At 31.9% G+C, this 56273-nt stretch overlaps 5 protein-coding genes across 11 annotated transcripts; all 5 read right to left on the bottom strand.

The window, feature by feature from the left end:
* Nucleotides 1-3480: 3480 nt before the first annotated feature.
* LOC133698116 (uncharacterized) lies at nt 3481-4985 on the bottom strand. Of its 2 annotated transcripts, none has more exons than XM_062120954.1 (3): nt 4830-4985; nt 3991-4274; nt 3481-3821 (listed from the first exon to the last, which is right to left on the bottom strand). In XM_062120954.1, the coding sequence occupies exons 1-3, from the start codon at nt 4914-4916 to the stop codon at nt 3743-3745; spliced, it is 450 nt and encodes a 149-aa protein (XP_061976938.1). In that variant the 5' UTR covers nt 4917-4985; the 3' UTR covers nt 3481-3742. The 2 variants fall into 2 exon arrangements, with proteins under 2 accessions (XP_061976938.1, XP_061976931.1); XM_062120947.1 differs by having other exon boundaries at nt 3991-4283; nt 4830-4976.
* Nucleotides 4986-19889: 14904 nt separating this feature from the next.
* Nucleotides 19890-21090, bottom strand: LOC133681056 (uncharacterized). The gene is made up of 3 exons (XM_062104144.1): nt 20749-21090; nt 20388-20659; nt 19890-20186 (listed from the first exon to the last, which is right to left on the bottom strand). The coding sequence occupies exons 1-3, from the start codon at nt 20809-20811 to the stop codon at nt 20171-20173; spliced, it is 351 nt and encodes a 116-aa protein (XP_061960128.1). The 5' UTR covers nt 20812-21090; the 3' UTR covers nt 19890-20170.
* A 4092-nt stretch (nt 21091-25182) lies between these two features.
* Nucleotides 25183-40449, bottom strand: LOC133679972 (uncharacterized). 4 transcript variants are annotated; one of them, XM_062102756.1, is made up of 4 exons: nt 38461-38691; nt 37161-37300; nt 36829-37050; nt 25183-25740 (listed from the first exon to the last, which is right to left on the bottom strand). In XM_062102756.1, exons 1-4 carry the CDS (start codon nt 38495-38497, stop codon nt 25681-25683), a joined length of 459 nt encoding a protein of 152 aa, XP_061958740.1. In that variant the 5' UTR covers nt 38498-38691; the 3' UTR covers nt 25183-25680. The 4 variants fall into 4 exon arrangements, with proteins under 4 accessions (XP_061958740.1, XP_061958733.1, XP_061958725.1 ...); XM_062102749.1 differs by lacking the exons at nt 25183-25740; nt 38461-38691 and adding exons at nt 28538-28894; nt 40259-40449; XM_062102741.1 differs by lacking the exon at nt 25183-25740 and adding an exon at nt 28538-28864.
* Nucleotides 40450-44042: 3593 nt separating this feature from the next.
* Nucleotides 44043-45285, bottom strand: LOC133679994 (uncharacterized). Its single transcript, XM_062102767.1, has 3 exons — nt 45110-45285; nt 44635-44918; nt 44043-44290 (listed from the first exon to the last, which is right to left on the bottom strand). The coding sequence occupies exons 1-3, from the start codon at nt 45188-45190 to the stop codon at nt 44260-44262; spliced, it is 396 nt and encodes a 131-aa protein (XP_061958751.1). The 5' UTR covers nt 45191-45285; the 3' UTR covers nt 44043-44259.
* Nucleotides 45286-49558: 4273 nt separating this feature from the next.
* Nucleotides 49559-55654, bottom strand: LOC133696650 (uncharacterized). 3 transcript variants are annotated; one of them, XM_062118901.1, is made up of 9 exons: nt 55497-55654; nt 55164-55379; nt 53093-53148; nt 52568-52648; nt 52337-52435; nt 51513-51649; nt 51214-51411; nt 50414-50643; nt 49559-49827 (listed from the first exon to the last, which is right to left on the bottom strand). In XM_062118901.1, exons 3-8 carry the CDS (start codon nt 53133-53135, stop codon nt 50428-50430), a joined length of 774 nt encoding a protein of 257 aa, XP_061974885.1. In that variant the 5' UTR covers nt 53136-53148; nt 55164-55379; nt 55497-55654; the 3' UTR covers nt 49559-49827; nt 50414-50427. The 3 variants fall into 3 exon arrangements, with proteins under 3 accessions (XP_061974885.1, XP_061974878.1, XP_061974890.1); XM_062118894.1 differs by having other exon boundaries at nt 55194-55379; XM_062118906.1 differs by lacking the exons at nt 55164-55379; nt 55497-55654 and adding an exon at nt 53273-55068.
* Between the last annotated feature and the right edge of the window lie 619 nt (nt 55655-56273).

The following is a 56273-nucleotide window of genomic DNA, read 5'->3' as shown; positions in this document are numbered from 1 at the left end:
GGAAACAAGATGGATAGATAGTTCAAACTTGATTACACATATTTTCTAGGCCTCGGTCCATTCAAATCACACGCATAAAAAAACCATATTATTTTAAACTGAGATAACCATAACCTAATTTTGATCATTTGACTTTTAATTTAATTTTTATAGGGTTTAAAATGAAAAATTAAAAGATCAGAGATTTATTTCAATGAAAAGTATGATTTGTCAAACTTCCATGAAAATTAAGGATTACAATGTGCTGTTGTCATTCTATTTTTATCTTCAAGATAATATTTATCTTTGAGATAATCCTTGTCTTTAAGATAATGATAGTTATCCAATTTCAAATTTGATTCTTAATTAAATTCAAACTTCAAAAAAGAGAATGAATTTAATTGAAACTTGGTTTCTCACATGCGAAATACGAAAGGACTCTGACACCATAAATAAAGATATTAGAGTATGAAAAAAAAGGGAGAAAAACGATTAGTGGAAAGAACCCTTAACTGAAGAAACTTCAAAGGAGAGCCATTACCAAAAACCCTAAAAAAAAAAAACAAAGCCCGGGCCCCCTCAGCTCATCCCCATAACCTACACGGAGCAGAATAAAAAAAAAAAACCATCTTCCTCAGCCTGAGGCCGCTCCCTCCGAGAGCGAAAAGCTCTTTCCTCACAGCCGGGAACCCTTTCCCTGTCACCTTCTTCACCAAGGTCACGAGAGGAAACAAGAAACTAAAACAACAAAACTGCCAAAAAGCAACCCGTTGCCGCAGCACTGTGTATTTCCTACAACTCCAGCAGCAACGCAGCAGCAATCGTGCGTCTCCTCCCTTGCATCAGTTGTCCATCCTGCACCGGCCGTATCTCTAGCAAACCATCCTCTCTGCATAGCACCATCCCTGCCCCTCGCGGCTGGCTTCCTATTCATGAGAAATACAGCAGCAAAGTTGCTTCACGTTGACAACAGCAGGACTCCATCCTCAGCCATTAAACAGTGTTGCCTCCAACTGAGAATTCCATCCTCAACATTGCTTGCAGTCAAGATTAGTAACAGCGACAGCAGCAGAGGGAACCCATCTTTTCTTTCCTCCTCGCCTAAAGCAACAATCACCGGCGTCAGCTACACCCCTGCACTTCCAGCAGCAGCCTTCTCTTTTCAGTAGTGGCAGCACGAATTTCAGTGATTTAAGCAGCAGCCACCTTGAGCAACAGCAGCTGTTTCTCCTCAGCCACAGTTGCAGACCTCCCTCCTCAGCACTAGCATGAAAAGAAAACCAGAAGAGTGAGAAGGAAAATGGATGAGCGCAGTAGAGATAAGGAGAGCACGGGAAGAAGACCAGGGGAAGAACGAAAAGAAAACAGAGGAGAAGAAAACGTTTCAGCTGGCCAGCCCTCCATCACCGACATCTTCATCTTCAAGTGCAGCAACAGGTAAGCTTCGGTTTGCATTTTAATTACCATGTTTCTGTAGCAGGCGTGCGTGAGCAGTTCATGCACGCCTGCAGGTAAAAAAAAAAATGAAAGCAAAAAGGAAAACGGGTTACCAGCTTATGCTAGTAACCGGGTTTGGGCTGGTTGGTTCCAGCCCAGCCTGTATGCGAAAGGGCTAGACCCAGCTCAAAATAATAATAATAATAAAAATACAGAAAAATAAAAAAATAAAAAAGGTAAAAAAAATAAAATAAAAATGTATGCATGAATAAAGATAATATAAATTTATTGGTTTATTCACTGACGCCAGAGTCAAGAATAAAAATACTGGTTTAAATTTATATCGTTCTTTCATTGTATTTTATTTTATTTAACTAGAAAAATAAAAAGATTGTGCATGCGTAAAAATAAATTTATTTTATTTGTTTATTCACTGACGTCAGAGTTAGGAATATAAAAATATGGATTTAAATTTATTTTGTTTTATAACTACGTAATATTTACCAACGCTTTGGAAGTATCCGTAGTTGAATATTCACTGGCGACAGAGTCAGGAATATTATAAGCAATCATCATGGCGTAAAATAATAAATATTTAGCAATTTAAGACAAAACCAACAATGCAGTCTGTCTCAGGCAGAACGTTTAAGGAGTGATAATATCTTCCCTTTTACGTAACTAGTCTCGAACCATAGAATCTCTGTTGACCAGTTAGGGTTCCTAGTGACCATAATACTAGGTGACAATTCCTTAAATAAGACCATTCACCATCAAAAAACAGGATGCCATAAATCTATTCTTTCCAAAGATTTAAGAATTTTTAAGATCGCCACGATATCCGGGTGTGACAGGGGAAATTATGAAAGGTGCGTCTCTTCATCTTGACATGCCTGGCAATCTCTCTACTGGATGACAAACCTCACTTCTTTACAAGATTCCTGAACCAAACTTCCATAGTATTACATGAGGGATAAGGGTATTTTTTTGAAGTAAAGATTCCTGAACCAGACTTACATGGTATTATATAGAATGTAGATTCTCATTATATATAATATATGAACAGTTAGAAGATCCAATATAATAGGAAATAAAAAAAAATGTAATAGATATAGTTGAGAATATCTTATATACTAGGAAAGGAAAAATATATACATGATATAACGAGTCATCTAAGATCAAAGAAAGAATTCCTCATTATCACCCACAATATCTATAGTATGCCGCTCGAGCTGAAGAAGATTTAGTAACTTGAAGTTTGTCCCTGTACTGACAAATCATGCAGTGGAGAGACAGGATTGGTAAGTAAACCAGCAAGTTAATAACTTATATACCGAATCCAAATTATAACATTAGAGACTTTCTTATGAATATAATAGAAATCAATGTCCAAATGCTTCGTCCGTGTGTCAATTAAGGGATTAGTGGTAAGAGAGGAAGTACTCACATTCTCACAATAGAGATAGATAATAGGAGAGGAAGATGGTGAAATACCAATATTTTTTTAGAATATTGCATAGTCAAAGAAGTTCAACAACAGTAGGGGAGATTGCCAAATATTCAGCTTTAATACTTGAGCACGAAACAGTTTATTTCTTGGTAGATGTCTAAGAAACTCGTATACCAATATAGAAAATAAGCAAACTAGTAGTTGAACACCTTCTATCTGTACATCTGACTCAATCCGCATCTAAATTAATATGTTGAGTTGACACGCAGTTGTGTAGAAAAGATGAAAAGACCATGACTAATATATAATCCCTTAGCAGCCTTGAGATGAATGGTAATAGAGGCCTTCATGAATCGACAAGTAGAGTTTATAGTAAAAGACATTATGAAAGTAACTAGTATACCAACAGTAGTTAGTAACTAGATACAAGGTGTTCAACTATTTTTTTCTTATTTCCTATGGTGAGCATGAAACAATTTATTTCTTGCAAGATGTCCAAGTAGTGGGGACGTTCATGAATTGACATAGCTGACAGCAAAATCGATATTAGGATGTGTAAAAGCCAAGTATTGTAAAGCACCAACAAGCATGCAAAAATCAGTAGGTTAGGAAGAATATGACCCAAAGTACAAGAATGTTTTCCCTCTAAAATAGATGCCGGCTTACAGTTGAGCATGTCAACGTGGCTAACAAGTCCTTTACAAATATGGTTTGATGCGAGTGCAAAGCCGTGAAGGATCATACAATTTGCATATCAAGGACTTAAGCCTTGTGATGAGAGAACTCTTCTCAATTCTTTTTAATTAAATTGGTAGTTGTTTTATACTTATTCAATCATAAACTACCTAAATCCAAGTGTATGCGCGCGCACAAGCATGGTTAATTTATTGATCTTGTTATTGCCTCTCCCCGGGGAGCTTGCTTGAGCTCAGGTTCTGGTCTGCCATTAATTAGTTCCCTGAAACATAATATTTAACAAACGAAAACATTAGTAAATCAAATCATCCGGGGCAAAAAAGAAAAAAAGAAGCCAAGAAAATGCAGTTCAAGTTTCTAATTGGTGATATTGTCAATATGATATCCTCTGATCATAAAAACAAAACAAAGGTATTTGGAGAATCACAAACCGCAAGATTTGAGTCAGTACGGCGTCCCTGGGGGCATCATTCTCTGATCTTGCTTTGATAATTTGAAACATGAGGTCAAGCCTGACTTGATTTGCAGCGCTCTGCTTGGAGATTATATTAGTTTCCTCTTTCAGTTTGGCAGTCTCTTTGCTTATTTCTTCAAATTTCTCCCTCACTTCTTTTTGTCCATGTCGTATGCGTTCCTGGCCCTCGTTGATCTCCGCCATGTCAGCTCTTATCCTCTTGATGCTCCTAGTTAGTTTGTTGTCCCTTAGTTTTCTTTTCTGCGGACACTAACATTGAGGAATATTGTATGTTAGAAAGCTAGCATAACAGTGTTATCTAAGTTGTGTTTGGTTATTAGTTTCCTAGGACAACAGCGATCTCTAAGTTGTATTTGGCTAGTTTTCTATGATACAAAAAATAAATAAATAAACTTGTTTGGTTGAAGAAGAAGAAGAAGAAATAAATATATTTTTAAAATAGTTTTTGAATGAGTTTTTATTTTTCAAAACAAGAAGGAAATAAAAAGAAACATGACATTTGTATCTTTAATATTTTTATCTCTTAATACATCTACAGTTTATATTCTTTCAGCAAAAATGCTAATAACAATCAAAAGCAAAGAATAGTATTTGGAGGCGGGGTGCAGTGGTACTGTGGTAATAATTTTTTTAAAAGTATTTTTTATTTAAAAATATATTAAAAAAATTATTTTTAATATCGCCGTATCAAAACAATATAAAAAAGTAAATTTTAAATAAAAGAAATTAAATTTTTATAAAACACTTTCTGTGACACGTTAACAAACTACACTGAAATATAAATAGGTAACCCACCGTGCTTCGAGCTGCGCGGCGTCCATTCCTTATCGCAACCATTCTATTGTCACAGGAACCCTGCTCAGAAATTGAGCTGCTACTCATCTGATGGTTCTTTATGTGGCTTGCTAAAGAACTAATTCGTTATATATAGCTTTTATATGTGACCCGTTGACGAATAGTAGCATTTCACTCAGAAGCTAACAGGAACCCTGCTCAAAAAGACGCGGGAGGAAATTGCGGTTGATTTTCCAATTTCCTTCCTTTTCTTCTGTGGACCGATCTAACGTATGCGTGTCCGTGGGGTTATTGAAAGGTTCTCAGTCATCAATGTATTTTGAAAATTTAAAAAGCCTTTCAGTCTTTTGATATTGTGGCTGCGGTGGTCGCGATTCATCTTCAATCACAATTTTTGTTATTTAATTATAAACAAAAGTCATAATTTTTTTTAGGAGGAACACCATTTATGAGGGGTGTAAGGAAAATTATAGCCCTTGTTGGATGTATTTCATACGTCATGGAATTATAGATAGTTTAATAGAACAATAAAAAATATTTTATATAAAGTATTATTTATTTCATGATATAAAAGCAATAGTTAAATCTATAATATTTAAATTAAAAATCATAAATATTAATATATATTTTTTAAAATTATTTTATAATTTCAATTTTAAAAGCATTTGTAACCAAACACATCAAACTATTTTTTTGTTCAATCTCAATTTCAACCACAGTTTTAACCATACATATATTTTTCCAAACCAATCTCAACTAAACATACTTTTTATAAAACAATCTTTTCCAAATCACAACCACAACAACTACCACAATACCAAACACACTAGCAGCAGCATAAGCACCCCAGGACAGCACTAAGCACAGATATAAAATTAACTAAATTCGGATTAAAACACTAAATATTCTAATATTTTATTTTATTTATGAAATCACAATCTAATCAAGTCTACCTTCTACGAAGGTTTACATTATGTTCTTACATGCTGGAAAAAAGTTAATTTGGAATCTGTGATTAAGTTGAAAGATTAATCGCAACAGATACGGAGAAACTAATACAATTGAACAAGAGGTCTGCTTGTACACACAACATATTTGGAGTAAATGGTTTGGAAAACCCTTATAGACGCCTCTTGTTATATTATTGACGCCTGTTCTAATGTCAAAATCGCACGCGTTCGTGCGTTGCATTGCACGAGGAGCTCTCGATTTTTTTTATTTTTTCTTAAGCACTTTCCGATGAATCCAACAGCTTTCTTGACTGGGTGTCATGAGATTGTCGTCATGATGTGAATTTATTTAAAATTGATAGCGGAGGTGCGATTTTCCGAGAAATTTTCTGTGTAGAAATATGTTAAACTATTGGAATGTTTGCATAACTATTTCGTATGGTCCAAAAAACGAAACAACTCGCCATCCCATCCTTCTGTAGCAAGACTTACTAATAATTGTAATTTCGGTACAATGTAATTATAAAAATATATGTGATTATTTTTTTAAAAATTTTTTTTATATATTTTAAAATTATTTTAATATACTGATTTAAAAAATAAATTTTTAAAAATAAAAAAAATCATTTTAATACATTTCTAAACGAAAAACATTTTAAACCACAACTACATGTTATTACAATCCCAAACAAATCCTTAATTAGGTAACTGGTAGCCTTCCTACTTAAGCATTGAATTTGTAGTTTATTTTGTAGCTATAATATTTTTTTTCCCTCTTACTCTAACATGTATTATAGGTAAGGGATATAAAGTTGAAAAGTTTGCATAAACTCTATAGAAAAAATGAGAGAAAATTAAGAATAACAAAAATACCATGAATAATGGTTCGTACCTATTATAATATATATATTTTTCCAGCAAATCCAAGATATATAGTCTCTGTATTATATAGAATCCAACCAAATCATAATTAAAAAGTGGCAATCCTCTCCAATTTATTAGTTTTGTAAGTTTCAACATATAAAACACACATTTTCCTCTCAAGTCAATCCCAACAAAAAGGGAAATTGCTCAACACAATGAGAGACGGGGACATCATTGTAGGTAATTTGAATGGCAAAGTAGGGGTTTGCCATTGGAAATTTAAACTCCATATCACCAAAAAGCTATTAGAGCCAAATAATTTCTTGGGTGGTGCTAACAAGGGCACGGTACTCGGTGTAAGTGCTATAGAAAGCAACACAAGTCTGCTATTCACTATCCCAGGAAAAACGAAAATCCCCTAGCAAAACGCAAAAACCAGTGGTTGATCATCTACTAGTCTATTAGTGAGATCAGCATACGTAAGAACTTGCAACTCATTAGAAGATGAAGTCCATGGAAAAGAGCAGTTTTGACATAGGGTGCAAGATATATTTCCAATATGGAAAAATTATTTTAATCAAATAATTGAGATTGACCCAGACTTTTATAGGTGTTTTGGGGTGTTATAAGAGGAGATTTTTTTTTTCCTAAGTTTTTTTTTATTTTTGAAATATTTTATAGTGTTAATATTAAAAATAAATTTTAAAAAATAAAAAATATATTATTTTAATACATTTTAAAAAAATATCTTTATTAAATTATTTCAAAGCGTTCGGCGGCATGTTTGGTGCGTTTCCAGGCTGCTTTCGTGCTAGTTGGCATATTAAAACATCATGCGATGTCGCTCTACGACAAGACGTAAACGAAAGAAATCGCGCGACCATCGTGGAGGACGCCCGAATTGTTCATGGAAGACGAACAAGCAAGACGTATATTTTTAGATGCGGTGGGTGGCCAGCCCAACTCTTTCGACAAGGATTGTTGACAAACCTTTAAAAAAAGCCTTAAATGCCAATAACTAGTTTATTTAGTGATGGGGCAGATCTATCCCTTTACATAGTCTAAAAACCCACAAACCTTTCAACGAATAATAATTAAAAAAAAAAAAAGATTGCTGAAAAGGAGGTTATGCCCCGCGCACAAGACTATGGCATCAAATCGGCTTTTCTATACTTGAAATGATGCTTTCTTCTAGAGTTATGGGTATCTATCCATATCTCAATTTTGAAATGAAACAGTGGACACAACACGTCGTGGCGACCGCAATTATGGAGGGTGAGTTTGTTTTTTTAGGGATTTGAAAAATATAAATTTTTAAAAAATATTTTTAATTGTAATTAGTTTGATTTATATATATGTTTTGTAAAAATTATAGTTAAAGTTTATGTATACTAAAAAAGAAAATAGCAATATTGGCAAACATATTAAAAATATTTATGAAATTCATTTAATTTTTTTTATAAAAACTACATAAAACACCGTTCATATTAAAAGTTTATATTTTTAAATCGTTTTAGAGTGCTGATTTTAAAAATAATTTTAAAAAAATAAAAAAAATCATTTTAATTTATTTATAAATAAAAAAATATTTTGAACCGTAAGTACTATTACAATTCCGAATAGATACTAATTAGCTAACTGATACCCATGCTACTTAAGCATTGACTTTGTAATTTATTTTGTAGCTATAGTGTTTTTTCTCTCTTACTCTAACATGTATTATACGTATGGGATATAAAGTTGCAAAGTTTGCATAAACTCTATAGAAAAAATGAGAGAAAATTAAGAATAACAAAAATACCATGAATAAATGGTTCGTGCGTATTATAATATATTTTTTTCCAGCAAATCCAAGATATATAGTCTCTGTATTATATAGAATCCAACCAAATCATAATTAAAAAGTGGCAATCCTCTCCAATTTATTAGTTTTGTAAGTTTCAACATATAAAACACACATTTTCCTCTCAGGTCAGTCCCAACAATAAGGGAAATTGCTCAACACAATGAGAGACGGGGACAGAGAAAAAAAAAATTGAAATTTTAAAAACACGGATTGAATTGTATTTCCAAATGATCCCACCAGCACATTGAAAAACTTGCAACTCATTATAAAATAAAGTCCATGGAAAAGAGCAGTTTTGACATAGTGTGTAAGTTACATTTCCAATATGAAAAAATTATTTTCATCAAATAATTGAGATTGACCCATATTTTTTTAGGTGGAGTGTATGGGGTTCAAAGTGTTTTTTATTTAAAAATATATCAAAATAATATTTTTTTAATTTTTAAAAATTATTTTTAATATCAACACATCAAAATAATTTAAAAATATCAAAAAAATATTAATTTAAAATAAAAAATAAAAAACTTTTATATTTTTTTATAATAAAACGCATTTAAAAAAAATATCTTTATTAAATTATTTCAAAGCGTTCGGCGGCATGTTTGGTGCGTTTCCAGGCTGCTTTCGTGCTAGTTGGCATATTATAACATCACGCGATGTCGCTCTACGACAAGACTAATAAACGCGCGACCATCGTGGAGGACGCCCGAATTGTCTTCTCCAACGACCTCATTCATGGCAGGCGAACAAGCAAGACGTATATTTTTAGGTGCGGTGGGTGGCCAGCACAATTCCATGATAAATCTTTCGACGAGGATTGTTGACAAACAGAAGCAAGCATCTTTTTATAGGTTTTACTTTTCATGATTTTCCTTTAAAAAAGCCTTAAATACTAATAACTAGTTTATAATGTTTATTTAGTGATGGGGCAGATCTATCCCTTTATATAGTCTAAAAACCCACGAACCTTTCAACGAATATATATATATATATATATATATATATATATATATATATATATATATATGCTGAAAAAAAGATTATGCCCCGCGTACAAGACTATAAAAAGTGTTTGGCATTTGACAGGAAAACATTTTTGAAAATTTTTGATTTTTTGATTTTGTTTTTTAAATTAATATGTTTTGATGTTTTCAAATCATTTTGATTTGATGGTGTTAAAAATAATTTTTTTTAAATAAAAAAATATTATTTTAATATGTTTTAAAATAAAAAAATACTTTAAAAAACAATTAATATTACACTCTCAAACACCCTTCACATCAAATCAGCTTTTTTATACTTTAAATGATGCTTCTTTTATAGTGATGGGTATCAACCCATATTTCAATTTTGAAATGAAACATTGGACACAACACATAGTGGCTATCGCAAGGTATATTTAGTATTGAAGTTGTTGTCGTGGTTTGAAAAAAACTATTTTATAAAAATCACTTTTAGTTGAGGTTGATTTGAAAAAATATATGTTTGGTTAAAAATATAGTTGAAATTGAGATTGAACAAAAAACAGTTTAATGTGTTTGGTAACCGTTTATGTGGTGCAAACTACGTTCCCAAAAATGTTGAAATTCTTTTTCAGAATAAAATTTTATAATTTATTTTTTTATGTTTTCATATCGTTTTCGTGTGCTGGTCTCAAAATTAATTTTGTACAACATGACAAAATATTATATTGATTCTTCGTTAATGAAAAGCACTATAAACCGTCATCGCTACCATAATCCCAAACAAGTAAGCTTTTCAAATTGAGGTACTAAAATAACTATAAAAGACATATATTATTATTCTTGTTTTGTAATTGACATATTGTAGAGTTAACTACTGTTATTACATCATTAAACAAACAATACTTTATATAAATTCTGTTTTATTGTTCCATTAAACTATCTGCAATCCCATCACGTACGGTATTCATCCTGCCTTGACTACTGTTTCCATTGATTTCAGAGTGCGCAATAACATCTGGTAAAATTTCATACAAAACATAATTGGGATTGTGATCAAATTCTGCAAATGCAATATCATCACACGATCTTCTTCTAATGTAATTATGTAGTGCCATTGATGCCACTACAAATTCAACTTGCTTTTTGTATGGATAAGCATACATGTTTTGTAAAATCCTCCACCTTTGTTTCCATACCTCAAAAGATCGTTCTATGACATTACATAGCGATGAATGTGCACGATTAAAAACTTCTAGCCGATTTCTAAGTTGTCCACGACGCCTAAAATCTTGTAAGATATATCTCTCACCTTTATATGGACCTAAATAACCATACTCATTTGGATATTCAACATCAACCAAATAGTATTTTCCTATAATTAGAAACAACATCAAAATTCGTCATGTAATTAGTAAATAAAAAACAAATTTTATATGTATAAGTACATAACAAGTTATGTTCTATTACCTTCTGGTGATTTAGGAAATTTTATATTTATATTCTCAATAGCCTCATGAAAAATACGTGTATCGTGGGCCCTGCCTTCCCATCCTGCCCACACAAACATGAATTGCATGTCAAAACTACAAGCAACCATTATGTTTTGAGTCGGTACATCTTTTCTTCCAATAAATGGAATTTGATTTGTGGTTGATATGCAAGCTCGCACATGTGTTCCATCAATTGCACAAATACAATTCTGACAAAAAAAACCGTTGATAATATGATGGCGTTGCATACTAACATGCATAAAACAATTTTTGCATTGAATACTGACAATAATAAAACAAATATTTTTCTTACCTTGAAATGAGGTATATATCTTATATTCATTGCAATTTCTCGTGGAGTGCTTGTAAAACTCGGGTCATCTGATTTTATGACATTGACTGCAAACAAACATACGGCTGCGAGGATTTCTTTAATGCTTCTACTAACAGTTTCTCCTGAATGTTGAAATCGCTCTTGAACCTCCCTATTTGATGCTCCTAGTGCTATTGTATATAGAAATATAGCAACTTTTTCAATCACACTTATCCTTCTCGAAGGCTTTAACCCATACGTTATTTCTAAATCACTGCACAGGCTCAACAAAGTTGATGTGTCCATTCTAAACATGTTGACACATCATTGCCAATGTCCTTGTAAAACTTCAATTAACCAACGCATGCCTGTATTGTATGAAATCATGCATGGTTCTTTATGCATATAATTAACATAATACATGTAGCAAGCCCCAGTTGTGCACACATCTAACTTTTGAATATCAAATTCTCGCTTCCAAAACAATTCTTCATCATTATCACTATCATCATCGTCGTCATCATTATCGTCATCATCATTTGCGCCATCATCACCATCCCTTCCCGATCCACCGTTGTTATCATCACCACGATAATTAATGTGATCAACAACACGATCCATTATGTTATCATAATCATCATTAAGAGCTTCATTGAATATTGCATTTAAACGTGCTACTTCCATATGTATAATCCTAGATAAATAAACAATTGAATCATGTTAAAGAATTTTTTTTCCAAATATAACATAATATCTGATATAATACTTTATCATTTAATTTTACGCCACATAACTATTATAGTCTATGTCTTCACACTAACAAAAATATTGAAACACATTTTTACCTGGATAAAAATTTTCTGTATGCCGGGAACAGTAGAGAGTGTATTATACACTCTTCATTGTTGAATGAAGGAGAAGGAGAAGGGTAGAAGAGGTTACCCTTGGCGGCGGCGAAGTCTGGTTGGCGGTGGGAACAACGGTGAACTTCAGTGATGGTGTTCCTTTGTTCCTGCCCTTCTCACTCTCCACTATATTTCGCTTGCTCCTCTTCTCGCTGATGGTGCTGCTATAGTTGACGTAATGACGCTAGACGATTAATATGGTGGAGACGAGGAAGGTTTGCGGTGGTGGCCTGGTTTTTATCCCGCGGTGCCCCTATTTTTTCGTCTGAATCTGCTCTACTTCCTTCTCACTGCCTATGCTATGTTTTTCCCAGCTGTGGTCGCTTCTATCCCCACTGTTGGTGGTGATGGTGGCCCTCTGTTTATTGCCTGGTTGCCTCTACTATCCTATGATTTCATTTCCCTGCCTTTCTGTCTCTGCTGCCTTGTTTTCTCTTATTAAAGCATTGCTAATAGCAGTGCTATGTGTACAAGTGAGGTTGCTTCTTATTTTCCCCTTCGTTTTAGTTCCTCCTTTATAACACAGGCTCAGTATTTAACAACCCGTGTTTATTACTTTTTATCTTTTGTAACCAAAGTGCAAGGTCGAAGCAGTTCTATTGCAGTGTACCAGTTAGCTAGTTTCTGCATGTGACTTGTATTTCGAAACCTTGCATTTTTTTCTTTTTACTTTTTATCTTCTGTAACCAAAGTGCAAGGTCGAGAGCAGTTCTATCGCAGTGTACCAGTTAGCTAGTTTTTGCATGTGACTTGTATTTCGAATCCTTGCATTTTTTCCTTTTTACCTTTTTTAATATGTTTCATATGTTTCATATTGTTTTTTTCCTTCCCGTTAATCCATTTTCACATTTGTAATGGGAAATAAAAATTAATTAGTTAACAACCTTTTATTTACAACATCAAGTTTTTATCACAAGTTCCTTGCATTGAATGATAGAAATTTTCCGGATTGCAATTCATAATACTTAGCAAGCATCGAATAACACCATAAATTTTTGATACTTTAATATACAGTCCTTAGCATGAAAATAACAAATATTAATGCTCCATAACTGAAAACTAGAATTTGCAAACAATCTCTCCATGCCACATGAGAATTGTTAAAATTACAAATAGGTCCCGAACAATTCTGGCCGATTATCATCTTTAGATCTCTGCAAATATAAATAATTGACAAGACATTTTAAAACATGTTACATAAAAATTTAGATAATAATATTAGCAACAAATAAATAAAAAGCATGCATTCAGGATCTATATATACATCTCCATCTAAGGTGCTTTACGCCGTGTAAACATTTTTTGCAACCATTTCATCTTGTTTTCAAGACTACTCATAGTTGACCACATTTCTCTATTCCTTCTAATACCTAAGAACTCAGTAGCATACGCATGAAAATCATCACCAATATGAACTCCTTCTATTAAGTGCAGCTCAGTCATAACCTTATAAATACTATACCCTTTCTTATCTCTACATATAGATGTGGAATCACTATTGTTTGACATGTTGTCAATCATTTGATCAAACCGTGACAGTAGTTACATCCCAATTCCAGAACTTCTTTTTTTTTCCCTGCTTGACCGTCAAGACGTTCTCTTGCTTTTCTCTTTCCACTACTGCGTGTGTTGCTACTGCTTGACATATTAACCCCTCTAACCATGTTGCAAACATCATCGGTGAAATTTGGAATTCCATCCTTTTCTGAATTATCGCTTCCTTCTTCCAAATCAGGTTGTTCATCATTGGCATTTGAATCCTTAGCAACACCAATATTATCATCATGGAGGACTCCAACCGATGGTGCCTATGCATACTCTCCAGTAGCTACAATGTTGGAGAACATTCTGTCGAACTTCAAACGTAAAGACGGTTTGATACCAGCTTGCCTAAATGTTTTTGCTCCTCTTATTTCCTACATAGAATAAATAGAATACAACTTGCCTAAATATTTTGGTAATTACTAAATTGAGATTTAACCAAATTAAAAATTAAGGATACAAACAAATAACCTGAATTTTTGCTTTCCACCACTCATCACTTGCAGAAATTATCCCTAATTCATTACTTCAGCCTACAACAGTTTCTGAAATGAGCTTTGTCCATATCTTCCAATCCTTTTTGCAACCATCCCATTTGTTCTTCAATTGTGTCTTCGTGAATGCATGACCGGTTTGTTCTTTGAAAGATATCAGCAAATATTTCCAACCAGCCTTGTCGAAATGAGTATTCGGTCTCATTCCCATGTTGATGGCCTTGATGCAAAGGTCACAAAAGACATGCAACATTTTTTTTATTCCAAGCAGCTTTATCAATAGTTTCAGGATTATCTATTTCTATTTGGATAACATATTTGCAAGCAAACATTATGAATTATAACATGCAATTAATTTGTGTAATATTGGATGGAAGCGTAGATGACATGCAAGGATGTACTACAACTAGTACCGTAAAGAACAATTAAATTCAAAGCTATTTGTCTGTAGCAAGTTTTGAACTTGTACTGTGTCCTGCAAGTGATTACCATTCTATAACAATTCTAGCAGTTCCATACAACATGCATGTGTCCTACAAACAACACCCATCAATACTGCACATCTTCATGAAACATAGCTGTCTTATAATATACTTTCTGTGTATAGTAAGTGATGAAATAGACAATTGTCTTAAATTATTGTCATATAATACATGAGGTAATTACAGTGGTGCTTCATCAAGGTAATTCAAAAACATTAGCAGTCAGCTCGGTTTCTTTCATCATCTGAAATCCTAAACATATCAAACAAATTCTAAATAATTTTTTTCTGTTAAACAGTGAAATTGTGGATTCATTCTCATAAACCATCGTCTTCCAGTTCTCAAATCCCAAAAGAAATAAGTATAAGCAGGCATTGTGTAGGATCAAGTCATAAAAACAATATCACATGAAACAACATAAATTTGGACTCAAATGACAACAACAGTATCCGAATTAACACTACAAAGCATTCTGCAAAGCGGTATTGTCTACACAGCAATGCAAATTTTTTTAAAACAAACAGATGGTTAATTAACCTATTATCACAACACTTAATTTTTGTTCCATATCAACATCTATGCAAGAAAATTGTTGTGTTTAATTCACAATCCTCACATCACAATATATTCATAATTTGTAACCCAGAACAATACCCAACACCTAAACATATATACATCTGTATAATTATCTTAAGGTAGGCGCAATTGGTTCACAGAAACACATACTCTCTATTGCAACATCGTCTCCTTTTTTGTCCGAATAATTTCTCAATGTCCCCTTGTTGTTTTGCCTCTCACACGAACTCGGCTCTACAGGCATAACATCAACAATCCTGAACAAATTGTGAGAAGAAATACAAAAGGGGAAATTATTTTAAGTTAATGCAGATGAACAAAAAAATGATACAAATGGCAATATACCTTTATATTAAGCGGATCTACAACATCAGGTGCTTGGCAAGGCGTTTCGGGTAGAAAAACAGAAGGGGAAATTATTTTTGACAGTAGAGGAGAGAACTTTTTTGCAGTGAGTGTGTTTGTGAGCTAAATTTTTTTTTGTGTGAGACAGAAGATGGATAAACACAGTGCGAAGAAACGATTGCAATTAAATTTTGCAGCAACCTCACAAGATCAGAAGCTTGACAAGGCGTCTCGGGTAGAAAAACAGAAGGGAAAAACTTCTGAGAGCGAGGAGGGAACTACTAGGTTGGATGGAAACGAGTGCTTCATTGAATTTTTTGACAGTGGATGAGCAAACGTTTGAATTGATTTGCTGGGAGAGTGAGTATTATCCAACGGCTTTTTTTTTTTTGCGTGGAGAGTGTCGGTGGATGACAAAAGTTGAGGTTGATGTTGGTTAGCAGCAACTGCATCCAACTTTTTGGTAACCACAGGTTCGGCCACTAATGGTGATGAGTCCCACCAATTTCAACCCACGTTTAAAACATAACTAAACACTTTTACATTGCGGTTTGTCTTCACCTCAGGTCCAACCGCATTTCCAAACGGCCTCATGGTGTGTTTATACTTGAGGAAGCTTCTTGATTGTATTTTGATGAAAATAAATTTAGAAAAAAATATTTTTAGTTGTAGTTAGTTATATTTAGATATGTGTTTGATAAAAATTATTATTGAAGTTTATATATAGTAAAAAAAACATGTGAAAAGTGTAGATAAAACCTTCTGGTTTTCTTACAAACAATAAAAAAAGATCAGCAAGGATTTTTTGATAACTTTGAGCAAATATAACAGGAATATTTATGAAACTCAATTGAAAAAAGTATGTAGAAATTACGGGATAATAACTCTATTTTAAATTTAATTTTTTAATAAATTCTGCAATATAAAACTCAATTTTTTTAAAAACCTAGCATATTATTAAATATAATTCACCACCAACACGAAAACTATTGATAACAAACACAGTCTCAATGAATTATCGCGCGAGGCGCGAGTCCTAGAATTGTGTGGATCCTTGCAATGACCCCTTGGATCCTTGAAGCATTATTTTTTTGATAGAGATAAACCTCTCCCTCGCGGGTCCAGTCCTGCTCAGCTACACGTTATGTGCATTTTATAAGTATGACAGCAACGCTCGGCAGCATCACATTATTGTTTTTGTACTATATCTGCATGGGAGTGTATTTTTAACTATTTTCCCGAACAAATTCTGTATATGAGAGATGAACTTCTACAAAAAAGGAGGAATATTAGAGGAAATCAATATGAAGGTGAACATTAACAATCAAGGCCCCAATCAAGCATGGAAATGACTTTTCGCATCTCTTTCTGGACAGCATCAAACCACCATACAATTTCGAATCTTATCGTCAATAACTCAAGTGACTCTAGCCTCTCGTAGCATCCCAACCTATATATATATATATATATATATATATATATATAGATGATCTTACTTGGAAATAACTACAAAAGTTTCATGAGTAGGTTTTATAGTCTATCTATCAAAATTATATCTTTTTCATGAGCAGGATGATCTTAATTCGGTCCTCTCTACTATTTGCTTCAACATTATAGTCTATCCATCAAAATTATTTCCATATACTTTGTCAATAAATTATATATTTTTTTATACTGGCTTTGTAGAATAATCCACAACATTAACTCTCCAACACACGAAAACTAGGTTTTTCTTCTATTTTGTATATTAAAAGCATGGAAAAGGGGAGATCATATAATGAGATAATAATATTTTTTTTATAAATAGACAGAAAATAACTAGCTCTGAAGTTAAATATAATTGCAACAATGCCCCAATTTCTATGCGTAATATTTCAAGTCAATAAATTGTTTATGCTTATCATCCCGGAAGAATTTATGGATGACAACGACACATCAGTGTGGTTTTCAAGGAGCCAGAGAGCGAAAGGAGCAAATGTGCAATCCGATACAATGGTATACGGATATAAAAAAGATGGTTGTTTATCCGGGAAAGAAAAAAATATTATTAATGACGACCTCCGTCCAAGTCAGATAGCAACTTTTGTTTTAAATTCATCCCGTTTCTTAGGAGCGGGGTAAGATCATGATCTGCTAGTGACTTGTTGGACAATTTCCACAATTGACGTGTCATCGGTGGTGACGTCTTTCAGCCGTTTGTTCATTGACTGACCGTTAGATGTAGAAGATAACAAAAAAAAAAAAAAACAAGAAGGTATTGTTCCAAGCTGTCGATAATCGGACTTTAAGCAGGGCAACCAGAGCGCGAATCTCCGTTTATTAAGAGTGTATTTGATATTGTGGTAGCTGTTGTGGTTATAGTTTGAAAAAAGTTGTTTTATAAAAAGTATTTTTAGTTGAGGTTGGTTTGAAAAAATAGGTGTTTGGTTAAAACTGTGGTTGAAATTGAGGTTGAAGAAAAAGTAATTTAATATATTTGGTTAAGAGTGCTTTTGAAATTGAAGTTATAAAATAATTTTAAAAAATATATATTTATATTGATGGTTTTTAATTTAAATATTGTGAATTTAACTATTGTTATTACATCATAAAATAAATAATACTTTATATAAAATATTTTTTATTGTTCCATTAAACTATCTACAATTCCATCACGTAAGAAATACATACGACAAGGACTACAGTTTTTTTTGTTTTTTAAGCACGCAACAACATCAGGTAAAATATAATCAGGAATAAAATTGGAATTACGATCAAATTCTATAAATGCTACCTCATCAAGCGATCTCTGTAATTTATGCAGTGTCATTGAATAATGTTAAACACTAGTTTTTTTGAATAAAATACAATTAAAAAATAAAAAATAATTTTTATTTTTCATTTTACTAGGTCGAACCTAGTTCAATACATTTTTAAACTTTGAACCGGAACCGGTCCAGCTTGAACCGGAACCGGTCTGACCTGTAGCATGACTACACTGTTCAGTGAACAGTGTAGCCATGCTACACTATTCGTGTGCTAATTAATTAGCATGAACAGTTCACTGTTCATGCTAATTAATTAGCATGAAGGGCGCAGGAAGCAGCATTCGTCTGCTTTTTTTTCTCCTGTGTTTTGGACGCTGAAATGCCGTGGGTCCCATAAATAGTCAATTACTTTTTTTCTTTACCAAACGGGTTCCATCTGCGTTTTGTTAAAAACGCAGATGCAACCTCGCTACCAAACGCCCTCTAAGTACGAATGGCCGAGATACGTGCTCAGCCAAATTCTTTACACAGAATGAGAAAACTTGCTCAGGATTTTTTTAAAATTTTATTTTTATTTTAGATAGTTATATTAAAAATAAAATTTAAAAATATTTTAATATATTTTTAAGCACAAAAAAAACACTTTAAAAAACAACTTATATCACTATTCTAATATAAAAAATCACATTTTTTAAAAAAATTATAAAAGATCTCATCTAATTAAATAACAACTTATAACACCTCTTGTTCATCTATAAATATAAAATTTTAATAAACGTAGAAAAACAATTTAAAGCATATATGGATCAAACTATTTTTTTTTCCTTTTTACTTTGCGCATTAATTTTTTTTTAAAACCTCACCCTAAATGCATGAAACGTGTCATGCATGGGGACCTCATCATCATTATTTTTTTTCCTTTTCTTTTTAACATTTCATTATCTTTTTTAAAGAAAAACCTCATTCTTAATAAATGAAACACATCATATGTGGGATCCCATGGCGGTAAAATTGAGAAGAGTTTCTATTTTAATTATTATAATAAAGTAAGAATAAAATAATATGTACATAGCATGCAATTAATAAAACATGGTGGTATGAAATATTGATCGGCCATAGACCACCATCTCCTAGGTCTAATCCTCCGTAAAAAGAAAGAATTGAGGAACGTAGTTTTACTCTATTTTTTTTAATTGCATGTTAGGTTATTTATTTTATTTTTATGTATTTTATTATCTTTAAATTATTATAACAATTGAAAAAACTCTTCACAGTTTTACTGTGATAGGATCCCACATATGATGTGTCGTGCATTAAGGATGGGGTTCTTTAAAATAATAACATGAAAAATTAAATAATAATAATAATAATAATAATAATAATTTTGTTCGTGTACCTTTTTATGTTATTTTGATTGAAGCCTCGTATTTTTTTTTTTGACTAAATCCTTTTAAATTATGTCAAGTTAGCTCACAAACTAACAAATATTATAATAGAAGAGCGGTTACAAAATAAAATGAAAAGCAGAAGTATTTAATCAATACTAGAAAAAAAACATACGAGGTTTTAATTAAGGAATTTAAAAGCACAATGACCAAATAATAGGCAAAACCCCATACGTAAATACATAAACACAGCATACATATAATTATACCGATTGCTTTAGTACAAGGTCGATAATCAAAGGATAACTAAAAATAAGTTGAAAATAAACTCCCTAAAAATCTTATATCAAGTCGTTCGAATAAAACTAGACCGCTTCTTCCGTCACGATTGGGCATGCAGCCTCAGTTTGTTCGTTTTCCTTTAACAGGTGCTGCTGTTATTTCATTGATCCACTGTCAACAAATGGAAAGGGAACACAGACTAATATTAGACATAATATAATATTACAGACACCCTTAACTTCTGCGTGTGCATGTATATATAATTTGAAGTTCTTGAAAGAAGTATGGATGGCATATGATGGTTTCACGTTTTAGTGGTTTACTTGTAAAATGGAATAAACGAACTATACAGGAGAAGGGATTTAGACCAACCGGAGAGAGCCAGTCGGATCGGAAACTTTCGCAAAGCCATCCTGTTGTCGTGCCTTCAAGATATCAAGCATGCTATTGAGACGAAGTTGCACGTTGTCGCTCGCATGAGATATAACTTCAGTCTCTTTTTTGAGTTGCTCACATTCTGAATCTATCTCTTCAAACCTTTCTCTCATTTCCTTTTGCCCTTGTTTGATCTCTTCATGTTGCTTGCTTATCTCTGCCATCTCTGCTTGCAGCTTGTTTATTCTCCTGTTGATTCTGGTACTATTCTGCCAACATATATAATCAATAACACAACGTAAGAAAATCTATGTTAGTTACGAAGGATTACGAAAACAAAAACTTGATACGTACGTACCTCAGGATTTTCATGAGAATGCATCGTTCTAAATGACTTCTGGTGATATTTGGTTGATCCCATTATTTGTCCTACAGTTATCTTCCTAATCTCTGCACAAACAGTACGACACCCAATCTAAATCATGCAACAAGAGACCTTTGAAGTTAATTCTCTATATTATGAGGACTTGGGTGATCAGAGCACTCCCTCCTCCAGTTCCATATATACGCGTGATCTCTCTGTATTTGTTGCGTGGCGATTGTTTGATATACAATCGAAGGTCCCATGCTGTAACAGCATGTTTTGCAGCCATTCGACCGATCGATGAGTTTTGGTGTCGCGCGACTTCGCACGATTCCTTAAATGTATTTGTTTCCTCTTGCTTTACATTTGTTATTTGTTGAGAGAGGGTGATTAGAAATATTTTTATGTTGTTTTTTAAAATATTTTTTATTTATAAATATATTAAAATAATAATTTTTTTATTTTTAAAAAGTTATTTTTAACATCAGTCTATCAAAATAATTTATAAAAACTAAAAAAATATTAATTTAAAATAAATAAATAAAATTTAAATTTTTTAAAACATAAAAATAAATAACGGCTGAAATAGATGAGAAAGATTACACATTTTGATAAACCCAAATAATTTTCAACGGGCTGCGCCTCGCTTTTCTCGAACGCATCCTTTATAGCGAAGAAAAACGCGACCAATCGAATGCTTACACGCAAAAGAAAAGAAAAGGAAAAAAACATGTCAGAGATTAATTATAATAAGAATCTCTAAAACGCGCGGGTGGGTGCATTACACGGTAAAGTATTCATTTTACTATTCTAAATAAAACTAAATAACTAGTTGAGTGCGGTTGACTCACTTCCTAACACAAAAGGATTAATATAGAAAAATAAAAACATTATAAAAAAAACTTTTAAAAGTGGTGAATTCATTGTTTATCACTTAACAAAACACGGTAGATTACCAGTGTTTTATGATTTTTTTATTCTTTAATATTGTTTTTGGTTATTGAATTTTTTTTCACAGGAAATTGAATTTAATAATTTATTTTAATTTATTTTTAGAAGATTATCATAATAAAAAAAAATTTATTTTTTATTAATGCTCAATTTTAAATATAAAAAAATGATTTTATAGCTTAAAAAATATTAAAAATGTAAGGATCTAATTTGACAATGAGGCTACAACTGGAGGATATTGTTTTTGTTATGGTTCATCACGCGCTTTTTTAGGATTTTTTGCCTTCAAAATTCTTTCACTTTCTTTTTTGATCTTTTTGTTTAAAATTTTTATATTTTGATCAAATAATTTATTTTTTTTATATTTATATTTCAATCCTTGTATTTAAGAGATGAAATAGAAAGTCATTGAACAATTAAATCTTGTCAGAAAATAAAAAAAAATTCCCTCCAAAATTTATCAAAATTACTAACAGAAATTATGTAAAATTTGAAAAATTCAAATGATTGAAAAATGTGTTCCAACATTGATTGAACGGTTAAATTTCACTGATAACAATTTAGAACAATATTTTCCGAGGAATATGTTTTCCTAGAAAATAAGTTATTTTTTAATGCTTGATTATTTTAATTGAAAATCATTTATTGGCGTTTGGTATGCATGAGAAAACAAAATAAATGTGCTAAATGAGAAAACATGTTTTAGTCGACGCCTGGAGCCAAAAACTTTTTGCTAGAAATTGATTTTAGTGGGGCCATCTATTTCTCAACAATTTCAGTGTTTTATGCAAGACTAAATATATCGAGAGTGATTTTTATTTTGTCCGTTATTTAGTTAAAAAAATAAAAAAAAATCAATTGAAAGTGCAGTTCTGATCACCACATCTAACCATGCCTTTTAAGTAGATTTGAGTTTCTAAGAGACAAACTCAAGACTCTTAAGCAAGAGTCATTCACTTGGAGGGACTATTAGAGCAATGACCGGTTAAAATATTAAGTACATGTTTGAGATTGTGGTATAAGCTATAGTTTAAAGTGTTTTTCATTTAGAAATGCATTAAAATATTTTTTTATATTTTTTAAAAATTATTTTTGAGATCAGCATATCAAAACGATCTGAAAACATAAATAAATAATTTTTAGCAAGAAAAAAAAATTGAGGGAATGCGGTTTCAACCGCGTTCCCTAAATGTTGAATTTGTATGTGTATTTTTTATAGGATATTTAAGACTATTATAAACTAAGTAACCAACGTTCATTTCCAAAAGAATAAGCCACAAATCTAGTTGTCTGATGTCGAGTATATCTTTATTCAAAACCCAAGATACTTAGAAATAAAAATAATATGTTAAATAATTGATTAATCTCTTAATTTAAGCAATTTGATCAATTCTTTTTAGTCAAGATATCTGGTGGTTTGATATGAAAAGCCCATGTGGTTGGTAGTTGGTAGCTAGTACTTGTAAAATATTTTCTTTGATGAATATTGAGACTCTCAGATGCTTAAGTCAGTAATTTCATAGAAAAAAAAATACAATGATATTTTAAAGAGATAAACTTTAAAAATGTATATGCTGAAAATATTAAAAAAGAAGAGATTATGAACTCTTGGTTTGAAGGATTCAATGTGTATTTATAATTCATAAGTTTTATCTTTTTGTAAAGAAAAAAAAATGGAGTGTAATTTCATCCTTGTGATATTTTAAGTTGTATTCTACTTAAAATAATATGTATCGGACCAATATAAAAAACTATAGGGCCTGCATAGGGCCTGAAGAAAACTTCTAAGGAAAAGTTGGGCTTGGATAAGATGGCTTGGGGTGCATGCCTAGGCCCAAAAATTAATTGGGTTGGTACAGGTATGATGCCCAGACTTAATAAGGGTGCTGGCACAAACCTTATTAAAAACTACAAGCCCATTAAATCAAATTTTAACTAGATTATAAATTAATCTGTTAAGTTAATCAAATTTAATTAGATTAATTCCTATTAAATTTAATATAAAAACAAGTATAAACTAAGTCTATAGTTAACTCAAATTCCGAGTTAATCATATATATATATATATATATATATATATATATAGAGAGAGAGAGAGAGAGAGAGAGAGAGAGAGAGAGAGAGAGAGAGAGAGAGAGAGAGAGAGAGAGAGAGAGAGAGAGAGAGAGAGAATGTTTTTATGCAAACTTAACTACAAGGTTTAACGAAGAAGAAATATATAGGATTTTTTCAAAGGTTGACATTTGCGAAAGGAGGGATAAACATGAAAGAATTCTTTGAAGAAGATATCATACAGAGTTAGGATGTTCTAAGAAATTATTTTAATAATTAAGGAATCTTTAACAAGCTAACCCTTTACACACACGATCTGATTAAAGAGAGGTTTGTAAATGCATTCTAAATGGTTTTTTTTTAGTTTTTTTCTATTTAAAATTAATTGAGTCTGGGCATAACACCACACCTAACACCTAAAGTAATTGGGTCCAGGCATAACACCTAGACCTAGTAAAGGGTGCTCGCTGCTAGCACCCCTAACTCTTACTGGGTATGTCACGCCCAACAAGAAGTCATGCCCGAGCCCATGCATCTTGGTAATAGTTGGGCTTAGGTATGGTAACCCGAGCCTAAAAAGGAATGCTTTCCAGGTTTTTTGAGGTTTTTTAGGTCCTTTAAATTTGAATCTATCAGTAACCCCCAAGTATTTGTGGTATTAATCCATAAAGACTTCTAAAAAATACTCAGTTATCATGACGAGTTCATTATTCTTTCTTCATATGATAAGAAGGATGGAAACCCTGGGAAATATATCGAGGAGCCCATATGCAGGGGTATTCACTATGGTTGAAAAAAGTCTAAGTATATATAGGGGAACCATGGAGGAACCCATACTTAGAAAATTTTTTAAGAATGTAAGGTGAAACCATAGAGAAATCCATACTTAGAAAGTTTTTCTAAAATGTGGAGAAACCCATGAAAGAGGAGTTTGTAGATAGAAAAAATTTTAAGTAGTCAGGAGGAACCCATGAAGGGTGAGTCTATATTTAGAAAAATTCTCTAAGAGGTTAGAGGGATGGATGCTGACGCCCATACTTAGAAACATTTCTAGGAGGTGGAGAGGAAACTTATGGAGGGTGATACTATTACACCATTAAAACCAAGTCCATCCCTTGAAGATGGTTGCATTGAAGTATGGAGGTATGTTACCTCCCTAGGATGTAATGGGGTGTGAGAGGTTATGCCTAAGAATGAGAGGTTCAAGATCATCTTTAAAGATAATATAAAGCATGAGACATTTTCATTGAAGAGTCATGTTAGTCTGAGACTATATTAGAGAATGAGGAGCCCGAGATTAAATTATATATGTTATTTTGATTGAAGCCTCATATTCTTTTTTTATTAACTGAATCCTTTTAAATTATGTCCCATTAGCTCACAAAATAACGAATATTATAATAGAAGAGCAGTGACAAAACAAAATGAAAAGCAGAAGTACTTAATCAATACAAGAAAAAAAAAATACAAGGTTTTAATTAAAGAATTTAAAAGCACAATGATCAAATATAATAGGGCATGAGAGGTTGTGCCTAAGAATATGAGGTTCAAGATCATCTCTAAAGATAATATAAAGCATAGGACCCTTTCATTGAAGAATCGTGTTAGTTTGAAACTATATTGGAGATTGAGGAGTCCGAGATTAACACCTGACAAATTAGTGAGAGGTCCTTAGACATCACCTAAAAAATATGTCAGTTCAAAACTACACAGGAGAATGAGGGATCCGAGATTAACCTCTGAAGAATTGGTGAGAGACCTTTAGGCATTACTTTGAGAATGTGTCAATCTGAAACTACACTAGAGAATAGAGGATCTGAGATCAACCCCTGATGAATTGGTGTCCTTAGACATCACCTGAAGAATGTGTCATTGTAACAAGAAGATCTCATACCCACCCCTTGGAGATTGTGAGGATATTACCTAGAGAGACCAAGTCAATCCCCTTAATAGAAAATGGTCGGAAGCCCCCCCACTAAAGATCTGTACATGGAAAATATATGTTAGAGATACATTATTTTTATTTCAATAATATACTTACATTTATATTGAGGATTATGCATCTTGAGATAATTCGAGTGATAGGTATAGAGGAAGGTTTTTAGAAAAATTATGTCTTAGATGTGACGTTAAGGTGTTTATTTTGACTACCTTGATAACTTTAAATGAATAATCTCATTCTTGTTAGATAATGTCAAATAGCTTAATAGACTTTCATGTTACCATCCTCGATTCCATGCACAATTCCATGCATATACATAGTTTTTTTTTAAAAAAAGAAGTTGATAAAAACATATCTAGTATAGCATGGTTATATGATTGATTGTTTTGCAACGAGATTAAGAAAAAATAATAAGTAGAGCAAATATAAATGTAATTTGTTTAACATTAGCTGACCTTCCATAGAGTAACAAGAACAAAAATATAACAAAAAGATTATTGGCTAATTGGTTTAGCCTAAACATGTTATTTCCGCTTTGTGTTTTTTAAATCGAGAATTTATCTAATCTTTTCACTCCATAACAGTATTATTAATTTTTCTTTCATTTCTATTAATACCATTACCTATTTCACCTCCACTATTGAGTGATCTTTTAAAAAAAATAGAAAAATTGTACTCAATTGTTTGAAATAAAAAGTACAAGTTCTCATTTGGTCCATTACATTGACTTCAGCGTATCTCCTACATTATCATAACACCATTATTAAGAAATCCTTAAAAGAGGTTATTTCCATAAGCAAAACAAAGGACACATTAAAGTATATTAAGAAAAATATATAATTTTACTGACATTAAGTAATTTAGTATAGTTATCATTCACTAGTAATACTTGTTATCTATATGAGAGTTTATTTTTTTTTTATCTTCATGATCAACTAACTAATTAATATTTTTAAGTTTAGTGGGTCTATGATACGTTTTCTTCCTAATATTACTTACAAATTAATTTTGATACTAGGCAGGAATAGACTTCGATCCACTAAGGTTACCATTTTGCCGGTAGCAAAGGCATTTCTTAATCTTTTTAGCGCAGACCAATCAGACAAAGCATGATTTAAAGTCCACGTCTATTGACAAATTATGCCCAACAGAAACAACGAATAGTAAACTTTAGGCGATATTATTTTCGAAGATATTTTTTCTGCACAAGATTTCAGGATTCAACATGTTCCTCCCCAAAACAAGGGATGCAAAAACTGCGAAGCAGAAGAAAACATGGAACCAATAAAATAACCAATAAAATTTAACATCGTTTGTTTACTAAAAAGAATTTTTTTTCTAAAATAAATTTCAGAAAAATGAATTTTAAAAAAATAAATTATTTTTCAATGTTTGATAGTATAATAAAAAATAAATTAGAAAACACTTTCCAGTGTTTGGTTATATCATGAAAAATGAACTGGAAAATAACTTATTAATGTTTTATTTTTTTCAAGTTTATTAAAATAATAAGGAACAAATCTTCCCAATTAAAAAGTTGAATGAAAATAGAATTGAAAAAAATATAATTTCATAAATTATCTCAAATAAAATAAATAATAATCAAAATAATAGAGATTAAATCTAAAAATTAAAAATATTGAAATATGAAGAAATTAAAATAATAATAATTAACTTTTCATAAATTATTTCAAATAAAATAAGTAACAATCAAAAGAATGAGGAACAAATTTTATAGATAAAAGATTTTAATTAAAAAATGATAAGAAAAAAGCAAATAATAATTATAAAAATAAGGACCAAACTTAATATAAAAATTAAATTCTAAGGGATGAAATTGAAAAATAAATATTCAAAACAATATACATATAGCAATCAAAAGTTTGAGGATTAAATTTAATATAATTAACAAATAATATGACATTTCTAAATTTTTCACAACTTCTGGAAAGTGTTTTCTGTCCAAAATAAAAAAAAAATACTTTTCTAAAACCAAACCAAATTTTATTTTGACGGGAAAATATTTTTTGTTAACCAATTTTTCTAATAACAAACAAACATATAAAGCTTAAAAACTGGTTTTTCAAAACCACTTTCTAGAAAGAAACACCCCCAGGAGAATAAATATTTCTTGTCTTGGTGCTGTCTGTTTCCTAGAGTGCAGCGTGTGTGTCTATATATATATATATATATATATATATAGTTTACAACAGGTAGTAAGAAAAATAAAAAAAATTATGATTTCAGTTTAAGAATTAAAATTAAAATTATTATTAAATGCAAAAAGGTTAAAAAGTATAGGGTTTGGCTCACCTGGAAAGATAAAATCTAATCTTATGAGCGCTGCCTAACACATAGATGCTACTTTGAATTCGGGTCGAGCTTACGTTAACCCAATCGCTGAGGGAAGATCGGCGGGGGCTTAAGAGGTAGGGATCGGTAGTGTGCCCCAGAATTCTCATCTGGTACCAAACTATTGCTACCTAACCTGGTTCACGCATAAGCCGGTTCGCCATTTACCAAAGAGCGAGATGCTACTCCTGTTTACGGCGGTGGAAGTGCCTTCCGATCACACAAAAAATATGAGAGAGAGGATAGGATAGCCAGTCTATCTCAAATAAAGGGACAAGGTGACACCTCTCTAGTCCATTGGTTAGATGAACGGAGGAACTAGTTCATGCCTAAAAGGCGATTGGGGGAGTTAGAGGGCCGGAGTGGGATATCTATCGGCGTTCATCACAATTATTTGTTCAAAATATGTCCTTTGTTCCGGGCTTGTATTTTCAACCAAAACATGCTTGGTTTAACAGCAGTTAATGTTAAGCAAAGGTACCATAATTTTCAATCAAAAAACTGCAAAGGCAATTTATTAAATATCCCACACAATGACAAACTTTTTTGTTCACTTATCAAACAGGATTAAACAAGTCCAACACTTCTTAAATTCAATGCTTGTGATAACGTTAAGAAAAAGTTCAATCTTGCATATTACCTTTTCATGCTTCTTCTTCAGGTTTTTCATTTTATGATCATTTGGCATAAAAGTTCAACTTTTTTGGTGCTCACCATAAAACGATGCTTCAATTCAGTGATGTCATTGAAGGACTGGTTTGCCTTGGATGGCAGCCTAACGTCCCCGTCGGCATTTGGGAACAACATAGCATACTGCGCCACATTAAGATGGTTAGATCCCACCTGTAAGAAAAGAGATCATAGCATCATCCAAAAGTCTAGAAATATACTTAACGATGTCAATTCCATATGGTGAATATAATAAGATATACTTTTATCAGAAAAACGCAGCCATCAATACATTTTACTTGCGGAATCCGCAAGTGTTTTAATGGCTATGTCAGCATGCAAATGTTATCCCCATAAATCATAACATGACACATTAAGGTTATTACCCATCGAACTTCAATATTAATAAAATTCTTCATCCTCACTCGTAATCACCCCTATATTTTCTTTTTCTTTTTCTATGCAGACATTACATCTTATCAGAATTATTCACACTTAATACCAAATCTACAAGAATTGTGTACCTTCTATGTAAATTATCATTAGATTCTAAGCAATATTACTAAATTCTTTATATCTGGATGTTAAATACTACTGATCATTCTAATCTAAAACTTTTAAGATGACAATTATTAAAGGAGAGATATAACAATATTCAAATGATGTTTTCAACAACTCTTTAAATTTTCAAATTCTTTTAAGCTTTTTTATAATGTTACCAATCTAACAATAAGTACTTCAACTTTGTATCCAATAAATAGCTTGTAGTATAGTTTATTTTGCCAAACAGTCCTCAACTAAATAACGTGAACATTCTTTGGTTAGTACAGACAGTTGTCATGCATTAACCCTAGTAGTTCTCCTCTTGCGGAAAAGAAGACTTTATAAATATACCAATTCTGATTAATTTATAGTCAATTCAGCCGATTTATCAAGAATAAGGAACTCTCAAACTTGCAGCAAAAGAATATCTACATGTGAGTTAAAATCTTTTATCAAGTGACGAACATTGAAAATCATGATATCATAGTTCAATAACGACTATTAGTGGCGGAAAACTCAATTAGATTGCTACTACAATTCAAAATCTTTAATCATTATATGAAGCTTGAAAAATAGTTTTATTAACTATTTCAATCCAGAAACTAAAATTTCTCAATGAAATTATTTTAAAAAAAATACAAGTCAAAGATTGATAAACTGCTAACGAGAGCATATAATAAGAATTAATAGAGTAAAGCATAAAAAAACAAAAATAAAGCAAATAAATAAAGCTTTAAATTTAAAAGTTGGTTAAAATAAAGTACAACAATTTATAGTAAATGAATGATGTCATGCTATTTAATAAGAGGGCATTTTATTAAGTATAAAAAAAACCAGAAAATTAAAAGATCAACTTAGTAAAGAAAAAAAAATGATATTAGTCTTTTACTTCTTTAAATTCATGGAAAGAAAAAAGAAGAGTTTCACTGTTAAAATCGCAACATGATAAGACAGTGAATTGTTTAGTCATTTATTAATAATATTACAGATTAAATATTTGGCCATAGTTGAAGTCAAAATCATTCTTGAAATGACAATTTATCTCAATATCATCTAATTTGTCAAAAGTAAAAATCCAAATCACTAAAATAAAAACTCTTCCACACATCACCTCAAGTTTTTGAGTTGCCTAAGACTGCTCAAACATGACATGAAAGTATGCTTTCACATGATATATCATGTTTATGAATTCACATTATCAATTTAATTTATACTAAAAGAAAATAGATACTCTAGTCATAAATTTAAAATGTTGATTTAAAGGTATCCGTTACTTGCTAATCATTTCTTTGAGTTTGTGTTGATATAGGTTCGTTATCATTTATATCATCTCAAGGATATTTGATATGTCTTAAAGTTGCGTGAAACTCATAGTTATATTGATGAGACTATTGCTTCAAGATTAGTCTTGAATGTTAATTTATTGTGGCTCAAATCTTTTTAAGAACTAATTTAAGTCTTAAAAAACCAACTTACTATACTCAAGAAACAACATTGAAGAGCTAGCTCCACAATTCCTAGAAACATTTTGTGTTCACTTAAAAAGCCTAAGATCTCTAGTAGACAAGATGACAATACCAAACACAATTCCTAAAACTTCTAATAAACTTCGTGAGATGTGATAAACAAGTTAATCATACTAAATACAAATTCTAAAAATAACTACTAAACTAGACAACCATGTCAAACACAATGCATTGGACAACTGGTAAATCAAGTGACCTATTTTTCTAGATGTGACCAGCCTTTTATGCTCGTGTGAGCTGAAAGTTATCACTATCTCATGTGTACAAGTGTGTGAGACTTGTGCATAACATGTACTTACATAAAAAATAATTGAATTTAAAATAATCTTGTCATCTTTATTAATAAAAACAAATAAGACAAGCTTGCTAAACACTTCACCTTACCACCCTTGCTCTACACTTAACATATTTTCTTATTTTATCTAGCTTAAACCATTAGTATACCAAACTTCTCATAATTTAAAAATTCTAGACTACTCATTCTATCTCAAAACAACTAATTAGCCATATTTTTCAATTAAAAGGCATTTTCTTTTACCTTTACAACTTGATACAATCACTGGGCAATTATTATTATCTTGACATAATTATATTCTTTTAACTTTGAGCTTACCTTTAATCATTCTCCAATCCTATTGGTGAGTGTTGTTTTCATTTTTTTATAAGTGAAAAATCTTGTTAAATATTTTTCCAAGTGTCAAACCACTATAAAATCCATGCATAATCTCTCTTCCTTATTTTTATTTATTTTTTTCCATTATTACCTTGCATTTGTTGTGTTTATGTGTTGGAAATGATGGTTTGAAAAAACCAAAACTGTGAGGTTAGTTTCTAGAACACTTGATTTACCTTCATTCTTATATGCTTCGATATTTTATTTGGTTGCAGAGCAACGACTCTAAGAGTTAAGATCATGATATTTAAGGGACAAAGCTTGACAAAAGCTCCTTTTATATGAGAAAAATTACGCATATTAGAAGGTTATAATTAGCACATTACTAAAGTAATGTGATATTGAACTTTGAAATATTGTAAAGAAAGGGTATATTGGACCCGCCAAAACCGATATTGATGAGAACATTATTCCTAAACTTATTAGTAAGTGACATGTTAGACAAGTAAGAAATCATAGTTGTAATGCAAACGCATAAATGGATTCTTTTATGTTTTATCTAACAAAGAGTTCACTAGGGTAAAAAATCACAAGACAACTCAAAAGATATGGAAGTTGTTTGAGGTTACTCATGAAAAGTCGAGCCAGGTTAAAGACTCTAGATTGATGTCTCACTAAAGAGTATGGATTATTGAGCATGAAACATTAGGTAAAATTATTACCAAAGAGAGAATGGTTGGCAAAATTTTAAGGTCATTTACCTTGAGTTTGGGAGCTAAAAGTCATGGCAATAAAGGAATTCGAGAACCTTGAAACTCTAAAATTTGATGAGTTTACTGGTTCGCTAATAGGACATGAAGAAAAGATTAAGGATCTCGAAGTAAATGAAAATATTCCAAAAAAAACTATTGCTTTGAAGTCCACATGGCTACACGAATAGGATAATGAAAGTAGTAGTGATGATAATGAGGCCATTACATTGATTACTAGGAAATTAGTCAAGTTTTTGAACAAGAAAAGGTATGAAAACCAAAGGGACTTCAAAAGGTTATTCAAGCAAGAGGGATGTTATCAATTGCTTTTGTCACACCCGGACATCGCAGCGGCCTTAAAAATTAAATCTTTGAAAAAGAACGGATTTCTGGCATCCTGTTCTTGAATGGGGAATGGTCTTTGTTTAAGGAGTCGTCACCTAGTATTATGGTCACTAGGAACCCTAACTGGTCAACAGAGATTCTATGGTTCGGAACTGGTTACGTAAAAGGAAAGATATTATCACCCCTTAAACGTCCTGCCTAAGACAGGCTGCATTGCTAGTTTCGTCTTAAATTGCTAAATGTTTATTAGTTTATGCTATGAAAATTTGCTTATAATATTCCTGACTCTGGCGCCAGTGAATATTCAACTACGAATATTTCCAACTCTGGCGTTGGTAAATATTTCGTAGCTATAAAATAAATTAGATTAATATTTTATTTTATTCCCGACTCTGGTACCAGTGAATAAAGAAATAATAATAAATTTATTTTTTACAAATGCAAATATTTTTTATATTTCTAGCTAAATAAAATAAAATACAACGAATAAAAATAATATAAATTTAAACCGGTATTTTTATTCCTGACTCTAGCGTCAGTGAATAAACCAATAAATTTACATTATTTTTATTCATGCATACACATTTTTATTTTTATTTTTTTGTTTTTTTTTCTAGGACTAAACTTCACACGTGCATGCACAAACCGGTAAGTAGAGAATTAAATTGGCCTATGTACAGTACCCATGCAATTATAATTGCAAAGCAAAGGGAAATGAAGAACTTACCTGATGCAGGGAGGTGAAGTTGAAGACAGTGGCTTGCTTTGGATCCCTCGGTTCCTCCTCCCTCCTCTGCTTCTCCTCATCTTTCACTTTCTTGGGTCGCCCGTTCTCTCCCTGTAATTGTCTCTCTGCATTTGTGTTTATATTCTTCGTTTGGCCCTCCTGTGTTGTCCCTCATGTTTTGTTCTCTGGTTTCCTTTATCCGTCCACTGGTTTTCTCGGTTTTCTTCCGCTTCCCTTATTTCTCCTCTGTTTTGGTCCTCTATTGTGGTTCTCCTCTGGAGAGCTCAGGTTCTGGTGCAGTTGTTGCTGAAGATGGAGACCTGGCCTACTCGGAGTGCTGGACCGAAGAAAGGAAGCTTACTGCTGTGGCTGTGGTCCACAGCTGCTGAAAACAACAGCTAACACACAGGAGACGAATAGGCAGCTGCTATTCGCATTGCTGAAGGAGAGCCGTCGTTTGGCGAGGGTCACGATGCTTTGGAGAACGAGTGGAACAGAAAGAAGTCGCGCTGGTGGACTGCTGGCGGAACTGTCAGCCTGAGGAAGAAGTAACTCGTAGACTCGATGAGATGCTGTTGTTGACGTGAGAAAGAGCTGACGATTTGGTCCGTTGCACTGTAAGGGGGCATTCCCTTTCGGCTACCATGGCTGGAAATGCTGTTGTTGCTCAGAGGAGAGGCCAAGGCTGGCGTGGTGGTAGTTTTGGTCTCAAGCTAGAGAGGAAAAGAAAAGCCACGGAGGGCTTGCTCTGGCTGTTTTTTTTGTGACTGGGGGAAGAAGAGGAGTAAAGAAGCTGGGGGAGTGGGCAGCGGCAGCTAGTCTAGGATTTGGCCGCGCCCCCTCTTTTTTAAAAAAAAAAATTTCTTTTTTATAATTTTTTTTTTGTAGGGTTTCGAGTAACGGCCTTCTCCTAAGTTTTCTTCTCTTTTAGGGTTTCTCTCTAATCCTCTCCTTTTTCTCCTTTTTTTTGCATAGACTGGGATCAGTATTTATAGTGTAAGAGTCCTATCACTTGTAAGAAGTAAAGTCTCAATCAAACTCATTCTCTTTTTTTTTTAATTCAAATTAGAATCGAATTCGAAATCAGACAACTTTCATTATCTTGAAGGTAAGGATTATCTTGAAGATAAGGATCATTTCAAAAGTAAGGATTATCTCAAAGATAAGGATAGAATGACAAAAGCACATTATAGTCCTTAATTTTCACGCAAGTTGACAAATCACACTTTTCATCGAAATAAGTCTCTGATCTTTTAATTTTACATTTTAAACCTTGTAAAAATTAAATTAAAAACCAATGGGCCAAAATTGGGTTATGACAGCTTTGATTACAAAAAGTCAAGTCATGTGAAATATGATTTTCCTAACGCAAAGAAGAAATGGAAGTATGACAAAACAAAACAAAATGACAAAAAAGAAATGATTACTACTACATTAAATGATGACGATGATGATATATGTGACATGTGTTAATTGGAAAAGCAGGTGAAAGCTCATTCAAACCCAAAAATGTTGTATCGACATCATAAGCACTCTAGTTATTACATCTAGACCTATTTGGTTCAATGAGGATAACTAGTCTTGGTGGTCATAATTATATATTTATCATCAAAGATAATTATTCGAGATACATATAGGTTTTGTTTATTTCCCACAAGTGTAAGACAGTTTAAGCTTTCTTGAAATTTACAAAAGTGTTTAAAATGAAAAAGGCTTTGTGATTTTGAAAATTAGGAGTGACTATGGTGGAAAATCTGATAGTATTGCCTTTGAAAAATCATGTATTGAAAATATTTTTATTCATGAGTTTTCAACACCAAGAACAACATAGTAAAATGGAGTTGCTAAGAGGAAAAAATAGTCACTTCAAGAAGAACTATGTTCAAAAAGTATGGTCTACCTCAATATTTTTAGGTGGAAATCTTTTGTACTTCATGTTATGTTTTTAAATTGAGTTCTTATTAGATCTATTCTACATAAAATACCTTATGAGATTTGGTTTGAGAGAACTCAATATTTCTTACTTTCGAGTTTTTCACTCAAAATGTTTCATACTTGATACAAAACAAAACTTGGGAAGGTTTGATGCTAAATTCGATGATAGTATTTTTCTTAAATATTCCACTACTAGTAAAACATATTTGGTTTATAATATAAGGATTCTTACTATATAGGAACCAATGCATGTATTGTTTTTATTAATCTAACCCTTTTGATGAGATAAATGATAAAGGAACATTGATAGAGGTTGATCTTTATAAGTTTAACATAAATAAAGCTCATGAGGATACATTGCAGAATGACAAATCCATGGAAGAACTTCAAATTGCTCAAAACAAAGACAACCAATAAATTGATGTGTGAGCTTCTTGTGTTCTTCCAAATGCTATAAAGAAGTTAAGACCACAAGATAATATCATTGGAGACATTTCAAATATGTTCAAACTAAATTTGCTATAGTGAATCACGTTCGATAATGTTTGTTTCATCTCCCTTCTTGAAGCTAAAACTTGTGATGATGCCTTGAAAAATGAGTATTAAATACTTGTCATGTAACAGAAACTCAATCAATTTAAGAGAAGACAAGCTTGGAAACTATTTCCTAGACCCTAGATCCAAGGGTCACAAAATTATTGAAACAAAATAGGTCTTTAGAAACAAACTTGATGAGTCTGGAAATGTGGTTCGTAACAAGATATGTTTGGTAGCTCAAGGTTACAACTAAGAAGGAGTAGATTTTAATGGGAGGGACCCAGGAATCAATTTTTAGATTAAAATTTATACTCATGTTACTTGCATGCAGTTACTTGTTTCAAAGATTTCAACTTGTTTTCAAATAAACGTTAAGAGTATATTTTTTTTAATGGTTTTATCATATATGAGATTTATGTTGAGCTGCTTCCAGGTTTTGAAAATCATTCCTTTCCAAATTATATGAGATTTTATATGGTCTTAAGCAATTTCCCAAAGAAGAATATGATGAGTTAATTGAGAAATGTCATATTGATGTTTATCTGGAATTGTCATCTGACACGTAATATGTCATGCTTTTTAATTATGATGCTAAAGCCTTTAAGATTCTGTCCAGGTCGGCAGCTCAGCAGCTCATTTAACTATTTCAAATCATGTTTCGTATGAGCTAGTTGCTAGGATCGTTTGACCTAGCGGTGGACATAAGAATGATATCAGCTGGTCTTATATTTGGATGATGAAATCTCTAGCATTATTGCCTTGTATTTGTTGTGTGGTGGTTTGATATTGAAAAGGATTTATGAATGTTGTTGAGTTTTTTGAGTTAGTTTAAAATGAATTGAAATTGTAAGATTAGTTTTTATAGCATCTAATTCACCCCTCTTATATGCTTCAGGATTTCATGAAAAACAACCCTCCATGCATGAACCAATGATAATCCTACCAGTTTACAAGCATGACCTAAGCATCTTAATTATAGCTGGATTAAGTGGGAAGATGAAGCACATAATTTACCACAACTATAATTAGTATATCCAAATTTTGATTTACTCCGCACGTGATAAAGCATATTATGCTTCCATTAAACAAAATAAGGAGAGAAACTAAAAGGAAGACGGAGAGAAACGCACCATAAGGCTCTGGACTGATGGCTCTTGACACAATGCCTCCACAAGGTTTTCTTGAACGGTGATTGTTTTGTTCAGCGAAACGCAAAGTTCAGTTTTCTGAATTTCGATGCCATCCTGCCTAAGTTGCAACTTCTGCTTTAAGATGTCATTTCCACTCTTGATCGTCTCATTTTCTTCAGCAATAGCACGTAGCAAATGCACCATCCCTTTTGATTTCCTCTTCTATCAAAATCAAGACAACACAATGAAAGCAGTGGGGGGAAAAAAAGCAAAAATGAGGTCCTTTTGCTCCTCGATCAAGAGCTATGGCTAACGCTAAAATTTGTTATTACCTTCACACGTTTCCCACACTTGCTCGTTTTTCTCTTTTTCACTTTCTGCTCAGGTGAAACTCCAGCAACAGTCCTTTCTCCACCTTGCAGCAGGTTCATGGGGTTTTCATCCAATATCCCCCTGCCTCCTTCCTGGGGGACTAAATGGGAAACAAAATTAATAGCAAGAATTTATGACTGTTAATTTATGGATACATAAAAGAGTATAGATTCCTGTTAATTACTTTTACTCCAATACAGTCTCCATGTTTATGACCTTCCATTTATCTATATTGTGCCAACTCACCGTGAAAACTTTTTTTTTTTTATTAAGCCAAAATAAAACGTATGCAAGTATTGAGCAAGATTGAAAGAACAAGTAACAGAGAACAAAAAATAGACATTGAAGAGAGCCCCAGCAAAATAAGGAATTTGGATGCAATATATAGACAGACTCCCATAATGCCATCAGGAAGCCACACAAAAACAAAGCTAATCCCATCCCACAAAAACAAAGAATATTAGTAAAAATAAATAACATGATAAAGTGCACATGATAATGCACGTAGTATCCAACTCTCACCCAAGGTCAAGAACTTGTGAGTGAAAGACCATTAGGCTTCTAGCTAGGTGGGACTCATACCAACCTCGCTCCTTCGAGGAGAAGGTTGAGTGGTTCGAATAGGGATTCAGTCTCTGTTTGTACTCAAGAAGAGGTCAAAGTTAATCCTTCAGCTTTTCAGTAGAGGCTAGCTTAATCGCTGTTGTAGTTTTAAAGACCAAACATCTCTCGCTGTTGTCAGCTAATTACCAACTTCTATTGCTAATCCTCTAACTGTAAGCAATAAGGTTCTATCTATGGAAAGAAGAAGAAGAAACTTATGAGTGAAAACAACTATGCTAACGGATTCCCTTGTTTAATCAATTACAGCCAAGTTGTATCATCACATTAAACTCTTCGATTGTAAAAAAAAAAAAAAACAGTAATTTTCTATTTTTGTAGAACAAAATCCCTCCAATTGTTTTAAAAATTTAAAACCTTGTCCAAAAAAGGAAAAAGAAAAGAAAAATATATCTAATTAACACAAAGCCATTGTCCATGTCTGCTTTAAGAATCTCATTTTAATAGGACGAGACAGAGAAAAAGAACTGGTACATAAAAGTTGGAATCTTCCACAAACCAGACCTATTTTGAAATTGCAGGGTGAAGTTGGCTTTCATATATATATTTGATATCTGGATTGAACAAGAAACAACATGCACGCGCCAACTAAAAGAGAAGAAGCAAGTAAGCAACTATATTGATCTTCTATATACTTACTGCTATCACCAGTCTTCGAAGCATCAAGATCCACCATTGCTCACTTGATGAGAAGGCTTTTGGTTACTAGAGAAAACACTTGATGAAGTACTTTGAAATTGGTTATATAAAGGGATGTGGACAGCAATCGCGCGTAGACGTATTTCATCCGCGCGATGAGGGGAGAGAGCAAGAGGGGAGAGTGAATACTTCTCTACTAAGGTTTCCGTTCAAAGGCTTTCCAGGTGAACACGCGTTTACTAACACGAAACCATGTTTTTAAAAAATTATTTTTTTAAAAAAATTATTTAATATAATTTATATATTTTAAATTATTTTAATGCACTGATATCAAAAATAATTTTTTAAAAATAAAAAAATATTATTTACATACATTTCAATACAAAAAATTATTTAAAAAGCAACCACTACTACCACACTAACAAATACATTTAAATTTTTTTGTTTGTTATTTTAGCTTTCAACTGTCGAGTGGACTATACCTAATATTTTTTTTATTTTATTTTTTCACTTATAAGATAGTTTTATTTTACAAGTGAGATTACAATTTTACTTGTAGATTTATTTTTTCTTTAAAATTAAAACTATAAATGGTGGACACAAAATTCATAGATTTAATTTAATTCCTCCTCACATCTCAAGATTGTTGCTGTAGTCGTTAAAATAAAATAGTATCCAAGCAATTATAATTGCACTTGTAATTAATTAGGTGTTGATAATGCCACTACTCCATATAGTTAGAGAAAATTCTTATGAATGGAGTGTCAGTGATTTATGAGATTGTAATGTCGATTTGACTTTATTTAGTTCAAAGCTTAGCTTTTTATTTGAAATTAATTTTAGGAAATGTTTTTATACTATTTTAGTTGCGCAAGAAGTGAGATTCTTGATGTAAAAGAAAAATCATAAATTATTGATTAATTATGAAAACAGTACCTTGCATGTACTTCTATCTACTCAAATGATTTTTGGGCTAACTTGACATTCCCTAATTTATTGGTGTTATTTTCATTCGTAATCCATACATCAGTCCTCAATCAAATCCTTTCATCTAGAATAATTGAGAATTCTTTATAGAAAAAAGTTATGCTAAAAATGGCATTGTGCTCAAGGTAGTGCTTTAGATGGAAACCCTAATGTACCGGGATAGGGTTAGAAAACTAACTTATGGTTCGAGAACCTAATTGAGAATTAATGTATAGATTAGGGATTAATCTGGGGCTGTCCCACTTATGCCCATATCTGTATTAATCACTCTTGTTTATGAACCATAGCTGAAAAAAGAAACACGGGGTGGAGAGAAAATGAAAAAAAAATAACTGTAGTTTAAGATGAAAAAAATATAAAAATTGATGGGTTCTCACCTTCGCATCATCTCAAAGCAAAAATATGAATGAACAGTAGAAGAAGAGGCTTGAGCAAAGGGTTTCAGCAGTCGTGATGTGATTGGAACACAACAGGAGGAGCATTCGAGCAGAAACAGATATGAATAGAAGAAAAACCAGGTCCAGGAAGGATAATTTTAGTAAAAACACAACCTTGAGAGGGAACATTAACTCTGTCCCATGAACACTCGTGCTCAAAAACATCCAAGAACCGAAGGTAGTAGTAGAATCATCCATTAGAGTCTAGCTAATTAAGGACCGCCAACATCACAGCACGATGGAATTGCAGATACCATGAGTATGGTACGGACCCCTGAAATCATTCTAGTAGCCATATAACTCAAGACACTCAAGGCACAGAGGCTTCAGAAATACATTAATTAGTAGCTAGCGGCAACATCATAAAGAGCTACCTTAATCAAAGCACAGACTAAGAAAGCACAACCAAGTCAGCAGTGTTTCCCACAGCAACAGACTGGTAAAGCTTTGGCATGGGCTCCGCTACCACTTCAAAGTTTGATTCTCTAATCCCATGACGATATTATTATGAGAAGAAACATTTATTTATATATATATAGACAGATAAACAGGCTTAATGTATTGCATTGCCAAAATCATGGTACGTTGATGCTGCTTACAGGTGCCTATATATAAGCTTTTATGCCCACGTACTTAACAAGAACAATTAATTCTCTCTGTCTCAGCCCTTCACATGCTAAGATACTTGATTGCTAAGAATGACAGTAACCTCCTCCTCGTACTAGATTAACATCCAAGGCTTACATACAATTATAACAAGCTAACTCAAGATGAAGTACTTCGTTGTTAAGTAATGAAATCAGCCAATCATATGCTTCCAGGCTAATAATATTATACTAGAATTTACTATCCTCTTTTTCATATATAGTGCAGGGAGCCGACTTTGCTTGATGTTAAATTGCAAGTAATTACTTTTCCAACACGACTGCGCAAATAACCAATCCAAAAAACAAAACATCTCAAAAGATTCAATTTTTATCAAAGCCTTTAATTTGCGACGGGTCTGGCTTTGCACCATTCCATTTTTATTCCTGACCACATGTTTACCATTTGGCCTTGGAAAGAGAGACCACATCTCCTTTTCCTTCAAAGCATCAAAAGGCACGTCCCATGGCTCCATGCAGCCCCATCTACATGAAATAATTGTGTGTGTAGTTTCCATGAATAATCATATATATGGCTTTCTTAGAATCTTTTTGGCATTGAAAAGGATTTGGCGAAGGTTTTAATTGAATCTATCATATTTTACTCTGCTTCCCAGCGAATTAATAATAATTTTTATTTTAAATATAAAAAAATATAAAATATAATTTTAAATCTTTTAAAACTAAACCCAGTAGAATATTTTGACTAATAAACAGAAAAGACAATACTTTCCAGGTGTTACAGTGTCGTTCACAGTGCGAACACTATATGTCTATAGTGTGATCCACAGTGTAATGAGTCTATGTCCACAATACTATTTTTTAAAATATTTTCTTAAAAAAAATATATTGAGATAATATTTTTTATTTTTTAAAATTTATATATCATGATATCAAAATAATACAAAAACATCAAAAAATATTAATTTGAAGTAAAGAAAAAATAAAAGCATTTTTGAAACACAAAAACAAGCATGTTTTAATAAGAAAATTCAATTCAACCTAAAATGAAAAAATAAATTATCATCACCCAATTTTTGTAAAATATATAAAAAAAGTCACATCAATTTATTTTATTTTTAAAATATGAAAAGAAAAATCCATAAAGAGAAAAGAAAAAAAAAATTAAAGAGGAAAAAATAAAATTGAAAATATCTTAAAATAAAAAAAATTTAAGGGAAAGAAATTAGTTGTTGGTGTATTAGACACTACTCTTTTATGCGCTATTCATGGTGCTACTATAGAAAATACTTTATTTGAAGATGGTGATGGTACAAATATATTATGTGTTTTTAACCCAACTAAGCATTTTTGCATTTTAAATTTATTTTTATTGACCCGTTGCGGGGCGCAGGCCAATATGCTGACTATTATATTATTACGTAATGGTTATTTTTATAAATATTTTCCTAAAAAAAGATATTAAGATACTATTTTTTATTTTTTAAAATTAATTTTTTATATCATCACATCGAAATAATATCAAAAAAAATAATTTGAATTGAAAAAAATTAAAAAAATCAAAATTTTTTAAAGCATTTTTGAAAGGCAAAAACAAATATGCTTTAATAAAAAAATTCAACCTAGCCTCAAATGAAAAATAAATTATCATCACCCAACTTTTGTACAATATAAAAAAGTACCATAAATTTATTTTCTCTTTACCATATAAAAAATTTAAATAAGAAAAAAAAAAGTCTAAAGAGGCAAAAAAAAATTAGAAATATTTAGCAGCCTAGCCAGACCCAATAGCCTTGAGTCTGGATACTAGCCAGACTTAATAGTATGGGGTCTAGTGGCTAAGCCAGGCCCAGTAGTGCTTTTTTACTAATAAATAGAAAAGGCAACGCCCCTAGGTGTTACAGTGCAAATACTACATGTCTACAGTGTGGTCCATAATGCAATGAGTCTATGTCCACAATACCTGCATAGTATTTTTCTCATGCCTTTTAAAGTATAGTATAATCCATACAATTAGGTTTTGATCTTGGGTATTTTGTCCCATGCAAAACACTAGAGGATAATTTTTTTAAAATTTTAAAAGTGCGAATGATTTTTTGACTGTATTGTTAAAATTGACTTAATCGATTAATCTTAAAATCTCAAAACCTAGCTCTTTGCCTATCTCGAGTTTCAAACTAAATTGTGCAGAAGTAACCTGAATTAAACTGATTGATTTCATGTATCAACATGTAATCTTGATTACTAATAAAAACATGACTTAACTTTTAATAAAATTTCAAAATAATAACTTTTTTCAAAAAAACTATTGAGAGAATAACAGATTAGATCAATCTTAGTTCTCAAGTAAAACACTAACGAGATATTGTAAAAAATTAAGCGACAAATGAAGATCAAAATATTTAACATCGCAACACGAGCAATTTACTATCAAAATAAATTTGTAATAGAAAAATACATAAAATTTATAAACACACATAAAATTTATTGAATAATAAAAAAAAATTATAAGGTTGCACATATAAAAATTCTTATAAAAAAATATTTTAAAAAAACAAATTTAATCTATATAAAATTAAAAAAATTATAAATGATTTGTACCTATCTTTTTAGAAAATAAATACACTCAGTATCATTAAAAATTATGATGGATTAATTAAAACATAAACCCAAAATTTATCGGAAACAAATATCCATTAATCCATTATTTAAAAAAAAATAATAAAAAAGAATCAACTAATTAATTCCCAACCCATTAGACAGCGGCTGTAATTAAATTATTCGAGCTTCATGAACTATAAATAGATAGATAAAGAGCCACATAAAAAAGAGAGAATCATCACGACATTTGTTGCAAAAGACCCATGCAGCCTAAACTAATTAAATCAGGATTAAAGGAAAAACCTGGAAGACAAGAAAATCTGAGGGGTTTGAGAGAACTCTAGACCTGTGTTATTTTCACACAAGTAAATAAACAAAGATCTAAATAATATTCTATCAAAAACTCCTCTAAAAAATATCTTAATTATAACTGTCAACTGTTTATATAGGTATTTAACTGACTTAATTTGTAATGAAAAAATAATCTTAAGAAAGTCGGAGAATGAGGGGGGGGGAATCCAAGATTATCTAGAAAAAATACTAAAAAAAATAGAATTTTTATGCCTAATTTGAGAGCTTTCATGACTTTAGCCCAAGCTAATCCTTACAAGAACATTGAGATTCTTAATTTGTTCTTCTCCAAAACAAAGACTCAATTTGTTTTATTGTAATAATCCCAATTACCGAAATATCAATACCATGTTGTATTTATAAATGTTAAAGTTTCACCTCTTGATTTATTTTTCCTCGTATATTTCCCTCCATAAAGTTGGCTGCAGGAATGCGAGTGAACGGGGTAGGCATGGATCCTTTGGGATGATCCAATCTTAATATTTTCTTTAATAATTTTTTGGGAATTTCCTTAAAGCCATTCATGTAAATAAATGTTGTGTTTATGATTTGGATCTCGAGTGTTTTTTAAGAGTATTTTTAATCTAAAAAAGATATCAAATAATAATAACCTTCTTGACGTGAATATAAAACATGATTATCTTAATACAAAAACATTGTAATAACAAACATAAATGAAGGTAGAAGAAAAACTCCTTGGACTCGGAGTCAATTGCATGCAACTTATTTATTGCAGATTGAACTGCAGAGTAGAAACAGTAGATGATATATAGTTCTATGAAGCAGGGTTAATTCTTGCTTCTCCTACGAAGGCTTGCTCATGCTATGGCTCTGCTTCCCATTAGATCACTAAAGCATAATATTTAAACAAAGAAAACGTTAGTAAATCATATCATATGCATAAAACAATACGGTGGATAAAAAAACTCAGTGCAGTTTTCAATATGATATAACTTTATCTTGCTGACCGGGAATAGATTTAGATCTAGTTTGTTTTTGCTGAGCAAAATTATTTTTTAAGAATTTTTAGATCGTTTTTGTTTTCATTTTTATGTTTACGTGTTGATATATATATATATATATATATATATTTGATGTATTTATAAATAAAAAACAATTTCACGCTATCAATTCCTCGGCACTAAACATGCTCTTAAACAGAAGCACAAGGATTAATCTGGAGAATGACAAACCGTAAGTTTTGAGTGAGGAGGGCGTCCTTGGCATAATCATTCTCTGCTCTTGCTTTGATGATTTGGAACATAAGATGAAGCCTGAGTTCATTTGCGGCACTCTGCTTCGAGATCAGATGAGTCTCCTCTTTTAATTTGGCAGCCTCTTCACTTATTTCTTGAAATTTTTCCCTGACTTCCTTTTGTCCCTCTCTTATGCGTTTTTGTCCCTCGCTGATCTCTACCATATCAGCTTTTATCCTTTTGATGCTCCTACTTATTTTTTTGTCACTTTTTTTTCGTTTCTGTATGTAATAATGCTTAAATCGTTATAAATTCAAACAAAAAGAAAACAGACACAATTATACTACACTCTAATTCTCATATATACAGATCCCCATTCAGAAGAAAGCCTACAGATATATATTTAACAACGATAAAAGGATCAACCAGGATAAAGTCATCAATTAAGAAAGGCACTTCTAATGCACAGTACCAGGCATGACTTTCTTTTAGTTGCTCCCAAAGAAGTCCCCTGCGCGCCCATTTTTGTATGGATGCTCTTCCCCGTGATCATCCAGCATGTGTTGTGTTTGAGAGATTTCCTGTGGCGATGAGATTTCCTGTGGCGATGGCTATATATATATATATATATATATATATCGATCGATCGAGAGAGAGAGAGAGAGAGAGAGAGGAAAGGAAAAAACCCGAAGACAGACCCGGCTCAAAAAGACGCCGCCTTAAAAGAGGAAAAGTAAACACTACTGTGTTTGTTTTAGAGGTGTAAGTTAAGGTTCTAAAGCGTGTTTGGCAGTGTAGTTGTTGGTGCTTTTCAAATAATTTTTCGTGCTAAAATACATGTCAATGATATTTTTTTATTTTTTAAAAATTATTTTTGACATTAGCACATCAAAACGATCCAAAACGTACAAATCATATTAAATTTTAACAAAAAAAATTTTAAAATTTTTTAGAAACGCAGCCGCAGCCGCGTTTCCAAAGATTAAAAAAAAAAAAAAACAGAAAAAAAATTAGATGCTGGAAGTTTCGCGCGATTGCTTTGCGATATGTGAATTCTTACTTTAAGAGGAGTGAAACTCAATTTCATCTTGTTTGTACTGTGGTGTCTGCAATTTGAATATTTGGTGTTTGGCCCGATTATTAAAAAATAATATTCGATCGGCTAAATAATTTTTATTTTTTATGATGATTTATATATAATTGTATTTTAAATCTTATTTATATATAAATTAAAATTTGTATTTGTTTTACAGCAATTTTAATAAAATATTTATTTTTAAAAAACTTACTTTTTTAAATCTACAATTAAAAACTTATTTTTCTAAACGGTAATAATAACAACCACCACAGTACCAATGATATATTAATTAATTTTCAATTAAATTATTTTTCTTGGTTAAGAAACACTTAGTAATACATAATTTTTATTTCTTTTTAATTTTTTTTGTAATCAAACTCATAGCGTGTAACGCTGGGCACGGATCAAATTATTAGACTATAAAAAGAAATTGCAGCTAATAATTCACATAAATTAGGTATCCTATTCTATTCTTGAACTGACAACTAGTCTAAGAGGTAGCACTTGTTACCGTTTAAAAATAGACGCTTCTGTTTGTTTTCTAAAGGTATATAATATTTATTTTTTATTGAAAATATATTAAAATATTTTTTTTATTTTTAATATAATAAACGATTGTGTACGGCTCCGTCTCTCCTCGAATCCTAAGCGAACTGCAAATGAGGCATCCTCTATCTCTGTCTCTCATCAGGAACAACTGCTGCAGCATCTTCTCACCATTCATGTCATTCAACTGCAATAAGAATTTGCCAGTTCAATATCCACCACTGGAAATACATGAAGATCAGATGGGCCAGAGACGGATGAATATGGCAAAATGAATCCACCATGTGCATCAGGCAGCCACGCAAAAAACAAAAGGAATTCTCAGCCTATTTCTAGCCGCCCGTCCGCAATAGAAACCAATGAAGAGAAACACAAAACAACAAGATCACAGAAAGGGAAAGCTTATTCTCTGTACGGCATGTTTGTGCGCGCGCGAACAGTAGGTTGGATATTCCCATGAGTTAGATTTGCGAATATCACTGGGTGTTTGTCTTTATAATGCATGAACACCCACTTATTATAAGGTAATTTATCCTCTTAACCAGTATTGATCGTACCTGAGACTGGTGCTTGGACTTGAGAAGGGTTAGAGAAACGTCAAAGAGATCTTCCGCTCGTATCAACATCTGATTGCAAACATCTCAAGCAAGAAAACCAAAATCTACACACAAGGAAACGCAATGCTGGGCGTGTTAATGCTCACAGATTTGAATGGCAGGTCAAGTAAATGCTCGCAATGCGTGCATTTCCTTAAGCCAACAAATCCATGTTCTCTTTAGCTGCGAGTGCTCCCCGGGATGATTCTCCTCCTCCTCCTCCTCCTCCTCCTCCTCCTCCTTAATTTGGAACCATCGAGTCCTTCTGAATCTAATTTAATTTGATTTATATCATAAATTGGAAAATACATATGATGTTAAATAATTAATTTAAAACAAATAATAGGAAACCACTTTCCTCAGTCCGGTTCAGTTTTTGTTTCTGTTTCTCCACCACCCAAAGAAAAAAATTGCTTAACCATTGTATTTTTAGAGATCACATATGTTTCTATTTTTAATTTCAATTTGCAAAACAATCTCTGTTTAAAACTTTATCACCCCCATATCCAGAATTAATTCCCGTTTCTTAAAGTTGGTTAATTTCAAAAGCATAGTTTTTTAAAAACAATAAACAAAGAGAGAGAGTGATAGGCGGCAGCAATTTGAAGAAACTAGCTTTCTTTTCCTCGCAACTTCTTGGGCAGCTTTAGTCCCCCCCACTCTCATTTATAGATAAACCAAAATAAGGTCTATTATTTTTTTTATTCGGATCGTGAGCGGTTCTTGAAACTTATCACTGAATTGTCATGTTTCTTGTTTTTTTCTTTTAAACGCGACAATGATGCGTTATCCCCAAGGTCACTGACACGGCACGATATCGCTCGATTCAGCAGGTGAGAGGCAGATATCGCACGATCACCTCCGGAGCTCGAACGATCGATTTTTTTTAGCTTTTCAAAAAAAGAGGTGCCCCTGCCCCCACGCCATGTTAAAGTCTGATTCGCGGAGGTTGATTTTTAAATGAAAATCATGGAGTCCGTGCATTACAGCGAATCATGGGACCCACTTCTTTTATCCCTTTGCAGGTTGGCACCATCAGGATTATTAAAAAAAAAAAAGACTCAGTCCATGACTTAGTAAATGCAAGTCTTTTTTTAATGAAAAAAAAAAGATAGAGCCACCAAATTTAGTAAAACTTGGAGGCAAAAGTTCTTTATTATATAAAAATAATACTTTTAGTTTTTTCAATTTTTAATATCACGGTGAAATTATAGAATTACTATTAAAATAAAAAAAATCTTGTACTTACGTACAAGGATGTTCTTGTCTTCTTATCATGGCTTCTCAAGTAATTGTTATTTTTATTTAGGAGTTATTTGATAATTTAAAAAATATAAATATTATTAAAAAAATATTATAGACATGTTTTACAACGTGTGCAGTGTTATTTCAGTTTTATTTTATTTGCTAAACAATAAATTTTAATTTTTTTTTATTTTACTTTTTATAAAGTCATTCAATATTCAATTTCTTTTTAAGGTAGATTTTTTTATTTAAACTCTATCCTTCAATATTTAATTATTTAATAATTAAATGTTCATGCTTTTCCTTTTTTTTATAAAATTATTTTTTTTTCATAAGTTTTTCTGAACTTCTTTTTTAATTTTAAAAAACATTTGCATCGCTTAACATTTATGTTTATATTTATAAAAAAAAAAACAAATAGAGTTGTGCTACAGCACAGCAAGAGATATTTATCCAGTAAACGGTGTAGGTAACTCTCAGATAGAGTTGATTCCTTGACTAACCTGCATTTCAATTAAATTGTATGAAAATTATCTTCTCAATATGACTTAATTAATTTGAAAAGTCTAAAAATAAATTGTATAATTAATAAAAAATATAGTTTGATTTTAAAAAAATCTCAAGATAACATATTTTTTCAATATTAAAATTAAAATATATTAGATTGACCCGGTCTTCACAACTTAAACTATGTCACTGATCATGCATTTTATTGGGTTTAACAAATATATTTTTTAAAACAATTTTTTATTTAATGATATGACAATAAAAATAGATGATTGTAAAAATAAACACCAACCAAATACTAGATGCTTATTTGAAACTAAAATAATCCTATAAAAAGTAAAGTGAAACAAATTATAAATACCAATTCAAAATAAACCAAATGCTAAAATATAAAATTGATAAAAAAATAGAAATGAAAAATGATTCAATTGATAAGAAAAAATTAAAAGATGAAATTAAAAAATAAATTATTTAACATTGATATTAAACCTGACCTAATATGCCAATTTTAAAATCTTTCAACCCGACTCCTTGTCTAACCAGGGTTTATAATTAACTTGCATAAAAGTTGACAAGTGAACTAGCTAACTTGGAAGGTTCAAAAGCATGATTGACGATTAGTCTACTAATCGTAGTTTGGTTTTTAGAAAAAAAATCAAGCTGATAGTTTTTTAAAATACTGAGACGGTGATATATTAAATCAATCTAGATTTCATAGCTTAACTCGTAAAACCCATATCCTAGATCATAGAGTTCATTAAGTTTAAAAACTTTATTTTTTAAATTATTTTTTCTTTATTGATATGATAAAAAAATAAACGCTTGTAAAAATTGAATGTTAACTAAATACCAGGATGTTTATTTAAAATCACAATAACATCATAGAAAGTAAATAAAAATAAATTATAATAATAAATTTAAAATTAAAAAAATAATAAATAATAAAATTAAAAAAAAATTCATTCGAACTTTATAAAATTCAGTTCTTTAGCAGAGTAGTAGAAATATGATAATCCTAGTACATATAAGCTAAGTGATAAAGTCTTCGCCATTTAAAGAACAAACCAAGAGTTTGACCTTTCAAACTACTCCCAACTTAAAGAAAAAAGCAAATTTAACTTCCATTTTCAAAGCGAAAAATCCCAGGCGCTATTAAATGCTCTCATTAACTTCCTTTGCATTCAAATCCACCACCACACCACGTCTGCAACCACCAGCCTGCAATTAATTATCAAATGAGAGCTTGTTCATTCCCATTAAGAAATTCACAAAATAGGAAAAAAAAATAACTTTATTAGTTGCAACACTGTATATAATGAGAAAAATATATATAACCAGAGAACAACCTTTTTGTTTTATTTTTTTATAGATGTTATAAAAAAAAACAAATTACCTTTTTTTCTTAAATTATAATTCGCAATTATAATAATTGCGGTGCAATTAATTAAACTATAAAATTAATGATAAGTTAAATCTTTATGAAACAATAAGTAAATGTGAAGATAAAAAAATGTTTTGTTCCAGAAGAAATTCTTAGTGGACAAGATTTAATACAAAAATCACGTTGAAACAATAATTAAACCTATTGAAAAAGGAAAATGATTTATAAATAAATCTTTTATATTAAATTTCATACAAATAGATGCGTCAACATATATAGAAATACTTAAACATAATTCATCCTTATAACATGTGTTCGTATAAAAGTCTTATATGAAAAATTTGTTTGTATAACATTACTCTACAAAAATAACATTCAGGCATGAATTTAGATGATTATTATTCAGCAACATCAAATGGGTACCTTATCATTCTCATTTATGGTTCATCATCTGTGTCCTTTTTCATCTTTGCGCACAGAGCATCGATTACTAGTTGGCGTGCGCTATTTTCACCCTCTAGTTGTGCGATTCTTGCCTGAAGCTTGATTGTATCTAAGCTGTCAGGATTCTTCATTTGTTTAGCCAGCAAATTGATCTTACATTTGAGCCGTTCATTTTCACGTTGGATCTCCATATTATATTTCGACTCAGCCTGCATGGAAGCAAAAGAGATAGAGGGGCAATAAATAAATAAAACAATACAAATAATCAATATTCAAACTATACTTCTACTAATACTGAGAGATTTTCTTATTATTAGTATTATTACTATAAAAGAGGCATTCGAATGTAAAACCTCTTGAGAAAAATGAAAGATATTGATGTATAGGTCATTTCCATTGAATTCTTCTAAGAGTAAGCAATGATAATGCAAAATTATTGTATATTGCTAATGGTGCACGAGTTTTGCACCCATCAAAAGCAATTCATATATAGAGATTGCCAGATCATATGTATTTTCTGTACAAGCCACTTATTGATATGAGGTTAATTTTAGTGAATTGGCGTCAGCTAATAAATTCAATGTGACAGCGGAATTTAGAAAAGCTTAACACCTACAACAAAATCTCATAAAAAAACTACCATGTGATGATAATTAACGTAGAATGAAAACCCAAATGAAATAGGATAATAAAAGTAAACAAGTAATAAGAGTGATGCTGCAGTGCTTTCATGAAATAACGCTGACTGGTAAGATGAAGTGGAAAGATAGAAAGCTCACCAGTGCCCTGGAAATCTCCGTTACAGTAGTAGATAGTCCGTCGTGCTTGCCCTTCAATTGGTGAACATCTCTTTTGCCTTGTTTCAAAGCCTTTTCCATCCGATCTCCCTCCTTCTTCAAGTTGGCATTTTCTTTCTCCAGATGGTCGTTTCTTTCCATCAGCACATCCACCTTTCTCTTGAGGTCTTTCGTCTCTTGCTGGAAAATAAATGATAGAAGAGAATAAACAAATTAGAAGAGACAACAAAAGAAACTCATAGGAATACAGAGTTACAGACAGATAATTGGTATAACATCACCTTCTTTTTTTCACGATATTTCAGGTCACTACGTTGTCTAGCCAACTTTTTAGGATCCTTTGAAGACCGAGAACTTCCAGCTGGTTGTTCTAGGGCTGCTTGATGATTCACGGACATGTTGTTCATATTCACCATCCCTGCGGTTTCCAACATGATCATGTTTCTTTAAGTTTCAAAAATCTAGAAGAAAGAAAAAAACTTGAAAAGAAAAAACCATGGAGATTAGAATTTGCTGAAGAAATGTATAGTAATAAATTCTTGCAAGACCACATCCTATTTTCCAGTCAGCCTGCGATATGATGGATCTATTACACACACATGTGTGTGTATATTAACGAATTTGTTCCAATTTAATTAGAGTTTAATTATGATAAAAGTGACATTCAAACATGAAAGCTGACCTTTAGTATCACCAAACAACAAGCCCATAGGTAAATGGTGATCTAAATTTCTCTTCTTTTTTTCGACAATCATATCAAACCAAGTTCTTCATCAATTAAGACAAATTATTTTCTATAGATGATTTTAAATACACTCCCTACATGGCTTAGACACTTGTAATGTTCAAAATCCATAGCTTCTATTGGAGCCGACTTGTCTTGATGCTTTAATTCATGGTGCAGTGCATGACAATTAGTACCAGTTGGGACAACATGGGACTTCGGTCTGGCTGTGTTTCAAATTTGTGAGAAACAAAACCCACAGTTAAAAGCAACAGTTATATATGAGTTTGTAGAGGAACATAAAAATAAAATAAAAACTAGATAAACCTCCAGGTCATAAGCAGTACGTATTTCAGATATCAAACATGTGAAGATCCTTACATTGGTTCGGTATTTCTGTCTGCTGTTGGTGTCGGTGATCTGCCAATCCGTATTTCAGTTCATGGCTACCAGTCCCAATACCATACATGTTTTCTCCAACTACGTACAAAGTTTGATGAGCAAATTCAATTAATGCATGCTTTCAGACTTTTTTTAAAGTAACATATATATAAAAAAAAAAACAGCAGTTCAAGTCGTTAGCTTATGATTGTAATGCATTAACATTCATACTTCCTGGCACAGCCACCTGGCTACCAAACAGCGGATTCATCGATGGGTTCTCCTCATGGACGGTGCCAGTGGAGGGTGTTACTGCAAAAAAAGAAGAAGTTAATATTCTTAGAAAAGCGAGTACATATTAGATTAGATTAGATTAGATTATCAGAGATTGGAAGGTCAAAATCATATAAGCCACCTTTAGGGGGGCTGGGGGGAAGAAATCCTTAAACCCTAAATCTCACTTGATTTAACTCCAGCCATTAATATAATTTAGGTTTTCTGTTTCTTAGAACAAAAAAGCAGGGATTAATTGTGGTTTTTTCTCTTTTGAGATCTCTCTCACTTCTCTGAAACATGAAATGAAAAGAACTAAATGAAAAAGAAAACGAAAAAAGATATATAATATATACGATGAGAAAATGAACAAAGTGGGTTTACTTAAGATAAAGGATCCCGGCCAGATTCTTCAAAATATGGCATATAAGGAAGGTATATATTCTCCCACATATAATAGAAGATCCAATCAACTGAACTTACTCTCAGCATCAGAGAAACCAAAGTAGTACATATCAGAATCCATTCTTCACTATGATCTGCAGAATAGTGGAAACACTGATGAGACTCCAAAATTTTATTTTACATTCATAAAACGAAAAGAAAATTTTCTTTTTTTGGTTGATCAGAACCAAATGTACATGCAGAAAGGTTAGAGAATACCGGAATAGTAAAGCGGCTTAACGATGCTAGTAAAGCTGACTAACCCAACTTAAGAGCTTCGAGAGAATGCAAAACTAATCCCATTGTCATAGAAGGTTAAATTTATACAAAGAACAAGTGTGAGAAAATTTGTCAATCGTCCGAAAGCAAGCGAAATCGCCCGTAAGCAAGCGAAATCGCGCTGCTACAAAGATGCTTTCCAGAAAAATGGAATAGAATAATATTATTTTAATCGAAGCAAATGTTTTCATAATTTGTGGTTGAATATGATTGGTTGTTTCTGATTTGAAAGCAACGTTGTCAAGGAAAATAAATCGAAGTGGCGTTCTCCCATTCATGGCCAGATTTTTATGGTGGGCTATCCTATCGTGTTTTATTTTGAGCCGTCGAAATAATGTACTTTTTTAGTTCGTGGGGTCAATCTTCGTCACAGAGCTAATATTTTAAGATAATATTTTTTATTTTTAAAATTTTATTTATAATATAATATATGCTTCAAATAATCCAATCATCAAACTTCTTTATATATAAATTAAAGCAATATCCTTCGGAATAATCCTGAAATGGTTCCCAGTTAGCAAACATTTTGGTGCATGCAGTCTTGTGGGCTTATTGTTTTTGAATATCCTATCCGCTTTAGCAGTTATTAACACTTTTTTTCTTCTTTTTTGTATTTATGAACTATGCCTATATTCTGTGTATGTGGGTTTACGAGAGGGGGGGAAAAAGAAAGGAACTGAAATTCGAGCACAGAGGATACAGGGAATCATTGTCTGCCGGCAAAAACTTTAACTGCTCAAGGTCTAAGTTTGATGGGTAAAAATTCGGCCTAAATCATCATTTCACCCACACCCGCATGATTGCTAGAATTTCTCCATTTTATATTTGTGTGAATAACTTCTCAATTTGGTATAAATATTATTTGATTTTGTCAAAATATTCTAATAAGTAACAAATTTTTAATTAATTATGAATAGTATCTGACATGAAAATAAGAATGCATTAAAATTAAATGTTTAAATTAGTGGATCTTACAAGTAGCCGATGATTATGAGATAGTGTTTAATTAATAGATAGTAATTTCACATGTATAATTAATTTCAATCCATTTTTATTTTTTATATCCGATATCATTGAGTGTGAATGAGATAGTAATTACTCACTAGATGATTTTATCAAAAATTGATTAACACATTAAAATTGAAAAACTATTGATATATAGGTGAAAAGGAGAGGGTTTGACAAAACCTAGATGAAATGATGGGTTATGTCAATAAATGGGTTATACCAATAAATTTCGCAGCTCATACTAAATTAAAGTTGGAGAAAAACACTTAAAATAAATGAAAGAAATCAAAATCATCTACAAAAGAGGTTGTGCTTAAGGTTGGTTGTCGGATCCATTCTAGGGCACGATCTTGGTAGTTGGTAATTAATCGTTGTCAGGCTTAATTTCTTGTGCACTAAAAAAAAATTGATATTTCAAGATAAAAATCCAGAATGAAATAATGTTCTTCGTTTTATTTTTCAGGGATTGACTTTTTTGTTAAGATTTACAAACAAGAATTTTATTTTTTTTGTACAAACCTATATCTATATAGAGATCCGAAGACATTTAACTCTTACAATGAAGAAACTAGATTTTTATGAGTTTTATTTTTCAGTTTTAATTTAGCATCGAGCTTTTCTCTCTCTATCTATCTATGTACACAAACATAACTTCTTCTTCTTTTTCCTATTTAACCAAGTATTTTTGACACCGGGTCTTGATTTTTATTATTGTTATTATATATATAAAAGGAAGGAGGAGGAGGAGGAGGAGGAGGAGGAGGAGGAGGAGGAGAGAGTGGTGTGATGGGACTCTAATCTTTGATTTAGAAGATTACACTACCTGCATGTACATATTCGATTAGAGTTGTACCTCTCACTTTCACTGTATATCATCGGAGTAAGAGCTCGTTTTGAGCTATCTATCTTGTTTCCATTTTCTAAAATCACAAACTCGCGTCCATGTGTTGTTTCTTCTCTTAGCTTGCTTACACCTTGTCATACAAAATGACATTTTCGCCTTCCACTGCCAAGAGTTGCATCCTTTGTTTCCAAGAACCTATGTTGGGAATAGTAACGACCGACGGAGAATAGCTTAGAAAACAGGGTATATATATATTTCTCCTCCATTATTTTCCAGAGAAATCAAAGGAGCTGCAGGAATATTACAACTTACAGATATCATCGATAGAACGCTCTCGGAATGAGCTCCTATCCGGCCGGCCTCTTGATTATCATCAGCATTCTAGTTTACATATGTTGTATAAACACTCAACAATAAGAAATATAGCAAGACATCAAGACATCTTCCTGATATATCATATGTAGGTATTCTGATTAAAGAATTATTGACGAAGACTTCATATAATAATTAAATTGACGAAGACTTCATAAAATAATTAAATTGACGAAGACTTCGTAAGTAAATGATACAAACAGCAAGATACAGAAAAAAACAAAATTAATTGACGAAGACTCTGTCTGGCATGAGGAAATGATTGGCGAAGACTTGCATTAAAAAACTACATTTCTCGGCGGGTCCGCCACAAGCGACTAAAATAAGTACCAAGGCCGATTTTCCTAGAGCTAGCAGGGTCAGGAAAGGCCGAAGCCAAGAATAATAATAACACTGTAACAAAAAAAAAAAAAAAACAACGAGCAATCATAAGGCAATTCTCATATGTTATTCAACCACTCAGACGGCAGTGAGGTATCTATATATCATAATAATCATCTATGAATACTATATTTATTTAAAAGGGAATAATACAAAAATATCTCTGATAATCTCTTCAACGTAGATAAACCTAAGAAAGGCAAAATCCAAGGACAAGGAAGAGCAACAAATTACGAGTTCTCCGTTAAACATGCATCATCTCCATCCTGCATGCATGCATGTAGAATCAGCAGCACAGAAATGAATTAGCAAATATGAAGCAAGACGCACTCCCTC

Source organism: Populus nigra, chromosome 1 (assembly GCF_951802175.1).
Source record: "Populus nigra chromosome 1, ddPopNigr1.1, whole genome shotgun sequence".
NCBI lineage: Eukaryota > Viridiplantae > Streptophyta > Magnoliopsida > Malpighiales > Salicaceae > Populus > Populus nigra.
The sequence above is the reverse complement of the archived record's forward strand: the minus strand, read 5'-3'. Positions and strand labels throughout refer to the sequence as shown.

Coding starts and splice junctions, on each gene's coding strand:
- LOC133698116 (XM_062120947.1), bottom strand. CDS start 4,916: ATGAGTAGCAGCTCAATTTCTGAGCAGGGTTCCTGTGACAATAGAATG. Junction 4,284..4,829: donor GCCGCGCAGCTCGAAGCACG/GTGGGTTACCTA, acceptor CCTCAATGTTAG/TGTCCGCAGAAAAGAAAACT. Junction 3,822..3,990: donor GTACTGACTCAAATCTTGCG/GTTTGTGATTCT, acceptor ATTATGTTTCAG/GGAACTAATTAATGGCAGAC.
- LOC133681056 (XM_062104144.1), bottom strand. CDS start 20,811: ATGGGATCAACCAAATATCACCAGAAGTCATTTAGAACGATGCATTCT. Junction 20,660..20,748: donor ATTCTCATGAAAATCCTGAG/GTACGTACGTAT, acceptor ATATGTTGGCAG/AATAGTACCAGAATCAACAG.
- LOC133679972 (XM_062102732.1), bottom strand. CDS start 38,497: ATGGTGGATCTTGATGCTTCGAAGACTGGTGATAGCA. Junction 37,301..38,460: donor TTCGAAGACTGGTGATAGCA/GTAAGTATATAG, acceptor TTTCCCATTTAG/TCCCCCAGGAAGGAGGCAGG. Junction 37,051..37,160: donor AGTGTGGGAAACGTGTGAAG/GTAATAACAAAT, acceptor TGATTTTGATAG/AAGAGGAAATCAAAAGGGAT.
- LOC133679994 (XM_062102767.1), bottom strand. CDS start 45,190: ATGATCACGGGGAAGAGCATCCATACAAAAATGGGCGCGCAGGGGACT. Junction 44,919..45,109: donor CTAAAAGAAAGTCATGCCTG/GTACTGTGCATT, acceptor TATTACATACAG/AAACGAAAAAAAAGTGACAA. Junction 44,291..44,634: donor CTCCTCACTCAAAACTTACG/GTTTGTCATTCT, acceptor ATTATGCTTTAG/TGATCTAATGGGAAGCAGAG.
- LOC133696650 (XM_062118901.1), bottom strand. CDS start 53,135: ATGGATTCTGATATGTACTACTTTGGTTTCTCTGATGCTGAGA. Junction 52,649..53,092: donor TGGTTTCTCTGATGCTGAGA/GTAAGTTCAGTT, acceptor CTTTTTTTGCAG/TAACACCCTCCACTGGCACC. Junction 51,650..52,336: donor GACAGAAATACCGAACCAAT/GTAAGGATCTTC, acceptor TGGAAACCGCAG/GGATGGTGAATATGAACAAC.